Raw genomic sequence first — 71,548 nt, 5'->3', positions numbered from 1 at the left:
TAAAAATTATTTTCCAAACTTTTAATCCCCGCCCCCTTCCCAACCAATGGAAGCTTTAATGCAGTGTTTTCTCTGAGTAGGAGTCAATTATCACCATTGGGTGAGGGAACCACCTGATATCCTGAGTCAAACCTAAAGGCACTACTATATGATAGCTGTGTTTCACCTCCAAAAATGCTCAACTAGAAAAGAACAATAATTTAAATTGTTGTAACATCTGACAGCACATTAAACCTAATCTCATACTCCAGTACTATTTTACCAATACTCACATGATGTTTTGATGATACAGCACAATCCTATGCAAGGTTACTCAGAAGAAGATCCCTATGTATTCATTAGGGCTTACAATCAAGTAAGACCACACCGAATTGAAGCCTTAGGGCACATGTGTCAAATTCATTGTCTGGCCCGCAGGCCTGGAGCCGGGGGAGGGGCGGTGTTGGACCTGGGGAAGGGGGGGGGGGAAGGCTGCAGCCAAGGGGGCCTCTTGTACCCACCAAAACCAACAGCAGGAGCCTGAAGCTTGCAGCCTGCAGTAAGGGAAGAAGGAGGAGGCAAGCAGGCTTCCCCTCTCAGGGCTGCTCTGGCTCCATTTTGGGCCCGGCTGCCCCTCCCCCGGGTCCCAGCTGCTGCCCTTTGGGCCTTCTCTGGCAGCAAACCTGCTCTGGGGACTGCAGAGAGAATCACAGGGGACACTCAGTGTATTTATTAGAGGGGTTCCTTGGCATTCGAAGAGCAGCTCCAACTAAGCCTCTGGGGCTGCAACTTGAGCATCAACTGCCTCCAGTTTCCCTTTCGTTCTGCAGCTTTTAACCCCGCATTTGCAAAAGGCCAGCCAGCTGAGAGATTCCCTCCCAGGGAACCCTATTTGCATGCAAACTTTGCAATCCTTTGTAAGTAATGCTCACCCCTCCCCAAAGTTGCAGACTCAAAAGGAGAAGGAAAATAATCTCCTATCCTTGCAAGAGAGCTGACCCATTGCAAACACACGCCCCTAGCCCTGTAATCCATGCAAAAAAGTGGGCCATGAATTACAGAATTCCAAGCCAAAAGAAGGGCAAGCCCTCCTCTTTCACTCCACCCAAACTTGCACACTCCCCGCCTCCAAGTCCCCGTGGCATCTCCTTGCGGGCAGAAGTTGGTGTGTGTTTTTTTGCCTGGTGCTTTGCATGAGTTTTTTGCAAGAGCCGCCCCATCTCTGGGTCATGCTTTGGGTAAGGCGGCGGAGTGGAAGGGGCGGATGGGAGGTCCAGATTCAGCTTTGCGCCAGGGGAGTCCTGCCCTGACTTCTATGCATACCTGCAGGGTAGGCTGCCATGTGGGATGAACAGAAGCTGCTGCTCTCCGTAGGGCAGAGGGGGTTTGCATGCCTAGTGCTGCCAGGCTGCTGCTGCCATCCCCTCTCTGCCCAACGGAGCAGGCGGCTGCCTTCTCCATGGGGCAGAGAGGGTTTGCATGGCCGTTGTTCCCGGCTCGCATAGCGTAAGAGCAGCAGGCAGGCAGGCAGGCAGGCAAGTCCCTTCTCTGCCCAATGGAGCAGGAAGCTGCCTTCTCCATGGGGAAGAGAGGGTTTGAAAGGTCGGTATTGCCGGCTCATGCGGCACAAAAGCAGTGGCGGCAGGCACGCTGCTGCTGCTGTCCCGTCTCTGCCCAATGGAGCAGGCGGCTCAGCTGCCTTCTCCATGGGGCAGAGAGAATTTGCATGCCCGGTGTTCCCGGCTCACGCGGCGCAATAGCAGCAGCAGGCAGGCAAGTCCCCTCTCTGCCCAATGGAGCAGGAAGCTGCCTTTTCCATGGGGCAGAGAGCGTTTGCAAGTATGGTGTCACCAGCTTGTGCGACGCAAGAGCAGCAGCACCAGGCAGGCCGCCGCCGCCATCCCCTCTGCCCAACAGAGCAGGCAGCTGCCTTCTCCATGGGGCAGAGGGGGTTTGCATGCGCTGCTGTCCCCTCTGCCCAACAGAGCCTTCTCCATGGACAGAGGGGGTTTGCATGCCTGGCAATAAATGGTTATCCTGTTGGGGGGGGGGGGGCAACCTAAAGTGTACTTTGAATTTTGGCCCTCTGTGCAATTGAATTTTACACTCCTGCCTTAGGGTATGACTTTGCCCAAGTTAAGCATATCTATGTCTCACTTTTGTGAAAAGATTACTAATCATGTGCTGAAATTTTCGCTGAAATTGCTAGGATCTACAGATTAGGTCCAGATCATGCTCTTGAAGTCTTTGTAATGCATTTCTGATCATTTTCTGTTACACAGTAAAGAATTGAAGCTTTAGGTGGAAGAAAAGAAAAGTCATGTGTGCAATGAATTGATTCTGTTCTATGTGTTTATTACTCATGTATTTGGATGCATACAGTTCTTTTCAGTTTTTGCTTCAGTTCTGTTTTTAGAGTTCTGGATGGTTATACAACCCTAAGCTTTTCCACCAAATGTCCAATCCTGTTGTTTGTCTCGAGTTTGTGTAATCCACCTTGAGTCCAAGTGGGAATGATGGACTACACATTACTTATATACATTTAAAAATAAATAGGCCATAACGTGGTGGAAAATAGTGTATCAAGGAATGTGGAATAATTAGTAGATTAATATTCATAGCATATAAATAAGCAATGCTAACTGTGTACCGTTGATGCAGAGGTACCACTTTTCAAATGGCGATAATAATTCTGTCGCATAATTCTTTGACATTCGTGACTAGAAAACTTTTTTGGATGCATTTGGATGCATATCCGATAGACCATTCTCAGAAATAACTTTTGGACAAAAAAGTTTTCTAGTCACGAATGTCAAAGAATTATGCGACAAAACGCATCCATTGCACGCCAGAAACTTGAAAGGGTTTTCCATGTTAATTTCAGAGAGCTCAAAATACGGTATGTGATGGCGCGGAGTTTTCCCGCTTAGAAGAAATCCAGTGGAAATGACGGACTGCAGGAGCTCGGAGAATGCACAGGCATCCCGACCCCGGTGGGTCTGGGTGGCCCTGCCCCCATCCCGGGACCCTCCCTGGGGTTAGAAAGACTAAGCGCGCCACGCAGGTCTAGTATCAGGATTCTGCCTAAGGAGAGAAAAGGCAGCCGGAGTGGGCAGCTCTCCAGCAGGCGCTCCGGGCGAACACTGCAAAGCTCAAGCGGCTGCAACAGGTGCGGCGGCAAAAGGAAAGGATTCCCCCAGCAGAAGCATACAGCCCGCCCCGCCCCCTAAAAAAGCACATAATCTCCCACGAGGGACCTACCTAGACCCGGGGATGTGGACATCCGCGTCCCGTGGACTCGCTAGCCAGCCAGCCCGTAGCCCGCTTGTTCCCCGTCACTCACTCTTGTATTATGCGCGCCCCCGGGCCAGCCCTCCTCTGACGCCAGGCTGCGCTGCGTCCTGAACTCTCCTCCTCCTAATTCTCGTTGCCGCCTCCTGGCTGGCTGGGTGGGGACCAGTGGACCACCAAGCCCAGGAAGGGGCTCAAAGGAACTGCTGGAAGGGGCTGGCTTTCCAAGGAGTGAAATACAGGTGCAGGGGTTGAGGGCTCCCTCCTCCAACTGTATATTTTTTCTTCTCTGTGTGGGCCAAGCTTGGTCTAAGTCAAGATTCCAGCAATTTCCTTCCTTCCTTCCCTCCTTCCTTCCTTCCAGCACCATCTAATGAATGAAGGATGCACAGGTCATAGGATATTGCACTGTTATAATACTTCAGCTGCCGGTTGATGGGGAAACGAGCCATCCACTGAATCAAAAGATATGGACTTGAGTGCACAAAAGATTATGCTGGAATAAAATTGCATTAGCCATTAAGACATTGCTTTACTTCTGATTGCAAAAAAACACCCAGCACTTTTTTGCCACCGAATCAAAGCTGACATATGGTGACATTCAGTTTGTTTGTTTTCAAGTCTTGCCTTTTTCCTTTTGTTGGCAAGGAATGAATGAAAACATAAGACAAGGAAGACTTGAAAGAGTTATGTGGGTGGAGGAAAAGAGGCTATAGTAGGAAAGAGTGACTAACAGCTTGATCCCAACAGGTTCTGTTCTAGCAAAAGAGAGTAAAGGGTTGTGTGTGGCAACTGCTGTCCTAGTATAACTTTGCAAACCACATTGTTCTATGTGAGAGTCTGTGCGAAATCCAGAAGGATAGAGATGTCATTGCACTATAAGGAAGTCCAAGAGCAAATCAGTATCAACACAGAGCTATAAGCCACTGGTTGATGTAATGAGTGAGAACGACTGAGACTCTGTACAGGCAGGGTCATGCCCTCCTCCTCATGACACATAGGTCACTTTCACAAGTGCCAAACAATGCACTTTCAATCTGCTGTCAATTCACTTTGCAGCTGGATTTTACTGCATGAAATAGCAAAACATACTTGCAGACAATTCTTAAAGTGCATTGACGGTGCATTATTCCACATAGGTGAAAGCACCAATACGCCAATAGAAGCAAGTGAAAAAGAGTATCAGAAATTCACGCACAATCCAGTTAAGATGTGGTCACTCACAATGTGTGCTGTGGCTACTGTTGGCCCCCCAAAGGACTGGTGGGGTACAAAGATATCATGGTGGTAAAATGTGAATGGTGGTTTTTAAAAGGGAAAGGGTGGTTTTTAAAAGGGAAAGTCATTATGTAGAAATTCCACTGATCGATCGATCGATCGATCGATCGATCGATCGATCGATCGATCGATCGATCTATCTATCTATCTATCTATCTATCTATCTATCTATCTATCTATCTATCTATCTATCTATCTATCTATCTATCTATCTGTTGGGTTTATATACTGCCCTCCCCCGGAGGGCTCAGGGCGGTGAACAAAGTATAAAATAGAGCACATACATCAGATTAAAATTCAGTAAATATCAGTTAATAGGCTCTAATAAAATAAACCCCACCCCATTAAAATGCAGCATTATTAAGATCAACATAAAAGATGGCAACTACTAACCATTCCCTTAAAAACCGGAAGGAAGGGGCAGCAGGCTCCGCCTATAAAAGACCACCCTATAAAAGACCAACTGTTGGATGACTCTATATTATATACTAGAACAGTGGTTCTCAAACTTTTAAAACTTACTATAATTTTTAGCAACCACTTGAAAACGAAGTCCATACTGCTTTCCCTCCTCCCCAACATAAAATGTAGGAATCTCATGTTAGTTTACAATGAAGAAATTTATAATTTATTGTTTAAGTTTAGTGTTTATAAATACATATTACTGAGGTACAAACTGTATTTTATGCCTGTTTTGCACATCATGTAGAGGCAAATTCAACTTTGCCATCAAATCTAGAACCTTCTATCTTAGTTCATCTATTTTTCCTCCTAATTTCTGCAAGAAAGACACAATCCATCATTGGGTCCCATGTCTGACCCAGTTTCAGAACCAATATATTAGACCAACACTATTATTAGAAATGGCTGAGGTAATTTTGCCTTGATGAAGAATTTTACTAAATTTCAAAGCAATTTTGCAAGGCAGACAAACAATTTTTTTCACTTGGAGTTCTCATTTGGTATTTTTTTCAAATTCCCATGAAGGAGAGAACAGCTCAGACAATCAACCATTGGGAGTTATATGGATTCAAGAGAAAATTTAAAAAACATATATGGTGGCATAAAATTTTGTGTAAAATGATGTGTTGACTCTGCATTCATGTTGACAGTGTCACGCGAGTAAAATTGATCTTATGCACATTTTAAAAAATTGTCCACAGATTCAAATGTTCTTGGTCAGAAGAACAAAGTCAGAAACAAAGTAATGATATTGTCAGGGGCCAGAAGACATCTCAATCGGAAGTCACTGCCCACACTACAGGTGATCAGCAGCCTCTCCTGATGGGGTTTGGAGGTGCAGGACTCAGAGACACCAACATATAGCACACCTCCCTGCCTCTTGCAAGGCCTCACAAGAAATGGAGATATCGCAAGATGCATGTGCAAGTTGTAGTGTCAGCAGAAGGGATGTAAAAAAGTAATCTACCAGCCCCACTAGGCTCTGCAGGAGGGTAACTGGAGGGCAGTCAGTGAAAGGAAGAGAAATCAGGTGAGCAAGAGAACCTTCCTTCCCCTCTTCCTCTAAGGAACATGGTGTGCAGACCCAAAGCAACAGGAATGGTGGGACTGGGACTCCTTCCCCCACAGAAGGAACTGAAGGAATTACAGATGCTCCCCTTGTCCAACATTTTACACAACAGACTTATACATATAAAGACATGCACTTCTGTGTACTATATAAGTTTCAAAAAAGACATTACGGATAGACGTAAGAAAATATTACAAGAGGGATTAAAGTGTATATATAGATTAAAGTCATTCTGAAAGGGGTTTGAACTCAGATATAGATTTTTTCTGGTTCTTGTAGTGTGCTACAAATCAGGATCGAAGGTTAACACCTGTAAAAATAAGAAATAAGAATATTAGATTTACATAGACATAATTGTCATTTCATTTACTCATTGGGCAGTACCACAATGAACTACACCTGTATTCAGTTACCATTCTGAGTTAAATATCAGGCCACGCACATATGTAGATCTCACAGGAAGCTATCAGTAATATCAGCTGTCAGGGGATCATGAAGGTTAAGACCTATTTTGATGTAAGCAATGTTGTTTTTAATGCTTATGTAAAAATTAAAGTATTTAACTTATATTAATGAGCTGTATTTATACTATATATAAGGAATTTTATATCCATGTCAGATTTATGTGATTAATTAATCCATATATTACTGAGATGTATTTTTGCTAAAAAAATCTCTACCTTCCTGTTTTTATTATTTGTTCCTATATTATTAGACTCCATTTAAGTGATTTTGGCAGATGTGATATAGTACTGAGGAAGAATGACCAAAAACACTTGAATACCTCGGAAGGCATTCTATTGGAAAGTTTTACATGAGAGTGGTCAAGGGAGCCAATTGAAAAAGAATTTTCCAGTTTCAATAATTGGTTTTGAGAAATCCCTTGAAATTTTTTCTGAATAGGATTACATATTCTAGCTGTATATTTTTGCATGAAGACTTCAGCACAATAATTTCCACAACTAGAACTCCTTCTAAACATTGGAACGGGAGATTTGAATGGTTGCCAACTCAACAGAAGTTCTGTGGGACCTTCATAGGCACTGGTTCTCCTGCATTAATGTACTTATATAGGAATGGACTAAAGACTTAATATTTAGCAGTCATCAGATAGGTGCATGTTCCTTGTTTGTCTTGGGTATTCTCATGAGTTATATTGTATTTTCCATGCTTGTGTTGATAATGTTGTGTATCTTAAGTGCACTCTTCACTTCAGCATTTTTTAAAAACAGCACTTTGGACATTACTGTAAGTAGTTCATGAATTAGTGCCATTCAGGTTATAACTATTATTTTTCGTAGTTGTGGCTACACTCTACCCTACCTGTTGGATTTCTAGACAAGCAATTGAGGGCAGTCACTGGCCACTGGCTACTTTCCCAGATCATTTCTTCCTCAATGAAAAAAAACATACTTAGCTTTCTTCCATTTCATTGGAGTAAGACTAGCTTAAGAGGCATCATCTATGTGCTGTAATGAACACACATTTGGAAACAGCTGCTTTCATTATGAGAAACTGCTTGGCTTTGGATCTCCTTCTACAGAACTTTCCAACTTTTATTATTATAATAAATGCCCATGGCAGCCACCTTGTTGTGGCATTTATTACCTGTACTCAAAATTCCATGGCTAGGGAACCTTGGGTTAGAGCGTTAGACACTGACTTTGGGTTCAGGTATCATTCAGGCTTATGAAACTTACAAAATCAACTTGGGATGTCATTCTTTCTCAGTCCAAGCTACTTCACAGTATGCCTGTGAGGATAATAACAAATTCACTCCATCCATACATGTGATCCTGAATTCCATGGATGAAAAGTGAGATATAAGCGAGATGAATGAAAATAGATTTTTACGCCTTGTCATACATGGCATGGTAACTGCTTTGAAGCCAAGACTCAGAAATGAGTTTCAAAATAGTCCTAGGTCAACAACTAGAAGACAATAGTCTTAGTGGCCTCAACTATCTTGACATGTTGGTGAGGAGCAGTAAATCTCCCATCTCACTCAGTGTTCCAGTTGTGGCTATGTTAAATTGAGACTTGAACTCAAATCTCTGAGCAGATCATATGGGGGCCTACTAGCTTACTACTAAAACATGGAAGGAGGGAACAATGGCTGCAGCTCTCAGCTCAAAGTATGGATAAGGGGCATCTATTCTTCCTTGCAGCAAGACTATTTTTAATTTATCAGTTCTTTTTTTTTAATCACAGAACAAGAGTCATTTGTTTTAAAATCTCGAGCTCTCTGTGGGATGACTTGGTTTTTCTAAAATGTTCCATATCACCACACATGTTAGCTAACATTGTGCTGTATTCCCTTTGCAAATCTCCTGCTTCAGCAACCTTATGCATGTACCGGGTCTTCCTATATGTTTCCTTCTCATGGCTCTCAACAAATGAGAATGCCTTGTACTACACAATCAATACACAGTACACCAACCAGCATAACAGCATTTCATAGATTCTGTTACTGAGATCAAAGTATATTATGAAAGCATGGATTGAATTCCAACCCAATCAAGATTTTTGACATTATCTAATCATTCCAAATTAACACTGCAAACTAATCAGCATCACTGCATAGAAATGCAAAATAGAGATGCAAAATCATTAATCAGGGATAAATGTTTCAATAACCAAAAGTCTTGGTATAGAAAAAAATTAATGCTTGAAGTGACTATCAGTAAAACTTCTTAGACAAAATAGTACTGATCAGTTTATCTTCAAAAGACAGATGAAACGGATGATTTAAAACTTCAGTTTGGACAACAGCAGCATAGGTCTCAGCACTCTTTCTTTGCATGTGCTTAGCAAAATCAGGAGAAACTGCACTCCCTGAAATATGTGTAAGACTGTCTTGATCTTGATCTTTTAAGTTGTTCCCTCTATGTGCACCATGTGTGGCGCTTCCCTGTGGTTTGTTATTTTTCTTCAATAGCAGAGGGAGGAAACTAACAATGCTTGGCAACCATGCTGCATAGCACAGGGTGACCATGGAAGCATTTGTCCGCTTGTTAGGGCCCCTCCAAAACGATCCAGCCATTCATTTCATTGAATCAATATTGAAGCTTTGAGACAAAACTAATGAAACAAATTCCTTGTTTCTTCCAGTTAAATCAATTTCTCATGTTAAGCATATCAGCCCTTGTAAACACTTTAGTGTGTGGAGATGAGCTACAATCGTACAATAGTGGCTTTAGCATGCCAGTAAAAGAAAATCTAAAGATTTCTGAAGCATTCTGCCTGTCTTGTAGAAAGGATAGATCCAATTCAAAGACAAAGGCTGCAAAAGAACGGGGGAGGAGCAAATATCTTTTAAATGCATGGCGAAAGCACTTTAAAATGGTGCACTTATACTGGAAGCCTTCTGTACACACAGTTCAGTACAGCTCTTATAAACTTTAAAATTAAAAATGTAAGAAAGTAATTGATTTCTATGGATACAGGTATCTCTCAAAGTCATCAGCTAAAGTTGAATTGATGTATAACAATTTAGAGCATTACTTGAATGTAAATTTAAAATAAACTTGTGCTGTATAAAAAGTGCAAACATGCTAAACAATTTTATTCTTTTATTAAAATTCTGTGTTTATAAACTTCTGAAAAATACAAAGAAAAATATATGGATATTTTGATAAAATAACTAGCTATTATAATTGGGTACTTCCCATTCAGTGTCAAAGTCTTAATGGACAAAATACACTGGTAAAGCCAGTACTCAAATGATTAATGTTACGAATCCATCATGAAGCCAGCCTTGTGGGGTGGGGTATGGGTGGATATAGCTGCAGTGGTCACTCACCACACCACTAGAGTTGCTTATGAATGAAGCCTATGAACAGTGAAAGGAAAATATTATGCTGTCTTCTGGGGAAATTTGTACCTTTAAATTCCAGGAGGCCAATATTTAACTACTAGAATACACCAACAATAAATAATACAGAGTAATACAGTTTATAGAGAACACATTTCATATAAATATTCGTTTTCACATCTGTTTGAAAATGGCCAAGACAGAAAACAACGCGACATTTAATTCTCAATACTTTAGCTGATGACTACACATTTAATTCCAGAGCTTACCCAATCATCTATTTCAGTACCTATTAATACAGTGTTATCATTCATAAATGAAAACTATAACAGAGTCACATTACCTTACCCCAAGGTTTTGTAGTGGCTTTTAATCATAACAACAACAAATCTGCACAGATATGAGTAAAAACGCCCACTGATTTCACTGAGGTCTAACTAGCAATAACCATGCATTGGATTGTAGCCACTCAGTTTAAAATCATTTCAGTATAATTCACTTCCAAGTAACTCAAAATCACATATTAGGTAGCATTATAAAACCAACTCCTTGAATTTATCTTTCGCTTTTTTCCCTAATCCATTTGAGTCTAGATGGCTAAGTAGAAAATCCTAAGAATCCCTTACTAGGAGTCAACTTTACTGAACAGACTTCACCAGGATTCTGAGTAGATCACCTTACACATGTTCTCCAACACTATCTGAACAGATTTATACTCTTCCTAATCCTGTTGACTTCACTTAATTTCAGGCTTCTTAAAGATTGCACTGTTAATCCATCCAACCAGTTTAAACATTTTGATTTTTACTTTGAATGCAAAACTGTTTCCCATACAACTATTTTATCCCACACTTATGCATGCTGGAAGTTTACATGTGATTGTGATACGTCCACCCTAAAACAGCTCTTCAATTTGCTTTTGTTACTATTGATATAAACCTTTTCTTCGAATATAGTACTAGCATTGTCTAATGTGTTTTTCATTTGTAACTTCTGCTTTCTAGCCTAGGGAGACAGATAACTTAGGGCAAGTGAGCTGAGTTCCTACAGTTGCACATACAGATGTCATGCAGTGATTAATACTGACCCTGTTAACTCTCTTAATATGCACTATTAGGATAAGTGAAGTAATTTACATGGGGAAAGAGAAAAGCTGTATTCCTATTAGTATTCATGAGTTGTGCAGCTACTGTCCTGTTCATCAAGTTGGAAATATACCCTTTTGTATGCTGATGGGAAAATGTCACTAGGTACAAATGGAGTTAGCAGGGTCACAGGAAAAACCCCTTTCTTTGTTTCTTCTAAGGAAGTGTGCTGCTCTAGCAGTGCTTGTTTGACCCACTACTGTGTAGCAACTGTCTAGCAAGAAGAATCAATGAAATCCCAATATTCCCTCTTGTCACACACTATCTAAAAAATGTGTTCTAGAAATTCATCTATCATTATCCAACTTTGTCACAGGAATTACTAAAGACAGACTACAAACTTCTGTGAGTTTGTCAGCTTTGACCAACATAATAAAAGTCTTACCAGAAGGATGATTGAGGGCAGTCATCAGTTTCCTAGCTACTAACAATTTAACATTCTTTACCATTGTGGCTGAAAGCCTCTTTAAAATGTGCCAAGACCTTCACTGATACTCCCAGATAAAATTTCCTTTCAGTTATTCAGTGTCTCTGCCATCTGTAACCATAAGAAAAATAAGATGGCCATTTAAAGGTACAGTTTCACACACCCCTCATTTGCATGTCAGCCTCTTCTTTTCCTCCATACGTTTTTCATGCTGAAGGATATTACTACTACATTATTAATCATTGCACAAACATATATTAACCAACCAAATTCAACCAACCAGTATTACTGCCTTATTATTATAATCTTAATGTGATACTGTCAACTTAGTAAAGCCTTACAGAGGTGGATAGGCAAGAGGACAGATCTCTGCCTAGACTAGAGGAACTTACAGTATAAATCTCACAGTAAGGAGATGATAGGAATAAAAATGAGGGAAAAAAGAAAAGAGAAGCCCAACTAAAAAAAGCAAAAAAGCTGACAAATGCTGTTGAAACTATTTTGGTTTTGTTTCAGTTAGGCCCCTTCCGCACATGCAAAATAATGCATTTTCAAACCACTTTCACAACTGTTCGCAAGTGGATTTTGCTATCCCGCACAGCTTCCAAACCAGCACAGGCTCATGACAGCTCCATAAACCCATTCCCATGCCCACAGGCGTAGCTACCATGGGGACATCCGGGGACAAGTGCCCCAGGCGCCACCTTGTGGTGGGCACAAAAATTGCAGGTTCGTTTGTGGCTTTCTGTATTTTTTTTACTGTTTTCCCAATTTAGGCTTGCAGGGGGTGCAGATTTTAGGCTAGCGGCACCAAAATTTCAGGGTATCGTCAGGTGACTCTCCTGATGATACAATCCAAGTTTGGTGAAGTTTGGTTCAGGGGGTCCAAAGTTATGGACCCCCAAAGGGGGTGACCCCATCCTCCATTATTTCCAATGGGAGCTAATGGTAGATGGGTCCTTTTGAGGGTCCATAACTTTGGACCCCCTGAACCAAACTTCACTAAACTCCTGAAGATAGCCTAAAATTTTGGTACTGTTAGCTTAAACATTGCTCTCCTGACAGGCACCCTCAAATTTTCCCCAGGTTCTCTCTTTAAATCCACCCCCTTTGGAGTGGATTTAAAGGGAGAATCTGAGCTCCCTAGATTTAAAAAAACATTGAAAGTATAGTTGAAAGCTTTCACAACCAGATTCAACTGGTTGTTGTGGGTTTTACAGGCTACCAGGTCATCTCAAAGTCACCATCACATTATAGAACATGCCCCAACACACAAATCTGAAAACACCCAGGGCTCCCTAGTTTAAACAACATTGAAAGTGATGCTATTTTTTGAAGGGGGGAATCCACCCTGAAACAGCATCACTTTTAATGATGTTTAAACTAGAGAGCCCAGATTCTCCTTTTAAATCCACCTTAAAGAGAGACTCTGGGCTCTCTAGTTTAAACAACATTGAAAGTGATGCTGTTTCAGAATAGACAATATACTACACTAAACCTTCCCTTCTCACTTAGACACAGTGTGTAACAGACTTCTCTCTGTGATACACCTCTGAAGATACCAGCCACAGATGCAGGTGAAACATTAGAAATAAGATCTACCAGACCACAGCCACGTAGCCCAGAAAACCCACAACAACCAACATTGACAATGATGCTGTTGGGGGGTGGGTGGGAAATCTATTCTGAAACAGCATCACTTTCAATGTTGTTTAAACTAGAGAGCCCAGATTTAAAAGGAGAATCTGGGCTCTCTAGTTTAAACATCATTAAAAGTGATGCTGTTTCAGGGTGGATTCCCCCCTTCAAAAAATAGCATCACTTTCAATGTTGTTTAAACTAGGGAGCCATGGGTGTTTTCAGATTTGAGTGTTGGGGCATGTTCTATAATGTGATGGTGACTTTTGAGGGGTGATACCTGGATTGCAAAAAAAATGTTGTTTGGTCGTGGTGGGGGAGGGATGCTGCCCATATGCGGGTGGGGGGGAGGCGCAAAACTCAGATTTTGTCCCGGGCTCCATTTCCCCTAGCTACGCCACTGCCCATGCCCCTTTGGATTGGGCTACTTAAGTGCAATCCTGAGCAGAAAGATGGTTTTAGGATTCTCCTGACAGTGGTTGGTTCTGAGTCATTCAATGAGCATTCACAGCTGAATGGGAATTTGAACACAGATCGCTCTGTCCTACTCCAATATTCTCAGCACTATATAAGAGTGATTCTTCTTTATTCATAATGCAAAATATATAAGGGAATGCTGCCGTTACTCAACAGCAAAGTTATGTACTATTAAAATGTATCTCCAACCAAATCTACTACTATAACTTGAAACAGCCAAGTGATAGGTCTACAGAATTAATTTTATTTATACCCTGGCTTTTCTTGGCAGAACCAGGCTCAGAGTAGCTTACATCAACAGCTACAACAATAAATAGACATACAATTATAGGATTCAAACATATAATTAAAGCCATAGCTCCTAATCTAGTATCGTACAAGATGACACCCTAAATTATGCACCCACATATAGGTGGAGAACCAAAAGCCAGAAGAACACCAGTATTAGTGCCACTACCTGTCCTCACACAATATTCTTCAAAAGTTCTTCCATATTATTTTCATTGATCAGATTCATATTTTCATCCTAAACTTTATGCATCATATTAACTACAATTAAACTTTGGTAAATAGAAAACACAGTGAGCAAGTGTCTAAGCTTCCTTTGCATCTCCTTCTAGTCCCAAATAACTTGAACGATCCTAAGAATGCTTTTCAGAGAATAAGCCCCATTGAATAGGATTCTGACTAGACCTGCTTAGAATTGCTCTCATGGGAGCCCGTTTGCATGGCCACTTCCCCATGCTTGTGCACCTGATACAGATGGTCAAGCAACCCCTAAATAGACAGTTGTGGAGGAACAGGTTCTTACACTTTTCTCTGAAACTCTGTGATCTTGGAAAAGCAACATTCCTAGCTAGTTGGAGCTGGTGAAGTAAGCACATGGGTAGAGGTATAATCAAACAAAAGTCAACGTCTTGTAAAGGACTAGCAAAATTCAATTCAACATATGGTTGCCAGTGCCACCCTCCAGGTGGGGCCTGGTGATCTGGAATTATAACTGCTCTCCAGATGACAGAGATCAGTCCCCCAGGAGAAAATAATTTTGAAAGGTAGATTCTGGCGCATTTTTCCCTGCTGAGAGCTCTCCCTAAACCCTACCCTCCATCACCAAAATCTCCAGTGAATTCTCACCCCAGTGTGGGCAATCCTAATTCAGAATACCCTTTCTTGGATCACAGCTGGGTTTATCAGATGCAGCAGTGATTCACAAAAGTTTATGTAAAATAAAGTCTGTTAGTCTTCAAAGTGCTTCTGTTGAATTACTTTGGTGTAGCAGAATTAAAACGGATTGCTACTCTTTGGCTGGGATCCGTGTCCAAATTCAGTCTCTTTCACTACAGTTGTAATATAACTCAATCTGATGCAGATTCCACATGGACCAAAAAGAGTGGTGTGAAAATGGTGTGAAAACAGTTTAAAGGGGTTTAAAATGTAAACCCTTTTACACCATTTTCATACCATTTTCACACTACTGTTTTGGGCCCATGTGGAATCAGCCTGAGCTTGGGGTAGGCACCATCTACAGTGAAGCTGCACCACTCAAACCATGAGGGCGCTTTCACACATGCTGAATAATGCAGTTTCAATTCACTTTCAATGCATGTTGCAGATGGATTTTACTGTGGGCAGTTTTGCACATGCAGAATAATGCACTTTCAATTCACTTTCACAATTGTTTGCAAGTGGATTTTGCTATTTCACACAGTAAAATCCAGCTTCAAACTGGACTGAAACTGCATTATTCAGCATGTGTGAAAGGACAAGAGAGCATACATCCCAGATTTCCTGATAATAACCCTATCATGCAGTATAAATTCTCCTTCAGAAACAATTCCCACAGAATGAGGTTTACTCTCAGGTTCCCACAAAATGAGGCTTACTCCCAGGTTGCAACCGATGCTCCCTCACAGCAGCTTATGGGAGTCTGCATGTGTATCTGAGCTTCCCCTTAAAGAATGATCCATTTTTAGATCTTTCGTTCAAGAGAAGGAAACTTTTTTTCTGTCCAGCGTCGTAAAAGCAGAAGATTAGCGGTGGATTTTTAAAAATGCAATTAAAAAATACCCCGAAGCCTGCTAAATTTTCTGCAAATGGCCAGCAAAGCCCACGCGAAAGTCCCTCCAATCTCCGGGCCTGCGCAAAGCGCTCGTTGGCCCTTGATGGAAAGGGGTGGACCTAATTTGCAGACGTGGCGCCGTCAGCTCTAGGCCTGGCCTGTCACCGAGAAGCCCGGGGAAGAGGTTGCATGGAGGCACGCAGCGTCATGGCGCTTCCCAGGAGAAGGCCCGGTACCGGCACCGGTAAGGCAGCCTGACCGCTCGGAGTCGGGTCCGGAGGCTGGGAAGCCGCAGCGGCTCCATCGCAACGCAACGGAAGATCGCCCCTCCGCTGCGCCTGGCGAAGGCAGTGCAAAGTCTGGAGCCCCATGGGAGCGCCGGTGGCTGCCCGAGTGAAGGGAGGGCTTTGTTTTGTTTTTTTGGTAGACGGCTTTCCCTGGGGCCCGTTCTTTGCTCCAAGCTCTTTATTGTGTTTGTCATCACAACTACCTATAGGGCTGGCTGGCTGGCGTGCTTTCTGTCAGACTTGTGTTCCTGTTGGCATTTGACAAATAGTCCGAAAACTGACGACACACTGGCTCTTCCCTTCATAGGGAGTGACAGTGACATTATGCCTGTGGTGGAAGAAGGACTTGAACCCAGATCCAAATTGTAGCCTCTAAATCAGTGGACCGTGTTGGGTTAAGAATATGAACCTGAGGTGTTTATAAGCATCGGTTATGCCTACTGGGGATTATTAATGGTGATGAATTGTAATAAAGGCTTTTGTAGAGTAAGGAATAGCTGAGGGAATCCCAGCTCATGTTGTTAAGGGTGGTTGAGAGCTGCCTGAAACAATGGAGTGGTGGTGGCTTGATCAGACATCTGTTGGTTTTCAGATTTCCCAACTCTGAAAGTTTGTTTCTTTACCGAATCTCCCAGTCAGATTAAGTTTCAAGCCGTATGCTGTTGATAGCATGCAAACCTAGAAAAAATTTTTTTGCTTTCTTTTCTAAATATGATTTCTAGATGGTTCTTTCATTTTAATTCAAAACATGATTGTTTACAGTGGCTGTCTGGTTTTGTAAGTGTGTACAGGTACTGTGGCATGAATCTGAGGAAGAGAGCTTTGACTCTCGAAAGCTTATACCCCATAAATCTTGTTGGGTCTCTAAGGTGCTGCTCGATTTAAATATAGCTGTGTCTTGAATGTGAATATTAAAAAATGAAGTATTTAAACTTTTCAAATCATTAAGGAAATGTGAATGGGGAGGAGCAGAGCACTGAAAGGGTGCCTCCAATTCTGTTTGTATTTGTTACAGGCATTGTATGTAAATTAGCTGCGATGATGTGCTTGTCACTAATTGGCCTATGTTTTCTTTTCCTTATATTGTTAGAATTCTCATGACAAAATGACAGGGAAAAACCAGAATTTCCAACTTCCAGCGGTAATGCAGCCTACAGTGGATAGCCATGGACATCCATTTGGGAATGGTATCAGTTCTGACAGTGATGTTTTGGAAGATGAAACAGAGGTGTATGAACTACGGCCCAGAGGAAGGGAGAAAGTTCGTCAAAGTTCAACAAGAGAGAGAACTGATGATGTGATATTTATAACCAAGGATATTCAGGAAGGAGACACCTTAAATGCAATAGCTCTTCAGTATTGTTGTTCAGTAAGTTTATTTGCAACTATACACAGTAAATGTATTTTGGAGGGAAATATAAATCTGGAAAGCTTTAAAAATTTTATTTGTAATGACTTGCGCCTTAGAAGCCATTTAGAAGGTTTTTTTACACAACCTGGGACTTGTTGCCATTATGGGTCAGCTGTGACTTCACGGCCCATACACGCATAAATACATAAGCCAAAATGTGAGAATACCTTGAAATCACCCTCACCCACCCCGTCCAAATGCATAACAGTATTTTATGGTGCTTTCACAAGAGATTCCAAAACTTACCTGGTGTTAACAAAGATAAATAATCACAGTATTTATATGCAATTAAGTGATTGCTTGACACAAATATGCCATATGTAGGTCTGAATTCTACCTGTGATGAGCTCTAGGAACTTCAAGACAACCAGATTGTTGCAGGCCTCAATAAACACAGTAATTCTGTCAAAAAGACTAGTAGTTAATTTCTGTTCTCAAGAAATTTCCTGTTGGGCACAAAAGATATGCCATATGCAAATACTTATAATAGTAAATCAGTGGAGCCTTTTAAATATGAAAAAAGCTTTCCACGTGAGAATTACAGATGGATAAACAGCGTCTGTGTATGTATGTGGGGTATTTTAACTGTTTTTTCTTAGGTTATATTAAACCTAACCCCCTTCCTGGCAGCTTTTTCATTCCTGCTTCCATATTCAGGAGAGTCTCTGGGAGGCAACAAGGAGCATTGAAAGGATTGAACATCCCATCTGTATCACAGCAGAAAGAGACCTTTCCATATTTATAGGGCCCCAGAGGCTATATTTTTAACCTTTCTGTGTAGTATAGTTAAGCCTTTTTTATTGACAGAGAAGTGCCACTGACAACCTAATTACATGTGAATGAGAGACTGTATGTAATTGCATCAAAATGTGTGTGCGGAATGCTTTTGATATATGAATGCTGTATATTTTCTAGTATTTTCAAATCTTCCCTAATCCTCTGTTCCTGTCCCCAGTGAACACTGGAAAATAACAAGTCCTTCCTGAAGCTTTCCTGTTCCTTTGATGTATAGGCCCTTTCTCCTTCCTGTGAGGACAAGAAAGGGTGTGTGTGTGTGTGTGTGTACTAGTCTGGGTGAAGTAGATTGGCGCTAGAAACCACTCTAGCTTTGTAGGCGGGAAATTGCTGGGAGTCTGCACAGCTGCCTCCCACATGAACTTATAGTGTATAATCTTCTCCACCATGAATTTTATATCACTGGGAATACTGTAGTTGATTAAAAACATCAAACTGTTTTAATTAATGATAATGACTTCAGACTTTATATTGTCAAAGATTTTCACTGGCAAAATCAACTGGCTGTTATGGGTTTTCTAGGCTGGGTGGCTGAGTGGTTGTTATTGTGCCTAACGTTTCTCCCTCATCCGTGGCTGGCATTTTCAGAGACGTGTCACAGGAAGATGTGCTTTTCTCCATGGTATAGAAACAGATCTCACTGTGACATGCCTCTGAAAACGCAAGCCACAGATCCGGGAGAAACGTTAGGAGCAACAACAGCCACACTACAGCCCAAAAAACCTGCAACAGCCATGTCAAACGTTATTCACAACATAATTATAAGATAGAATGAATACTAGTCACTCGAAAAAATAACTTTTAAAAAGCGGCAATTCATTTCATTAACCATGTCTTAAACAATTGTATTTCAGGTAGCAGATATCAAAAGGCTGAATAATCTTATCACAGATCAGGACTTCTTTGCACTGAGATCTATTAAAATTCCAGTGAAGAAGTTCAGCGTATTGACTGAGACGCACTGCTTTACAAAAAGCAGGCAAGTTTCAAGATCTGCCTCTACTTCACACTCTGCAGATTTCCCAGATGCAACCCACACTCTTGAGAACACTACTGAGACGGTTGGCAACTTCTTGAAAGTAGTGGATCGTGATATAGAACAAATAGTGAAGTGTAATGCTACGAAGAGAGAGAATCTTAATGAAGTTGTTTCTGCCTTATCAACCCAACAGCCAAGCTTTGAAGCAGAAGGTAAACCTATCAAACGGAAAGATCCTTACTATGGAGCAGACTGGGGTATAGGATGGTGGACAGCTGTAGTGATAATGGTAGTGGTGGGCATAGTAACACCTGTTTTTTATCTTTTGTACTATGAAATTTTAGCTAAGGCTGATGTCAGTCACCATTCCACAGTAGAATATTCCCAAGTGATGGCACCACCTTAGTCAGAACCACTACAAAATGAAATAAATCATCAAGCCTCATGAAGACTGAAGAGTTTTTTTCTTTTTGCTTTATCTTCTAAATTCTTGGGCATCTATTGAGCATGTTCAATTTAAAAAGAGAGAAATGAAAAACATGCCCTGTGGAGTTTGAAAATAGCTTTATTTGTATTGGTATTTAATAAAAAGGTAATTTGTTACCTTGTTTAATATATAATGGAAGTTGCCTTTTCCAGTGCCAGTGTGGCATAGCAGTTAAGCATAAAACTAGGAGGGGGAGATCCGGGTCAAATTCATATTCCATGAAACTTGCCAGGTAACCTTGGGCCAGTCACTCTCTCAGCCTCACCTACCTCACAGGGATGTTGTGTGGAAAAATGGAGGGGGAAGGAGGAGCGAGAACTGTATACTGCTTTGTGTTCCTTGGAGGCAAGATGGAATGGAACTTCACTATGTGAGATTGTTGATGAAAACGCAACTGCCTGAACAGAAATGCTTGGTCAAGCCAAAATAGTTGGATATAAGCTGAGGCATTCGTACTGAAATTAAAGGGATTGGGTCTATTTTTAATTAAAGTACTTGAGTTACAGATACCATAATCTTTGGAGAGCTTGTCATCATATATGCTGAAAAACAGTTCTGCTTTGGAAGTTTTAGCAGTATGTTTTGGGTTTTTTTGCTGTCAAGTCACATCTGATTTATGGCAACCTCTGGTGGGATTTTCAAGGCAAGAGACATTCGGAGGTGGTTTGTCTCTGTGACATGATTCTGCCTCTGTGACATGATTCTGCTATTCCTTGGAGGTCTCCCATCCAAATAATTGCTAGGGTTAACCCTGCTTTGCTTCTGCGATCTGGTGAGATCACACAATCCAGGACAGGGCAGCAGAATGAAAACTTCCTAATTTTAAAAAAGATATAATTATGACTACAATACAAGTAATAAATGCTGGGATTATAATATTTCAGTGTCAGCCTTTCCAAGAAATTCTGTTCTGCTTCACTTGGCACTAAGCTTCCTAGAAGAGGCTCCAGGCCTTCCGGGCTTTTCAGTTAGTCTGCAAACTAAGGCCCCTTCCGCACATGCAGAATAATGTACTTTCAATCTACTTTCAATCTACTTTCAGTGCACTTTGAAGTCGGATTTTACTGTGTGGAATAGCAAAATCCACCTTCAAACAATTGTGAAAGTGGATTGAAAGTGCACTATTCTGCATGTGCGGAACGGGCCTACAGAGCTTTTGGGGCAGAAGGGGAATACCTATTGGTGGCAGAGAATAAGATCTTTTTAGACTGGTTTTAAAGTTTTACATCTATTTTTAATGTTTGCTTTCTAAAATTGTTTTTACACTATTTGCAGTGACATATTCCAGCAAATTTTGTGCTAGCTGCATCTGTTTTCATTTCTAATGGACATATTGCTGTTTTCCAGAATATTCCACTGTAAACTAGGGCCCCTTCCGCACACGCAAAATAATGTGTTTTCAAACCACTTTCACAACTGTTTGCAAGTGGATTTTGCCATTCCGCACAGCTTCAAAGAGCATTGAAAGCAGTTTGAAAGTGCATTATTCTGCATGTGTGGAATGAGCCTAGGAGACAATCACTGTGTCTGATAAATCAGTAATTTGGCAAGGATACAGAGATATCCTTGTTACCTGTCTCCTCAATGGTCTGATTTGACTAGGAGTGGTGTTGAAGTAAAACTTGGAATTGTTAAACCTCTTAAACACATATTTCAGTAAGAAGCTCATGAAGTTCCATTGAAATAAGTGGAAAAGTATTTAGGATATGATTACTAGTACAACACATGGTCAATCCGGAAATCAGCTATTCATCTAAGTACATTGTTCAATGGAAATGGATGTAAAATAAGTAAATATTTTATTTAAGTTGACCACTGCTACAAGTGATATATATCTTTTAAAATTTTCAAAATTTGTACAATGCTTATGGCAAGAATCTTTTAAAGTTATAACTTTCAAAGCAGTATAAATTGTAATAAAGTATTTTTTCAAATATTCAGTGCTTGGAGTGATTTAACTGAAGCTTGTATGCCTTGCATTTATTTTATATTTTTACCAAACACAGATTCAAACTCAAAGAACTACTTCAAGAGCATAAAGCTTGCACACACCCAGTTGGATAAGTCTACAGTTTTTGTTTTCCCTCTTAAATGGCAAAGCTACCATCAAAGTTCACAAACTGCTTTTGGGCACCTCACTTTTGAAAGTCAGGAGCTTCAAGTACCATGAAGAACTGAAGCTACCTGAAAAATACCATGTACTGAAAGAGATCATTGGATTGAGTGTATGGTTCTTAGTGTTTCAAAAACCACCCAATTATTTGGACACCTGTTTTACATTCTGGCATCAACTCTGGCTAAAGGACTTCATAAGGCAGTTTGCTGATTTAAATAAAACCACTACTGTCACATTAATATTTGATCCAGAAACAGACTCTAGGAAGAAACCTAGAGTCAGCAGTTGGGGGACACTGTTCAGCAGTTGGGGGACACTGAGCCAAAAAGACAAATTTGGGGGACACTGAGCCAAAAAGACAAAATTGAAGAACTCATACTTAGCACTGGTTTAGAGCAGTGTTTCCCAACATTTTTGACATCACGGTACCCTTGACCTCACTCTTCATATCTCACGGTACCCTTGCCATCCCTCCCATCTTCCCCTACCAGTGCCCCTGCCTGCCACCCTCACCCCCACCACCTTCCCCTCCCACTACCCCTGCTTGCCACCCCACCCCCACCCCCTTCTCCCAGAGTGAAGGCAGGTACTGCCCCCTGGGCCAGCTCCATGTCCTTGCTGGCACTAGCAGAAGACACTACAAACGTGGGGGGGAGGCTGGTAGCATTGCCGCGGTACCCCTGGGACATGCTCACGGCACCCCAGGGTGCCACGGAGCCCTGGTTGGGAATCACTGGTTTAGAGAATGCTAAAATAGCAAAGATACCCATGGCTACAGAGTTTACAAAAGAAGGTAAACACTCTGATGTTCCATTTGAGAAACCAGAGTTATATCAGTCAGTCATTGGTAGCCTAGCACATATAGCCAATTGGACTAGGATATAATGTATGCCGTCAGCTATTTAAGCAGACTAGTGACTAATCCCACACAATGTGCCTGGCAAGGTGTTAAACAGGTTAAACGTTACTTTAAAGGAACGCAACAATATTGTTTGGTGATTGCTCCAGATCAAAACAATATGTTAACAGCTGCAGCAGAAGCTCGTTTGCAGATGACTCCGACAGAAAGTACTGTACGGGATATCTTATAAAATATGCTAATGTTCTCATTGTGTGGAGATCTAGAAAACAAACAGACCTTTCAACGTCAGAAGCAGAATACTGCGCTTTATCTGAAATGTGTACTGAACTACAGTGGGTAGAGCAACTGCTCAATGACCTACAGGTGACATGTGTAGAACCAATAATAATATAAGATGATTCACAAACCTGCCTTAGCTTAGCAGAAACAGAAAGCATGAAAACAAGGACCAAATATATTGGTGCTAGGTACCAAAATGTAAAACAAATGGTGTAAAACAAAACAATCACTCTAACATTTATAGAAAGCAAAAACAATCAAGCTGAATTGTTTACCAAAGCAATACCAGAGCTAAAGTTTGAGTGAATGTTACCAAAGTTAGGTATTACACTTGTGAACAAATAAATTTTTTCTTCATAATGTCTACTATCCTAGAATATGAGAAGGGGTGTCATGAGTTAGATCATATCCTATCCAACAGCATCATGAGTCAGCAAAAAAGGAGTGAACTGACAGCTGGAAAACAGCAGTCAGACTGGCTCAAACCAGATGCAAGTGACTTTGCAATGATTGGTGCAACTATGTATATAAGCAACTACACTGCACTGTACCTGTGTTCCTTTTGGAAACAAGTGCCTGGTGAGCACTTTGTTGGACTGTTTCAAAACTCTGTATATATTAACGTGTACATAGAGCAACTCTGTGGTAAAAGCCTTCTTTGGAAAGAACCTACTGTGTGGAGTATTCTTTCTTCTTCCTGCAGGTGGGAGACTGCCCAGTTCCTATGAACATTTTCCCTTGCCCACTGTGACTATACTTCGTGCCTCTGACTGCAGTCTGTCACACCTGCTCCCCATCTTGAATCTGTTGTTAATGATTTTCATTGGATTATCACAATTTGTGGTATTATGGGAAAAGAAAAAATGTTTCTATCCATTTCTTCCACTCGATGCATTATTTTATAGATCTATATTACATCGCCTCTGAATCAACATTTTCCAAAATAAAAAGCCCATGACAAGTGTTCCAATCCTGTGATAAATTTTGTCTTGCTGAAACTTTGTCAGGTTTCAATGCCCTTTCTGAGATTCAGCAATTAAAACTGTACACAGTATTCAAAATGAGGTCAAACAAGGGCTTGTACAGGACACTATTACACTGGCAGTTTTATTCTCAGTCCTCCTAATGATCCATAGCACAGAACTTGCCTTTTATTTTGTAATCACCAAAGGTACTCTGAGTTGACATTTCCAGTCAGCTAGCTATGGCCATCCTTTTTTTTTCTTGGTTTGAAATTAAGATTATTATTTTTTTGCTTCAGTGGCATCATTTTGCACTTTATATTGATTTTCATCTGCCATTTTAGGGAAGGAGCTCTGCTTCAGTAGTAGAGTATCTGCTTGGCATGCAGAAGGTCCCTGGATGAATCCCTGGCATCACCAGTTAAAATTATCTGGCAGTAGGTGATGCCAAAGACCTCTACTTAAGATCTATAAGAGCCACTGCCAGTTGGAGCAGACAATACCGACCTTTATGGATCAGTAATCTAGTTCAGTACAAGGCAGCTTTATGTGTTCATTTCATTGCCTATATTTCTAGTCTAGAGAAATCCTGTTGGAACATTTCCACGCAATTCCCCGTTTTTCAACAATCCTGAATCATTACTTCACTACCTTATCAGTCATTTACTGTCATTTAGTTAAGTAAAACTGATCCAAAATATTTATAGATCCCACTAAGCTTTTTCTCGAAATAAAAAGATGGTGCACTAAAGCAAAGATGTTAGTGATAAGGCGACTGCATTTTTGGTGTACATTTATTAAAATATTTAGTTCCTATCTTTCATTAATATGTATCCAAGGTGGCTTACAAAATGATATAAGATTAATAATAAAATGACAAGAAAGATATAATAATGTAAAAATTTCAAACACATTAACAAGCAGCTATTAAAAATAAAACTTTTTAACAAAAAAACCATTAGCAGCAAATTTTAATAATCCATATATATCATAAAAACCTAAAATAATCTCATTAAACTCTAATTCGTTAAAATACTCAGTTGTTAAAAACTGTCAGGATTAAGATGCATGTCAGATGCCTCACATCCATGCCAACTAGATTAAACTACCTAGAGAACAACCAGTTTAATTTACTCCTTACAGTGCAATCCTGAACTAAACTACAACCTTGTAAGCCCATTAACTTCCATGGATTCAGAAGGGCCTAAATCTTAATTCAGAGGTGTCAAACATGTGGCCCAGGGGCTGGATCCAGTTTATCAAGCCTTTGAGCCAGTGGAGGCATCATTGCTCCTGCTGGGCTCCCTAGGTCTCACCGGGAGCAGGGACTGTCTCAAAACAACTTCATTTCTCTGGAGTACTTCCCAGTGATGAGATGCAGTGTTTTCTGGAAGCACTTTTAAGACTTGTGTGCTTGGGTTGCTTTTACTGGCCAGGATTGAATCAGATCAGACGATTTGTGGTTCAGTGTCCAGGAAACATTTAGAAACTATTCTATTTGATTTACTGGACTATGTTTCAAGTAGTGATGGTCCCAAGCCTTGTTTAAGATTTTTTAAATACAAACAAACTCAACAGGAATTGAATCCAAATATATTTTCCTTCTGAATGGAAATAAAATCCTAAGGAATGTGGCAGATCATCTGGCTTCCCATCATCCCAGTAGATCACCTGTCTTCCCAGTAATTACCTGTCTTTGGACTGCAGCTCTTACTGTCCCCACTTTCCCGGTGGCTGGAAGTTTCAGCACACTGGAGAGTTAAGGCATTTTTTTCAGCCTTTACTTTATTTAGCATAAAGAGAAGCAAAGGGACACACCCCACAAGGCAACTAATTCTACTGTCTCAACACTGGATTGCCTAAGACAGGGGTAGGGAACCTGCGGCTCTCCAGATGTTCAGGAACTACAATTCCCATCAGCCCCTGTCAGCATGGCCAATTGGCCATGCTGACTTAAACGACTGATGAATATTCTAACTAAATCCTGAGCCAAGATGATTCACCTTCAGCCAACAGTTGCTTACCTCTGTGTGTATTAAGAGTTTTTCACAGAAGAGACACAGGCCTCTTAATATTTCAGAGCTATTTTGTTCCATTGTTTAAATTTCCCTCCCCTTACCTATATCTGCTAATTGTGAAAAGCAAGGATTTGGCAAATTGGGCTCTAGTGCATAGAGATTCATGCCAAAAAATACCCTTGGAGGTGCTAAAAGGCTCTCTTGTGACCAGCCCACCTATGGAAATTGTACCTGCCTCGCAGTCTTCACAGTAGCCAGATAGCCCTTCACCCTGCAGGTGAACTGTCAACGCAGGAAACATCCACTGCCATGACAAACACTTTTCCATGCCCCCCCCCCCCAAAAAAAAAACCCCAGACTCATTTTCTACGTAAACCCATCATAAAGAAGTATTTGGACTTTTCCCGCCAGGAAGGAGCCGCAAAGCAGCTTACAAACTCCTTTCCCTTCCTGTCCCCACAACAGACACCTTATGCGGTAGGCGGGGCTGAGAGAGTGCAGAGCTAAAATCACCCAGCAAGCATCATGTGAGGGAGCAGCAAACCCAGTCCACCAGATAAGAGTCCGCTGCTCATGTGGAGAAATGAGGAATCAAATCCGGCTCTCCAGATTAGAGTCCACCACCGCCCTCCACCATTAGCCCTAAGAGATGCCACTCTGCCCGCCCAGTAGTACTTTGCGAAGAATCTCCTGGAGCCACAGCTCTTCCCCCCCGGGCGAGCACCTTTCCCCGACCTAACCCCTCTCCAGTTCCTTTGCTGAAGCCCAGCCTCCACGTGCAGCTGCGCTCCACGAAAGGCCATCACGCTCGCCGACCCGCCCACAGCCGCCTTCCCTATGACGCGTTACCGCAGTGGGCAGGAATGGGGCGGAGATGTCTCGCTAGGTTGGCTCAGACATGGCCAGATTGTGCCCCCGCCTCCTTCGACTCCTCCTAGTCGCGACTCTCGCCTGGGCTCGTTTGAATAAACGGACGCGCTTTCTGCGCACAGCAACACTGTCGCCATTCCTCGCGCCCGATCGTCCCTAATAGGAGGCGAGACTTCAGAGTAGCCAGATAGCCCTCCACCCCACAGGCGAAGTGTCCACGCGTGGCTCGAGTTCGTGGCCGGGTGGCGATGTCGGCGCTGGAGTGGTTTGCCCACAAGTCCCTGGGTGACGGCATCTACTGGATCCAGGAGCGCTTTTACGAGTCGGGCAACCGGGCCAACATTTGGCTGGTGCGCGGGTCGCAGCAGGACGTGGTGATCGACACCGGGCTGGGACTGCGCAGCCTCCCCGACTATCTTCATTTGGCTGGGCTTTTGGGTCCCGAGGCGGGCGGCGACGAGGGGCGCGAGGAAGAGAAGGAGCCTCCGGGGCGGCGGAGGCCGTTGCTGGCTGTGGCTACCCATGTGCACTTCGACCACTCGGGCGGGCTACATCAGTTCGAGGAGGTGGCCGTGCATAGCGCCGAGGCCCCGGCCCTGCGCCGCGGGGACAACTACGAGACGGTCACTTGGCTGTCGGACAACGAAGTGGTGCGACAGCCCAGTCCCGGGTGGAGCGCGCGGCAGTTCAGAGTGCGGCCCGTGCAGCCGACGCACATCCTACAAGAGGGTAAGAGCACCAAGGCGGGTTCCCTTCCCTGTTTCTATCGTGTGTGAATTGGTAGTAAAAAGAGCCCCTGCCCGTGCGCAGTGGTTTTTCACTGACGGTGCGATCTTGCGTACGGTTACTCTCGGCTACTCTAAAGTCAGTCACCACTGGGTTCAGAGTGGAGTAACTCTGCACACAGTTGCATTGTAAAGAGCTCGTCTGTCATACATCTAGCCTACGAGGACTCAAACTTGTAAGGCAAAAGATGTAACTTGCACTGGGCCTTGAACACCTGCAGCCTGTTTTGTTGAACGAGTTCCTATTTCTCGATAGCTCCGGTTTGTGCTACGCAAAGTGGCTTGTTGAGAGGCCCTAAGAAATGCTACCTGGGGAGTATTTAGATGACTTTTAATATGCTATTACTGTTCAACTAAGTGCAGAAGTTGAGTATGGTCTTACAAATGTTAGTACGGTTCATTAATAATGGCGTTAGTGTCACCGTTATGTATAAATGTTACCATTCTTATTGCTTTTTATTATAATATGATTGATGTATGTGTGTATGGGGCCCTCTGGGGCATTGGGCTCTAAGACTGTAAATTTACAGCTGAGTGTGTGTGGGATAAGGGTGTGTTTCTTGTAGTGAATGTGTGGAGAGATGGGAGGGGAGAGATTTTGAAAGTGTTAGAAAAGAGAATGAAAAGAGATGGGCTAATTGTGGATTGGAAGAAGATGTGAAAGTGAATGTCTTTTCTCATAGGCCTTTGAGATGCTTCAGGCAATGTGTAAATGTGACAGTGGGAAGGTTATACATTGAGGTTTGAAGAGAAGGGCATGGTTAGTGTGGGTTTTTTTAACATGATCCCTACATACACTCCTAGCAAAACAAAATGGTAGTAGTTTTTCTGGTAGGTTCTTGGTGTCTAGGAAATTATAGTTATAGATCCTATGTGTGCATTTTTATTCAAGGAGGAAAAAATATTTTACTATCCCATTCTGTTGTATGTGTTTGTATGCACATTGCCATGTATAAGTAAAATAGAATAATTTCCTGTAGGACTTGCTTTAGGAATTCCTTTTGAGTATATTCATATAGAAGGAGCTTGAGGGTGTGGTATCTCGCAAATTCCACGTATGCTGCATCTTCAGAGAATATGAATTCTGTCTCTTAAAGTGCAGGCTGTCAGAAAATGAACCATGTCTGTGAATGAGAGATTATGGGTGGGGACATCTCTGGATGTTTCTATAGAATGGCTTGGAGGAGATGGGATCTTAGAGTGGTCGGTGTGTGTACACTTAATGTATGCATAGATAGCTTTGTGTATAATTGTATTTCTGCAAGGCACCTCCGTTACTAGGAAGAACACAAATAGTAAAATCATCATCCCCCAAACCTCTCGGAAATTAATTGGTTTAAAAAGGTTGTGTTGCAATGAAACATACAAAATAAATCTTCAGCAGTAAAGAAATGCACCCAATATTTATTTGCAATAACCATCATACACATGGAGGATTTGTACGTATGTTGCTGCTTGCATGAGAACAAGAACCATAGTCTTTAGCTAAAAGGTATATTTGTTCTCAGCTGGTGTCTAGCAGTTCATTCATTAGCTCTAACAGTGCCAGTCTGAGCAGTTACACCCTTTTAAGGCCATTGAAGTTACTGAAGGCTGTAACTGTGTTTGGGATAGTATTCTTGTTTTCCTTTTGATCATTTTGAAAATTCATAGTAACTTCTAATTTGTCTAATAGAGATGGAAAGCCTTAATGATGCGGGTAACTTCAGATATCCTGTCAATCTGACCTTTTCTACCAGTAATTCCCTCTCCTCTACCTAATAAACCAATTATCTTAGACCTACCTGGCTTGAAATGTGATTCTAGCCCTGTATTTGTGAATCAAATGGAAAAGAATGTGTATTCAGTTGGTTTTTCTGGGGGAGATGAAAGCAACGTTCAGGATTGGAGACCAAAAAAGGATTCTGGAGTCAGAGGCATTGGCAAGGGGAGGCATTGCAGATGCCTGGAGGTGTGTCCCCCACCCCGGAGGCAGCCAGGTCAAAGCGCCTCACCACACCCCCACAGGGGCGTGCGCCCGGTGCATCTCTCCCCTGCTGTCCCCTTGGAGCTACGCCTCTGTCTGCAGGTGAAGTGAAACAGAGCTTATTTTGGCTGACTGGTATCCTGCCCTCCTGAATGAGGAGACTTTTGTGGGTTTGGTTTCGAGGTGCTCATTCCACAGTAAGCTATATTCCCATCACTTTCTTCCTCCACATTTACATTTTATTATTTTTATTGTGGTTTGTGTATGTGTGTACTTGAATTTGGAAAGGTTTTGTATATAACTGCAGGATATAATAACCCTAACCCTTGCTGCCCCTTCCCCTTTATTTTAATTAATAATGTGCTGATAAGAGTATTAACATATCTGTTGTAAGCTACATAACTGACTTTTTTGGTAGCTTACTGTAAAGTTCAAAGATTACACCAATTCAGGTTCCATGCTCTGGTGTTTAGCAAGGGACTAGAAACCATATTTTAGTACCACTTTATTAAGTTTGTTAGCGTCTGTTAATTGAACTTTAAATGCAAACTGGCCCGTGTTAGGGGAGGTCATTTGTTATTAATTTTACATTTTATATTCAGCGTCCTGAAAACAGTGACTAGAAGAAACCAATAGTGTTCTTTTCTGATCTGGCCAGCTGAAATTGTATGCACATGTGTTGTTCTGCCTGAAGTATTCCCAGCAGTAGGAAGCCTGGCAGGAAAGGCATCAGTTGCCATTTTCTTACAGGAAGAACTCAGCGAAGATCCAACAAGAACATTTGGTTGCAATTTCAGAAGGAGATACAACATCATAATCTCATATTCTCATGTTTCCAGGTGGATACCATGATTTCTGCTTAATGTAATGGTCTGGAAAATCTACTGTGCCATTTAGGTCTCTTGAAAGCATGTATGATAAGAGATGCAGAGTATTAATGTTTTAACTAAATTAATAGTTTCATTTTGCTTTTTTTCCTGAGCACACTAGTTTGTTTATTCGAGACTCAATCTGCAGTCCTAAGCAATTTTTGAAGACTCCATTCTCTTTAAGGAAGCTAGCTTCTGAGTTTAATGTTCGTGCTTGGAATCAAACAGCAAGCCAGTGCAATGTGATTTACTTTTACTTGCAGCTAGGAGTTCATCTAAGGGTCTAATTAGATGAGCCATGAAATCTTTGTGATGAGGCCACAGTTCAATAGGTGTCAAACTCGTGGCCCTCCAGATGTTATGGACTACAGTTCCCATCATCCCCATGCAAGCATGATGCTGGCAGGGGATGATGGGAACTGTAGTCCATAACATCTGGAGGGCCGTGAGTTTGACACCTGTGGAAGTAGAGCATCTGCTTAGCATGCAGAAAGGGCCAGGTTCAATCTCTGGAATCTCCAGTTAAAGGAAACAGGTGGTAGATGAAGTGAAAGATCCTAGAGAGGTGTTTCCAGTCTGAGTAGACAGTGTATAAATTGGGCTGGGAGAAGACTTGATTCTGAAACTGTTGAGAAATTGGCATGTTAAACCTTAAGCACATTTATACTACCACATCATAAAATACTTGTCCTCAAGTGTATGGATTGCTGTTGATCACAGTAGCTTGTAGTACAGGAAGCCAGCAGAATTGAGGGAGCTAAAATTTTTGCTGTTCTTAAATAGTAAAATACATGATTGAAGGATTTAAAATGAGTCTCATAATTTAGTATAAGTTTCAAAGAATACAGTTCAGCTCTCTGTTAGGCTGCCCCCTGAGAGAGGCTGTGGTTTTGCAGATTTGAAAAAAGAGATGTCATCTGAAGTAGCTGCTATAAATGATCTGAAATTATGATTAAGCATCCTATAGTGGTTAGGTGATTGGAGTTCATGGTAAGTTTAAACATTTTACAAAAATTAGTATTTAGTTTCTAGGAGATGACAGATTTCCTGGCAGCAATTGATTTCCCTACATTTGTAAAATTAAACCAATTTGAAGTCTAATTGGATTTGTGAGAAATGGTACTTGATCCTGTTTTATGCTCTTTATCCTTTAATTTTCTGCCATTCATCCAATATCATTTATTTCTGATACTGTAAAAGAGAAGCATGGTGTGTGTGTGTGTGTGTGTATTTTGCATAGCTAGTAACGCTGACCTCATTTTATATGTACAATAACAGTTTTTGAGCTTTTATTAAAATCTGGCATCTCTCATAGGAAGGGGATAAATTTCTAACAGTACAAAATGTGGTGTGAATATAGGTTTAGTTCATCAGGTGCCACTGGGGAATGTTGGGAAGCAGATTTAGGTATTCCAGTTGTAAAATCAGAATGGGAATCTTGATTTTTTATGGACCATGTAATTGTTAAACTAAACGCATCAAGATGTAAAATCCTTTCATGGTGGCATCTAATCCACAGCAACCTTCTCCTCAGTTTTTAAGATTCGGCCAAGCAATGGACTCACTCAGTTCTCAGTAGGAAAGTCTGGGACAGGGGTAGGGAACCTGCGGCTCTCCAGATGTTCAGGAACTACAATTCCCATCAGCCCCTACCAATTGGCCATGCTGACAGAGGCTGATGGGAATTGTAGTCCCTGAACATCTGGAGAGCCGCAGGTTCCCTACCCCTGGTCTGGGATATACTATATTCTGTTTCACATTAAGATGTTAGTTTGGTCAATTACTAGTTCGTTAGTTGAGGTGCAGTGGTTAGAATATAGTCCTGAATGAATACTTGAATTATCATTAATTTTTTGCACTGTCTTTGTCAAAACCGTTATTTTGGCTTTTATTGAACATGGCATTTTGATACCAGAGCATTTATTCCACAATGTATTTTTGCTTTCAAAAGGATGGGGGGAGCAGGGCTAGGTAGACACTAGAACCCAGGTGCTGCAACAAAGAAGATCTGACATAATTTGTTCTGTGGTGGAGGAATGTACAATCTACTAACATCAGAGTACAGTGAGGGGCAAACTCACATGGAAGTTCAAACCAACCAAGGACTAGGGGATGTTAAAACCAACAGTGTCTTTGCAACCTGATGCTAATTCCTAATGTCTTAGGTCAGTCTTCATCCACCCAGGTACCATACCATTACTGGTTGTGTTGACATACTGTGTGTGTTAAGTGCCATCAAGTCACTTTCAACTTATGGTGAGCATATGAATTAACAACCTCTAAAACATTCTGGTGTTACCTTGCTCAGATCTTGCAAACCGAGGACTGTGGCTTCCTTGAAAGAAGCAATCAATCTCTTGTTGGGTCCTCCTCTTTTCCTGCTGCCCTCAACTTTTCCTAGATTATTGTATTTTCTAGTTAGTCTTGTCTTTTCATAATATCACCAAAGTATGATAGCCTCAAGCTACTGTGATCAACAGCAATCCATACATTTGGTTCTTTCTACAGAGAAGTCAGACGTGATATATTCTAAAACCTGCTTATTTGACTCTTTAGTGGTCCATGGAGTCTGTAAAAACTTTCCCCAGCATCACATTTGAATTATGTCAACTGTCTTCTTGTCAGCTTTCTTCATTGTCCAGCTTTCACAAATATAAATGGTGGAAGGGGAATGCTATAGCATGAATTATTTTGATGTTAGTTGCCAGCGAAACATTCTTAAACGTCCAAATCTTTTCTAACTTCTTTATGGCTGCCCTTCCCAGTCTCAGTCTCCTTCTGATTTCTTTGTTTTCAGTTTCCCTTTTAGTTTATGATTCAGCAAAATATAGAAAATGTCTAACCATTTGTTTCTTCACTGTCAATCTGTGGTGGATTAAAATTGTGTAATTAAATTTGTGTAATTGCTCAGTAGTCATTACTTTTGCCTTCTTGAGCTTCAGCTGTAATCCTGCTTTGGCATTTTCAGCTGTAACTTTCAGCACTAGTTTAAAGTAGCTTTGAAAGGGGCTTGGACAGATTTATGGAGGAGAAGTCGATTTATGGCTACCAATCTTGATCTGAGATTGCAAATGCCTTAGCAGATGAGGTGCTTGGGAGCAGCAGCAGCAGCAGCAGAAGGCCATTGCTTTCACATCCTGCATGTGAGCTCCCAAAGGCATCTGGTGAGCTCTGCGAGTAGCAGAATACTGGACTAGATGGACTCTGCTCTGATCCAACAGGCTTGTTCTTATGTTCTTAAGTCTTCACTATTTTCTGCTAGTAATGTGGTATCATTTGCACATCTCAAATTGTTAGTGTTCCTTCCACTAAGTTTCACTCCACCTTCATCTGAATCTAATCCAGTTTTTCTTATGATACGTTCTGCATATAGATTGAAGAGATCGGGAGATAAAATACATCCTTGTCTGATACCTTTGCCATTGAGAAACCATTCTGTTTCTCTGTATACTGTCCTAACACTGGTCTCTTGTCCAGAGTACATGCTGTGCATCAAAACAATAGATGTTGTGGCACACCCATTTATTTTAAAACCAGCAACAGCTTTGTATAAACTATAAAATGCAACCTGATTTTCTTCTGAAATTCTCTTGTATGCTCCAATAACCAATGTAAATTTGCAGTATGATCTCTAGCGCCTCTCTGAATCCAGTCTGAATGCCTGGCATTTATCATTCCATGTATGGTAATCTTTGTTGTAAGATTTTGAGTATCAATTTACACACATGAGAATTTAACGTGGCAGTCCAATAGTTGTAATCTTTGATGTCTCTTTTTTAAAAATTGGAATGTAGATTGGCCGTTTCCAGTCCATGGGCTATTATTTTGTTTTCTATGTGTGTTGGCATTATCTTGTTAAGATTTTCATGGATTCACTTTCTGTGGCTTGAAAGAGCTCTATTGGTATCTACTCCTAGTGATTTTTCTTGCATAGAGTGCAGCTTTCACATTACTTTATAACACTGCGTGTTTTCTTCAAAATGTTCTTCATTGAAGGAATCTGTCATTCTTTTATCTTTGTTGTATCGTTGTTCAATGGATTCTTCCCAACTTTCCTTTATTTTGGCCTGTTCAGTTAATGTATTTCCAGACTATCTTTCAGCATGCCTAACCATTCTTTCAGTTTCTTTTTGATTTCTTGGATCTTGTGGAACAGATCTCTTGTTCTTGTCCTCTTCTCTTCTGTTTTTTTTAATACACTGGTAACTGTTCTTTATGTCTTCATGCTGGTTGCCAGAACATAGCATTTAGACTGTTGAGTCTATTTCTGGCACCTTTTACCTTTGCTTCTCCTCTGTTTTTAGCAATTTTAGGAGTTTCATCAGTAATCCATGAAGACATTTCACTTCTTTTGGCTACAAGAATTGTCTTTGCACTTTGGCTACAAGAATTGTCTTTGCACTTTGCACTTCCTTGATAATATTCTTGCTTTTCACCTATATTTCTTTCATTAACCATTAAAAATTAAGTAATTCAAATCTGTTCTTTACATGGTCTTTAGGGGTGTCATTTCAATTGTGGCACTATGAATGTTTTGATATTTTCATCAGCTTTATTCTGATATTAACAATTCATGGTTGGTACCCCAATCAGCTTCTGATCTTGTTTTCTCAGAGAGCATAGAGCTTTTCCATCTTCTGCATCCATTTATGCAGTCCGTTTAGTTTCAGTATTGGCTGTCTGGTGATGTTCATGTATACAGTTGTCTAATTACCTGAAATGTGTTTGCAATGAACAACTTGTTGTCTTCACAGAATTCTATGAGTTGCCCTCCTTTTACATTTTGTGCTCCTAGCCCAAATTTCCTGACAATACTTGATTATACTTGATTTCCCACATTTGTGTTCCAGTCATCTACAATTATCAGCACATCTTGTTTAGGTGTATGATCAATTTCTTCCTGGACACTTGCATAAAAACTCTCAATTTCTTCCTCTTTAGCATCTGTAATTGGGGGCATATACTGGAATGATGGTTATGCTGATTAGGTTTCCATGAAGTCTGATTGACATTATTCAATGTCCTCCTGAGTGCTTATGCTACATCTCAACTCTCTTTTAGAGCCACCCTGTTTCTTCTGTGTTTGTAATTTCCCAAGTAAAACACTCTGTAACTTTCTGACTGAAATGGTTCTCCAGTCCACTTTAGTTCAGTCACTCCCAGATTATAAGGTTCGAACGTTCCATTTTTCATTTCACAATTTTAACCTTACCTTGCTTCATATTTCTCACATTTCATGTTCCTATTATATTGCCACCTGAGGACGGGACCAATACTTCTCAGAGTCTCTAGACCCCAATAACCTCCAGGCAGGTTGGAGGAAAGGTTCACTGGGGATCAATGTTCAGATCAGATCCCATGCTGTGCCTCATGCTTCTTTCATCTCTGTCAATAAACGGTTCGGCTATGGGCAAAATGTTATCCCTGACAGTCAGAAAGTTCTTCCTAAACATTAGGAAGAACTTTCTGGCTGTCAGGGCTGTTCGACAGTGGAATTCACGGCCTTGGAGAGTGGTTGAGTCTCCATCTTTGGAGGTTTTTAACAGAGGCTGGACGACAATATGTCAGGAGTGCTTTGACGGTGTGTTTCTGCATAGCAGGGGGTTGGACTTGATGGCCCTTGTGGTCTCTTCCAACTCTATGATTCTAAGGTAAGTGTCTGATGCATAATGGACTATTGGTTAATTTAAGCAGTTGACAGATAGCTGATGAGAATTGCTGCCCAGATCATGCCAAGGATTCCCTTAGCTGACCATTATGTTTTCAGCAGTGCCTGTGGAAAGCTTGCATGTGTCAGATGATGGACAGAGTCTTTTTCTCGTGTTTGTCCTCTGCATCTGGAAACGGGATGCCTGTGAAGATGGACCTCATTCTTGGCAATGATAGCTAAAAGCCATAGATAGACCAGTCCCAGTGGTACTCTCTTCACATATTGCAGAGAGCCATTTTATCAAGTACCTTAAACCAAAAGAGCCATATTGATTTCTATTCTTGGCATGAGGCCTGCACTCCACAAACAATTTTAGCCCCTCTGATAGTAGCTGTTTCAAGGTGAGATGGCAACTGCAAGGGTTGTTGGGAACCACAAATGGCAACCACAAGGGCCTGGCCCATTTTCCTGAAACATGGGACAGGTGCCACATTGGGGAACATTGTTCTGAAGAGCAACATGTGGCTCCAGAACCACTGAGTATCACTGACCTCTTCTGTCTGAATAATCCATTTTAAAGCCAATGATGCTAGTAGCCATCACAAATAACAGTAATGAGTTCTATTGAATCAACTACCAGTTCATTTTACTGAATGATTCCCAGTTCTAGTGACTTGAGAATGAAGATTCTTCCTCTGTTCTTTTCACATTTATAATCTTACAAATCTCTTCCTTATCCCTTCTTTGTATCATCTCTTTACTAAACGGGCATCCCAGTCTGGGGGTGAAGTGGTTCCTGGAACTGGTTCCTGAGGCCACACTGTTACGTTTGCCCACCCTGCCAGCATGAATGGTATCTATGACAGCAGAGCAGGCAAACACAGCAACCCAGAAGAGCCTGCCACCTGTAGAGCTGCACCAGTCTAAAGGTGGATGCCAGTGCGGCTGGGAGTGGGCTAGGGATTTTTCCTGCAGCAGAGCCAACCTTAGTCAGACTCCACCAAGCTTTCAGCCAGGGAACGCCATCTGCATGGACCTCCAATTTATGCCACCCAAAAGGGTGACATAAGTCCTTTTGGATCAGTGGGGAACTTTCAGGCAGCCAGGTATTTTCTGGATTTCATTGCCTCCCCACACCACCTGGAAGATATCTGCATGTGGCCTGGTAGCAGCGCTGTCCCTGGCCACCACGGCCTCTGGATTGGGCTGTAAAAAGGCTTGCTTTGTAAGGGGAAAAAAAACCCCACTTCAATATTTTTCCAAGATGGAGGCAGCCAGAATGAATGCAATATTTCAAGTGTGAGCAAACTATGGATCTTATATAAAAAGTACAGTACTTGATGTTTGCTTTTGTTTTTTAATTCATGACTATTCCTAGTAGTATTGGGCATTTCTATAGCACACTGAGCTGATATTTTCAGTAAAATTTCTGTCATGACCCAAAAATCTTTTTTGTGCATACTAAAAGCCAGTTCAGACCCATCAGTTTACAGCTGAAGGTTAATTACTCTTCTCATTAATTAATTAATTAATTAATTATATTTGTGAACCGCCTCACCCCCGAAGGGCTCGAGGCAGTTTAGTGCTGTATCTTTAGTGCTTTAGTGCTTTATCTTTAGTGCTTTATCTTTAGATTTTATTATCCTTAGTAATTTTGTGATGTCTACAATTTTGGCTTCATTGTTGTTCACCTCTCCATGTCATTTCTATATGTAGTTGAGCAGCATGTTTCCAAACCAGAAAAAGTGAAGGACTTTGGGCAATGTTGTCCAGAGGACCCCCTTTCCTGAGCAAAGAGTGGACAAATGCACTACAACTCTCACAATCTTTCTCTTTACCGAGTCCTCACATTCCAGAAGACTGTGGGCAAAGATCTGAAGAGCAACCGGCAGCCAGGGAGGGGGCAGAAAGAGAAAGGAAACTAGGGTCTGGTGGCAGAAAGATAGATAAGAGAGTGTTGGGATAGGGAAAGAGAAAGAAAGCTAAAATGTGGACCAAAAGAGAGATCTGGGGTTGGGAGGCAGAAAAAGTCATAAAGAGAAAGCTGGGGTAGCAGGACAGAAGGAAAGATTAAGATAAGGGGTGGCAGCAGTGGCATTGCCAGAGGGACATGGACCCTGGGTTCCACCCATTAGATCATATGGGGGGCACCCAGTAGGCCACAGCAGGGTGGCAAGATGGAGAGCGAGAGGCAGAGAAAACTATGGAAAACTCTCCTCATCTTTACAGACACCCTGTTGACTCCCCCACTTTGCAAAGCATTGATCCAGCTTTATAAATAGGGGGGGTGCTCATGGAGATGGAGAGAACTCCCCCCTTTTTCACAGACACTCTGTTGCTGCCCCCCCCCCCCGCCCGTAAAGCCAGGATGCTGGCTTTGTGAATAGAGGGTGCCTATGGAGATGGAGGGAACCCTGCTCTCTCTCCCCCCCCTTTGCTAAGCTGGAATCTAATTTTGCAAACAACAGTTCTGTACAGTTCATTGTATTTTCTCATACAATGGGTTTTATTACTAGTTGATGAATAAGACATTGAGTACAGGTACGTTGATGATTACAATGGGTTGTACACAAATGTTCCAATTTGCTAACATGAAACTTTATCTGCATTAAGGAGCCCTTATCTGATGGAAGAGATGTGTTTTGCCTGCAGATGGCTCTTTACCCTAGAGTAGGGGGTACCCCATTAGAAGAACGGAACCTTTGAATCCCACCCATAATCTTAAATGTGAGAACTGCTTCCTGTCTTCTGTTCAGTTGCTAGCCAATAAACAATGACTGCTAGGCTTCTTTAGTAGCATGGGTAAGACATTGTTAGAAGTTTTTTGAAAGACCAGATGAGTCTGAAGCCTTGCAGAAAACAATTTCTTCCTTGACAAAGGTTATTCTTATGTACGTGTATTAATATGGTTAACCGTTTCAGCTATCATAAAAGTTCTTTGCCACTTTACATAGCACATAATTCAGTTTGAACACTGGGACTATGGAGAACCAATATAAGGAGGGATGTGCATGCACCGAATTCTTTTCTAATTGAGGTTTGTAGCAGGATTTTTACCTGCAACTGTGATGTATTCTTTTGGCATTTCTGGAGATCAGGCATAAAAATTCAATTTTCTGTGTATTTTGTTTTCTTCTCTTAGGAGACGTGATCAACCTTGGTGACAGACAGCTTACTGTCATGCATATGCCTGGCCATTCAAGAGGAAGCATTTGTTTGCATGACAGGGAACGGAAAATACTGTTCAGTGGGGATGTTGTTTATGACGGTTCAATGATTGACTGGCTTCCCTACAGCAGGATAAATGACTACGTTGGAACCTGCCAGCGATTGATAGAATTAGTGAATAGAGGTCTTGTGGAAAAAGTCCTTCCGGGGCATTTCAACACTTTTGGAGCTGAGCGGCTTTATCGTTTGGCTTCCAACTACATTTCTAATGCTGGGGTTTGTCACAAAGTTTCGACATGTGCTATGAGATCTCTTGCAAGTCTAGCACTTCGTGCAACAAATTCTAGAACCACTTCATAATATAGCATATGCCATGCTATAACATTATTGTAAAAACCCTGTGGCTTATGTAGGTTTTATTTTGCCAATGCAAAGATAACCTGTTAAAGGAAAAGCAGGCTGATTAGCCATTGAAGATACTTATTTTTACCTACTTCCTTTCTATTTAAAAAAAAACCAGTATAAGCTAGCACCTGTGCCAGAGCTACTGATTTTTCCTTCTATTTTTCCAAGGCCGGTTTGCACATAAGTTGAATGCTATTTGACAGATGTTTTACATGTTTTGTATTTTACAACATTTTGAATCATATGTGCTAAAAGGAAAAGTTTTACATTGATGTCCAACTTCGTAATCTCTTAAATTCGGAATTTATGTTTAAAGTATATTTATAATATAAAACTTCTTATAAGCAGTATGTTGGGGTGGGGGAAGTTGTAACATTCCACTGTCTCATTGAATGCACACAGTTAAATATCCAAGACGTAAATTTTTATTGTAAGAAGTGAATGTAACACAAAGTGATTACCAAATGTTATAAAGCACTAATACATGTTGTTGCGCTTATTTGGGGCAAAGAGTATATTGCATCTGATTATTGTTTCTAAAACAAATGATGTGTCTGTGGATATCTGGAACATATTGCTTGCTTTTTAAATGTGACTTTTAAAAAAGCAGAATATATGAGTGCATAACTGTTAAAAGTTCATTCTAACAGTTTTATATATGATATAAAAACCCATGATTGAAAGTCCTTTTGTAATTGTGGTATAACACCTTTGTACTTCAGGAATATAAATTGTTTTCTAGACCACTGTGGTACTATAGTGGGTTTTGGGAGACAGAGAGAGCACACTTTGCGGAAAAGGCTGCAGCTGTGTCTGGTTGTAGTCAGTTTTACGCCACATGACTTGGGATTTCAGATAAACGGTTTTGAACCCTCATCTTTCCCGCTAAGAGATGCTGTTTTTCTTCTGCTTGTTCCTTCTACCTTCTTCAATTTTGCATGTATTTTTGCTTTTAAGCAACTTAACAAAAAACATATTTGTGTGTGCGCTTTTTTCCCAGTGGAAAATTTTGTGTAATCTGTTTGGAGCTTTACCAGTTTCTTATGTGGAAATATGATTTGTGTCTTGAAGCTGAATCTTAAATTATTGGTTTGGAAATAGATGCCATGTTCTCAATCCATATTCTTTCTTTTGCGAGAATAGTGAATGGCTTCAGGATTGTGGCCACTGCCAAAACTTACTGTTCTTCCTTTAATCACTTGATTATATAATCTCTGTACATCAAAGAGCTCTGCACATACAGATTTTGACTCCTGTCTATTCAGCACTTTAGCCCTGAGGAGTCTCAAGGGTGGATGGATGAATGGATGTATTCGGTTCTTTGAATGTTATCTGTGCCTAGTTCCTGTTTTAAACTGGAGTAAGACAGTATAAGCAGGAGGATAAATCTTGTGAGTGAACAGCCATGAGTGAATAGAGAGGACGTGAGCAATTTTATTTAGCTCTAATTTTTCATGAAGTGGATGCCAAACTAATGGGGAAATTCTTAACACTGATGGTTCTTTTAGCTTGCTAAGAACTATTGTAATGAGAAACTCCAATACAGGACCCATTAACTCTTGGGAAAAAATTACTTGCTGCCATCAGCTTGAAAAGGGATTGTTACTTACAAAGTGGAAATATGAAAGTAGAAAGTTCAGCTAATTCTGAGGGCCAGAGCAAGTAGGAATGGGCTGTGGTATTACATGCTCCTTTCTCCCTCTCTCCTGGAGTGAATTACTGCTTCCTTTCTTAGGTATTAAAAGCAATGTTAAGCATTGCTGAAGCTGTCTTTCGTTTCTGCTTCATGAATATTTATAACCAACTTGGAAGTGGTTCCTTGTGAAATGTAAGTGCCTTGTTTCTCTTCTTAGATGGAATCATTAGAGTGACTACTTTCTGGCACACTGATGAGGGACTAATAATGATTTTGCCCCTGAGCAAGTTGTGTATTCTGAGCTCACCTGGCCAATGTTCTGAAAATCCTTTCCTTGAACACCTTTCCTAAGTAACTCTACGTAGATCGCTCATTGTGAGAAAAAGCTAAAGACTGGTATGACTGCCAAAGATAATTTTAGATTGTAAAAACTGAGTGGAGTTGCTGCTATTGGGACAGTTCTGTTGACTTCTAGTGTCAGCATCTGCCAACAAAAGATGCAAACTCTATAGCTTACATCCTGTGGATCCCCCCCCCCCCCCACATGGACAGAAGTATTTTTCTCTCTGAGTACAACATTCTCTCCTCTTAGGGCAATCTGAAATCTCCCCCCACCCCCAAAAATATTCTTCCTGTGGATTCCATGTTAAGAAAGCTGTGCTCCATTAATAGAAATACTTCAGCATATAGAAAACCAGGGGAATCTAAGCCTGTGATTTTAAACTGAGGGCTTGTACTACTCTGTTTTGCAAAGCTGGATTATCTACTGAAATAAATTTTATTTTATACGTGAGTTATGTTTCATTTTTGGATTACTGTTGGTTAATAAAGTACAATCTTAGAGTTCCAGGAGAATATAATTTTGTCTGACTTATTTTTATATTAAAGCAAGTATTTACTTTCTAAAGGATTACCGGTATTAGAAATTTAGAAAATAATTTATTGTGTTTGGGTTTTAAAGCACATATGTTCACTTGAAATATTTTAGAGTATGAGACCTTTACTATTATTTTATTTATAAAGTCTAAAAAGCCTCCTACGTATTCAGTGTTTGGATTGTTTTTAATAGCTGAAAATTAAGTGCATAACCCAGATAAAACAAAGTTATTGAACCTAAATTAATCCTGCCATGCAGTCAAAGTTTCGTTTTTGTCTAATTGGGTTATTTATTGTATTAAATGAGGTTTCAAGACCTTTTTAAAACTTGTAAAGCATTATCCTGTCCACATTTTACTAATGGTGTACACCACTGTTTCATGGATAACTGTATTATTTTATCATTGATAATAAAATGATTTATAATAGAAAATGGATGTACAGTGATAGTTTCTATGGTATATTTGACCCAACTCAATGTTCACACAATGTTTACACATTTCCATTATCATGACTATAATAGCAGATTTTGTGCATTTCAAAAGCGGGAATATTTTTGATGGAATGGTGGAATTTATTGAGTTTATCTTGGAATACATCCCCATGTAACTTCCTTTGCTCTGAAAGCCCAGAGGATGTGTACTTGATTACTTTTTATGCCTGGGTAGATCAGCTCATTATTACAAAGTCTGCAAGACATTAAAGCATTTCCCATTATTCTTTTCCCCTTTACTCCGTCACTTCACATTATCCCTGAAGGGCCTGTCTTTTGGCCAGTAAGAGCCCCATCAGGGTGGGGGAGATCCATCCATGGGAGTACCGTGCAACACTTACCGTGGCAGAGTGGCAGCCGCTGTGGCCCTCGCCAGTGCTGGCATAGGAGGGAGGGGCTGGGGGAGGGGCCGAAGTTGAGTGTAAGTCTATGAAGTGCCATGGAGTCTTCTTGGCAATGCTTTACCAGGGAAGTCTTTTTTTGCAGGGGCAGGTTGGCATGGCCACAGCTGGACTCACAACCCCTTGGATGGAGCTGCCCATCAGTCAATGTCAGATTGAGAGGATAATGGCTTGCCTAAATGCTCTCTTGTCCCATGAAGCCATGACTGAACTGAGTTGGGGCTTATCTAAGCTCATGCTCTTAGTCCCTAAAATGTAAACATCTTGCCAGAGGTTCTCTGGATGAGTTCCAGTTTTCTTCAGTTGGCTTTTGGTGTCTATGCATTTTTGTTTTATTGAAGCAGAAAAGTATGTGCCTAGGACAAAATGCAGCAGATTTTCAGAAGCCATGATAATTATAGTACAGAAAAAGACAGAAGATCAGACTTCTGACTTTAGCTCCATTGATTGGTGGAGCCCTTTCCTTGTATCCTTTTTTACCTTTATTGATTAAATGGGTCAAATGCCCAAGGATTGGGGTACAACCATTGTTGTCCCTTTCTACAAAAAGGGTGATAAATCTGACCCAGCCTATAAGTTTGCTTAGCGTCTTAAGCAAGCTCTATTCAAAGCATCTTTTAGAAAAACTAGCCCTCTGGCTAGGCAATGAAGAGATACTGGCCCCAGAAGAGGTGGGTTTTAGGGCAAACAGAACTACAATGGACCATTGCCTCATTGTACAGCACCTCATTGAAAAATACAATTCAAGGAAAGATACCTCTTTACATGCCGCCTTCATTGATTTGAAAGTGGCCTTTGATTCAGTGTCCATAAAGATACTATGGGCAAAACTGCAAAATACCTCAATTGACAAGAGACTTAGAGCCCTGATACAAATCCTCCACTCCGATACCACTCTAAAAGTGAGATACCACCAAAACGGTTTGTTGTTCAATGCTATAAAAACCTACAAAGGAGTTAGACAAGACTACTTTGTAGCAACTATGCTTTCCATTTTCTACTTGAATAACTTGGTAGAAAATTTAACCAATCCAAAATTTCATCCTCCAAAAATTGCCAACAGACATATTTTGGTGCTACTATATGCAGATGATGTGGTGATTCAAAAACGCAAATAGGGCTAAGAAGAGCCCTGGTCAAATTAGCCTCTTACTGCAATCAAGAAGACCTGTTATCAATTTTCAAAAAACTAAAATTCTGGTTGCTGGGAAACATCCCAGGTGTAGGGCATGGTCACTTTTGGGAAATGAGATAGAACAAGTTTGCAGTTTTAAATACTTGGGAGTAGTCCTACAGGCCTCAGGGGTAAAGTCTCACCACCATAATACAATGGCACATGCTGGCGAAAGGTCCGCAAATAGTATTTTTAAATTCTGTAGAACTCGGGTGGATCCTACGTACAAGCAGCTCTCAAATTATTTAAAGCTAAAACAATCTTGCTGCCGGTTGTGTGGATCCTATTTAGGCTCCTCCTCCTCCTTTGAAGTCCTAGAGAAATTTCAGGCTAAATTTCTAAGGTTCCTCCTACAACTATCTACATGTGTGTCAAACACATGGATCAGACTAGAAGTAGGGATGCTCAAGGTTGAAGCCATAATTAAAATTACCCCAATAAACAAGTGGTTTACAGGCCTCCTAAATCCGCAAGGGCTATTCCCCTTAATCCTCAGGGACGAGTTCCAATCAAAGTGGCAAAGGGCTGTGCATGATGCTCTGCAGCAACTGTGCATGATGCTCTGCAGCAACTGCAGCCCTCTGGCCCTCCTAGACCTGGGTCTGGAAAAGGCCCATGCACTAGTAAAACAAAGAATCCACGATATAGAGAGACAATCTGATCTAAGACTCGCACCAATCTATCTGTCACCAGACAACCTAAAATATAGGGTGACTTCTGCTCCCTTTAGAAAATAAAAACCAAAGGAGGATGCTAACATTAGCTAGAAGTAACACCCTGTCCTCAGTGGTAGTGGAAGGCAAATATGAGAAAATTTCTTTCAACCAGAGGTTGTATGCCTGCTCTTTAAAACAAGTGGATACTTTAGAACATAAATTCTTAAAATGTCCTATATACAACAAAATGTCCTATATACAACAAATTCAGAAACAAAATATTAGGATCTATACTGGCCAGCTGGGCGGGGAAAGATAAATGGAAAATGCAACATTTACTTTTGGGAAAGGACCAATGGGTCTCTAGATCCGTAGCACAATTCTGCCTTTTGACCAACAGAAAATCAGGAGGGTAGAAGGATAGAGGACCTTCTGTGCTATTTATTTGAGTGTTTTAAAAGTGGATGGAATATCCTTCTCTTAAATTCTTCTATTGAGGTTTTATGTTGATTGTCTACTATAATTTTTTAATCTATTTATGCTTAAAGGTTGCTAAAATGCAGTTAATAATATGACTTTGTATAAACAATTTTAATTATTTTTTAAATTATATATATATATATATATATATATATATATATATATATATATATATATATATATATATATATATATATATATATATATATATAAAGCTAACAGTGTATTTGTTACTGATGCTCTAACGCCAAAATGTCTGGACCGCTTGCTTTGAAATTTTCACACAACGTCGCATTTGTGTGCGGCCAGGTTTTCATACTGTTTCCACACCTCCTGTTGTGTACATGTCACAACTGTGCCAGTTATTGTGTACATGCCACACCTGTGACAGTTGGAACCACAGTTCTGTTCTGCAACTGTGCCATTTGCTGGCCGTCAAAGCAGCACCCTCTGATAAAAGGGAAACAACCATGCTGCCTTTGAAAACCTTTGCCATCTGGAGTGAAAGGGATGGGTTCCACCATCTGGACATGGCTCACCCACTCTAGCGGAGGAAGGGGAAGGTGAGGGAGGGCCCGGGGATTTGCTGGACCAAACGCTCTGAAATTTGAACACAACATAGCTCATGCCTCCCAGCATGTTTTAAGCTACTTACCTATCTCATGTACCACACCTGTCCCAGGTAAACCATGATAACAAGCTATGTTCCGCCCAGTTCTCTCCTCCCACATAGGAACCAAAAGTCAAGTAGAAACGGATACTCTTTCATGCACACATCTCTTAGAGGTGCGTTCCAGCCTAACTTTCTTTAAGGCCTTGCGCGGCCTGGGACCTCCGTACCTGCGGGACCGTCTTACCCCATATGTCCCGAATCGGTCTCTGCGTTCGGCAGAGGCCAATTTACTGGTGATCCCTGGCCCCTCCATGATACGGCTAGCCTCCACCCGGGCCAGAGCCTTTACAGCTCTGGCCCCTCGCCTGGTGGAACGCCTCTTCCACCAGCTGTCCGGGCCCTGCGGGACCTCGCTGATTTCCGCGAGGGCCTGCAAGACCGTACTGTTCCACCGGGCCTTTGGGGAGACTAGCTGTTGATAGGGGGCCCCTTCCTTCCTTCCTTCTTTTCTCTTCTGCTTGCCGCTGTAATATCATGTGGCCCCTACCGCCCTTCTTTTCTGGTGTATGTTTTAGAGGGAATAGATAGTAGGCGCCATCTTAAGCTAATATTAATATTAATTTATCAGCTGCATTTTAATGGGGTAGGGTTTATTTTTACTAGAGCCATCTTAACTTATATTTATTGTATTTTAAATTGATTGTGCTCTACTTGTATTGTACACCACCCTGAGCCCTCCGGGGGAGGGCGGTTTATAAACCCAATAAATAAATAAATAAATAAATAACTGAGAGGTATTGTGTACATGCCACACCTGTGACAGTTGGAACCATGGTTTTGTTCCACAACAGCGCCATCTGGTGGACGTCAACAGCAACACACTTCACCTGCAAGGGAAGGGAGTGAAAGGGACGGTGGCTGCCATCTGGACATGGGCCACCCACCCTAGCAGAGGAAGGGGAACATGAGGGAGGGAGGGGGCGGGTGCCATGCAAGGGAATGGGAGGAAGGGAGGGGAGTGAGAGGCCCTTTGCCCTTCCCTTGCAATCATTGTGCAATGACACGTTAGAACTGTTCGCTTTCTCTTCTTTCTTTTCCACTTCACCAGATTTTTAGTATCAAATAGAAGAGACATTTTAAATAATTAATTTTCCTGTACTATTTTAGCGTATATCAAATAAGATTTTAAAATGTTCACATAACTTAAAATGCAACTTTATAGCCCACCATATTATGTTGCATTGCTGATATGCAGTTTGGTTTTATTGTTATAACTTTTACTGGTCTTTGACCGTAATAAAGTCTGACTGACTGACTTTAGCTCCCACAAACATTCAAAATAGATAATGGGGAAAAAGAGGTAATTTTTCTAAGCTCAGTAAGTTAACACTTACCTGATCTACTTTGAATTTTGCAGTGATTAACAGTTGGCTTCTCAAATGAAAATAGTCATTTTCCCCTTCATTTCAGAAGGTTTTGGTATAAAATTGCCAACTCTGAATTGGGAAATTCCTGGAGATTTGGAGGTGGAGCCTCTTCAAGATATAATCATGCCAGTGTTTATCCTCCAAAGCACCTATCTTCTTTAGGGGAGCAGATCTTTGTAGTCATGCTTGAAATCAGTTCTAATTCTAGGAGATCTTCAGGTCTCACTTGAAGGTTGGTAAACCTTCCTTTGATGCCGTTTGAAATCTCAGTATCTCTTATCTAGTTATCTCTACAGCACATTCTGAACAGGCCTTTTCTTTCTCCTGTTCCCTGCACACACGTTCTGTGACTGATCCTAATGATAAGTATTTGTGTTCAGATTTTTCTGTGCATCAATCTGATAACCTGCAACATAACCTGCAACATGTGTCTGGTGGCATATATCACAGTGGCATATATCACAGTGAACTTTTGTGTAAAAAAAAATAGGTTCTGTGACGAAATTAAGTTCACAGAGAATATATTTCACCCAAAGATATAGCAAAGACTAATGGTAACTTTAGCAGGAACTACTGGAAATGTCAATACATGGATGCATCCTTCTATCATATGTTGGGGTCATGCAAGGAAGTATTTGATAGAGATTCATAATGACATGCAATAGATTCTAAAAATTAAGTTTATGTTAATGTTTATGTTATTAAATATATTACCAAGTATTATGCCAAAAATATATAATGAACTATATAAATATATTGTGATGGTGGCAAGAATAACATTTGCAGCAAAATGGAAAGCAGATTTTCTCATCTAATTGAATGAAAGAATATATTAAAATTGCCTTCTTATAGACATAACAGCAATATTAGAATTTCAGGAAACATGGAATGCATTTTATACATATACGGTTGGAAGTTTAGATAGGAATTAAAGCAAAAACAGTAAGATTTATGAGATAAATGTTTTATATCAAACTTTTCTGTAAAAAAAAAAAGTAGAAGAAAAGATTAAGATGTAATATGAAGTTAATGCAATGCAATTTGCAGCCCAGTCCAGAGGCTGCAGCAGCCAGAGGTGACTACACTGCTGCGCAACCTCCAGAATGCTTTCAGACAGTGCACTAACAGGGAAAAAAATCCAGCTGCCTGGAAAGCCCTCTGTCGGGCTGAATGGAGTTACACCACCCCAAAGGGCCCTGGCTGGTGCGTTTCCAGTTTGGAAGCTAAGTGGAAGTCAACTACAGTCGACTCCAACCCTGGGAAAGGTCCCTCCCCGTCCAGGTAAAATTCTTTTCTACTTCCTTACCAAAAGTACAACTTTACAAAAAAACATTTCGGTATACCATGGCCGTATCTGCACGGCCCGTTTACGACGGCCTGGGGGCGCCAAAAAAGGCGCCCCCAGGCCGCCGTTCGCACAGGCGCCGCTGCTGCAACGCAGCAGCGGCGACCTGACGCCTCTTCCCTCCCCCCTTTAAAGGGTTGTTGTTGGGGAGGGATCGTCTTCCCTGCGGCGCGGTGCGAACCGCGCCGCCGGGAAGACGCTTTCTCCCTCCCCCGCCCCACTTACTGTGTCTTCCTCGTCGCCTGCGGGGCGTCGCAGCCCCGCCCACACTGTCCTCCGACCTCCAGGGGTCGGAGGGCAGCGTGGGCGGGGCTGCGACGCCCCGCAGGCGACGAGGAAGACACAGTAAGTGGGGCGGGGGAGGGCGCAGAGGCGGCTCCGTGCGGAGCCGCCCTGCCTTCTGCCGGCCTCCCCGTTGCGTGCGAGCAGGCTCCCGCCCCCACGCCGACGGAACTCCTGCCGGCGTGGGGGCGCGAGGGGGCCGTGCAGAAACGGCCTATGTTTCTGTATTAAAGTTTTTTGTCTCTTCTATATGTCTTGGCAACGTTGATGCCACCTACTGGTTTACTTTTGTATATACCTTTTTGAGGCTGCTGTCTTGTTTCATTTAATTTTCAAGTGTTAATGCTGATAAAACTCAATACCCATTTATATAGTTAGACAACAAGCAAATATGTAGAAATTACAAATTCTTTCCTAGTGCTATCTGAGGGCTCTTTCTAGTAGGCAGCCTAACAACAGGGAGAGCAAAAATTCTACCATTGCCAGATGACTGATTGGTCCTAATAAAATGTTAGCCCTCCCACCAGTCTTAATAACTACTAACTGAATTGTTCTGAGGATAATGGGGATGGGCATGGCCTTCTGAGCTCCTGGAAGAAAGACCTCTGAAGTATCTCACTCTGAAAGCAGACAAAGTACCCCAGAAAAAGAATCCCTAGTAAAACATGGTAGCAACACATTTCCAGTTCCCATGTGTTAGATCCCTGACCATCATTGTCAGCAATTGAATAATGTGGGGAAATGGTCATTAATTTATTAGAAGTTCTTTGGTGAAAGGTGGGCATAATCTATTTCAGGGGTGTCAAATTCAATTGCACAGGGGCATGCTGGCAGCACGGGGCATGCAACCCCCCTCTGCCCCATGGAGAAGGCAGCCGCCTGCTCTGTTGGGCAGAGGGGATGGCGGCGGCAGCCTGCCTGGTGCTGCCGCTCTCGTGCCGCGCAAGCTGGCAACACCATGCTTGCAAACCCTCTCTGCCCCATGAAAAAGGCAGCTTCCTGCTCCATTGGGCAGAGAGGGGACTTGCCTGCCTGCCTGCCGCTGCTCTTATGCCGTGCAAGCCGGGAACACCGGCCATGCAAACCCTCTCTGCCCCATGGAGAAGGCAGCTGAGCCACCTGCTCCATTGGGGAGAGAGGGGACAGCAGCAGTGGCGTGCCTGCTGCTGCTGTTTTTGCGCTGCATGAGCCGGCAATACCGGGCTTGCAAACCCTCTCTTCCTCATGGAGAAGGCAGCTGCTTGCTTCATTGGGCAGAGAGGGGGCGGCAGCAGCAGCCTTCAGTGCTGCCGGCTCTTGTGCTGCGTGAGCCAGTTGCACTGGGCATTCAAACCCTCTCTGCCCCACAGAGAAGGCAGCCGCCTGCTCCGTTGGGCGGAGAGGGGACGGCAGCATCAGCCTGACTAGTGATGCCAGCAGCACTAGGCATGCAAACCCCCTCTTCCTTACGGAGAGCGCAGCCTACCCTGAAGGTATGCATAGAAGTCAGGGCAGGACTCCCCTGGCGCAAAGCTGAATCTGGACCTCCCATCTGCCCCTTCCACTCCACCGTCTTACCCAAAGCATGACCCAGAGATGGGGCGGCTCTTGCAAAAAAACTCATGCAAAGCACCAGGCAAAAACCAACTTCTGCCCGCAAGGAGATGCCACGGGAGTGAATTTGACACAGGTGATCTATTTGGTCTGAAAATGGTAAATGGAGTAATGAAGGGGACTCTTTTCCTCTAACCCCAGTTTTAAATACATGGTCTTCTCTCAACCCTTCTAAGACGAAAGCTGGACGTTTATTCCACACACACTTTTGTGAGAACTTCTAGAACCAACCTAGAATTGCTAACTCCAGGTTGGAAAATAACTAGAAAGTTGGGGGGTGGAGGGGGAATCTTAGCTAGATATTATACCACAGAGTCCATCCTCCAAAGCAGCCATTTCCTCCAAAGGAACATCGCTGTACTCTGGAATTGTAATTCTGGGAGATCTCCAGGCTGCAGCTGGGGATTGGCAACCCCAGGTCTCCAGCCCATTGTAGGGAGAGCCGTGCCCGTTGGTGACAATGCCCCTTAACTAGCTTCCTATTTTTATGAGGGAGCACCAGTGAGCGAATTATTTTAACGTATCGTAATAGGACTGTACATTCTGGCGGTTCAACCAAATAGAGTTTGAGATGATTGGGTGGGCCCTCCGAATGTCATCAACCAGCGCAACATCGTCTCCCTCAACCATTCTCGCTCCCTCCCCCATCCCGCTTCACTGTGACATGTAAAACGCATTGCCTTCTGGGTAGCGTTCGCTTGTAGCCAACCGGTTTTTTGATGGCTTAACGGCGAAAAACGTCATCAATTTGACTGATAGGTCGTTCAGCCTGTAACAGGAGCGTTCAACATAGGGAGGTGGGAGGAATCTTGGTAGTATCCAATGGGAGCTGAAGTCTGGGGGATAAGGAATGGGGTTGCCGGACGGAATAGGTGACGACTGTTTCGTGAGGTGGTTGGGCTCTAATTCCGGGTCCCGGGGGTCACAATAGTAGAGGCCCGCTGCTACTCAGCCTGGAGTCGGCCTGAGCGGTTCGGCCAGGACAATGAGTTTGGTCTCGAGGTTGGTACAAACGGGGGTAGGGAAAGGAGCCGTGAAAGGCGCTTGGTTCTTGTTGCTATGGTAACTCAACGTTTAGTCCTCCCGAGTCGCTTGCTGGTTTGCTGCTCGGCGAAGCTGCGCTCTGTCGCAAAAGTTACTGAGGTGGGGGGCTTCTTCCTCTCAGTACTATTTTTGCGATCCCCAATAACTTGACAGTGTCATGCTCTCATAAAGAATTAAAGGCATGTCTTATTCTATTTAAGTCAGCAGGAAAGGACTGAATTTTTGAATAGGCAAGCTTTAAGCATTTATTCGGACCAAATTGGGCTCCTCGTAGTTTAGAAAGCAATCATAAACAAGTTTGTCGAGAATCCTACTCGGAAACAAGTTTATTGAGATTCCTACTTGTTCTTGTTTTGTGAAATATACTGCTGGAAAGATGTTTAGATTGTGCTGTTGTTTACTTAGGCCAGGGGTGTCAAATTCAATTGCACAGGGGGCCAAAACTCAAAGCACACTTTAGGTTGGAGGCCGAACAGGATAACCATTTATTGCCAGGCATGCAAACCCCCTCTGCCCATGGAGAAGGCAGCTGCTTGCTCTGTTGGGCAGAGGGGACAGCAGCGGTGGCCTACCTGGTGCTGCCTGCCGGTAGCATGGGGCATGCAACCCTCTTCTGCCCCATGGAGAAGGCAGCCGCCTGCTCTGTTGGGCAGAGGGGATGGCGGCGGCGGCCTGCCTGGTGCTGCCGCTCTTGTGCCGCGCAAGCTGGCGACACCATGCTTGCAAACCCTCTCTGCCCCATGGAAAAGGCAGCTTCCTGCTCCATTGGGCAGAGAGGGGAGTTGCCTGCCTGCTGCCGCTGCTCTTACATCGTGTGAGCCGGGAACACTGGCCATGCAAACCCCCTTTGTCCAACAGAGAAGGCAGCTGCCTGCTCCATTGGGCAGAGGGGGCAGCGGTGCCAGGCATGCAAACCTTCTGCCCCACAGAGAGGGCAGCTGTTCCACCTGCTCCGCTGGGCAGATGGGAGAGGGGACGGCAGCACCAGGTATGCAAACCCCTTCTGCCACATGGGGAAGGCAGCCGCCTGTTCTGTTGGGCAGAGGGGGCGGCGGCGGCGGCCTACCTGGTGCTGCCGCTCTCGTGCCGCGCAAGCTGGCGACACCATGCTTGCAAACCCTCTCTGCCCCACAAAAAAAGGCAGCTTCCTGCTCCATTGGGCAGAGAGGGGACTTGCCTGCCTGCCTGCCTGCTGCTGCTCTTACGCTGTGCGAGCCGGGAACAACGGCCATGCAAACCCTCTCTGCCCCATGGAGAAGGCAGCTGCTTGCTTCATTGGGCAGAGAGGGGGCGGCAGCGGCAGCCTTCAGTGCTGCCGGCTCTTGTGCTGGTGAGCTGCAACTGGGCATTCAAACCCTCTCTGCCCCACAGAGAAGGCAGCCGCCTGCTCCGTTGGGCAGAGAGGGGATGGCAGCAGCAGCCTGACTGGTGCTGCCAGCAGCACTAGGCATGCAAACCCCCTCTGCCCTACGGAGAGCAGCAGCTTCTGTTCATCCCACATGGCAGCCTACCCTGCAGGTATGCATAGAAGTCAGGGCAGGACTCCCCTGGCGCAAAGCTGAATCTGGACCTCCCATCTGCCCCTTCCACTCCGCCGCCTTACCCAAAGCATGACCCAGAGATGGGGCGGCTCTTGCAAAAAACTCATGCAAAGCACCAGGCAAAAAAACACACACCAACTTCTGCCCGCAAGGAGATGCCACGGGGACTTGGAGGCGGGGAGTGTGCAAGTTTGGGTGGAGTGAAAGAGGAGGGCTTGCCCTTCTTTTGGCTTGGAGTTCTGTAATTCATGGCCCCCTTTTTTGTATGGATTACAGGGCTGGGGGCGTGTGTTTGCAATGAGTCAGCTCTCTTGCAAGGAAAGGAGATTATTTTCCTTCTCCTTTTGGGTCTGCAACTTTGGGGAGGGGTGAGCATTACTTACAAAGGATTGCAAAGTTTGCATGCAAATAGGGTTCCCTGGGAGGGAATCTCTCAGCCGGCGGCTGGCCTTTTGCAAATGCGGGGTTAAAAACAAAAAGCTGCAGAATGAAAGGGAACTGATGCTCAAGTTGCAGCCCCAGAGGCTCAGTTGGAGCTGCTCTTCGAATGCCAAGGAACCCCTCTAATAAATACACTGAGTGTCCCGTGTGATACTCTCTGCAGTCCCCAGAGCAGGTTTGCCTCCTCCTTCATCCCTCACTGCAGGCTGCAAGCTTCAGGCTCCTGCTGTTGGTTTGGGTGGGTACAAGAGGCTCCCTTGGCTGCAGCCTCCCCCCCCCCTCTTCACCTTTCAGGTGGATTTTACTGTGCAAAATCGTAAAACCCACTTACAAACAATTGCGAAAGTGGATTGAAAGTGCATCATTCTTCATGTGCAGAAAGGGCCTTAAAGTACTTTGATTCCTCCCACCCCCACTCCTCAAGATCCGTAACAAAAATAAACAACAAGATAATGTAGTAGTAATTAAAACAACAGTAAAAACTGGTACAAGAATCAAACTTAATTGAAAGGAATTCTTATGGTCTTTTTTAAAAAAAACACTCATTCAAGGCTATCTGATGTTGCAGATATTTAATCCCTTGATTTGTTCAAAAGTTGCCCCTTTCAGATTTGCCACAGGGCTTACTGCAGTTGTGAGCTGAGAGGTGTGGAAGAACAAGTAAGGGATACATTTATTCACACTCTGCCTCTCACTTTTAGCCAATTAGCAATCCTGTTTGGGACTGTGTTACTAATTATCATTCTAAGAATCTTGGCAAGTTTAATGCCTAGGGTTGCCAACTCTAGGTTGGGAAATACCTTGAGATTTTGCAGGTGGAGCCTGGGGAGGGCAGGCTTTTGGGGAGGAAGGGACCTCAGTGGGGTCTAATGCTATTCTGTCCACCCTACTAAGCTGTTTCCCACGGAACTGATATCTGTAGCCTAGAGATCAGTCAGAATTCCAGGAGATCGCCAGTCTCCACCTGGAGGTTGACCACCCCATCAATGCCATTGATGTTTGGTCCCTATTCTTGCAATGACTAAACACGTTGGGGGAGGGGAAGCTCTTTCATGCATTTTTTTCCCATTTGTGATAGGCACAAACATGAGTGGCATACTGAGAGTTTGCAATAGCTTTTCAAAATGCTAGAGCCTCTTTAATGTAACCGCATGTATCTGTTTTCACCGAATGGTGAGATGGAAAGAATGTCATAATACATAAAAATAAATAAAACTGAAACACTTCTGATAACCTACCCCCATTATAAAGTAACAACGCACTTACCTAATATGTGTTCTAGAACTCATGAAAGTTTGTACTTCAAAGGGAAAAACCTGGTGCTTTCTGTTGCTCCATTTGTTTGTCTTTTTTGTGTTCTAGAGCGGAGCTTGCTGAAAAAACGAAGAGAAAGAAGAGAAGAGAATTAACAGAAGAACAGAAGCAAGAAATAAAAGATGCTTTTGAGCTGTTCGACACAGACAAAGATAAAGCTATAGATTATCATGAGCTAAAGGCAATATTTTCTCTTAGTCTGACATTACTTTTATAGTAGTTAGTTTCTCAATACTTTTATTCTTAGTAAGCCAGATGTTTAAATGTGCTTATATTTGAATAGTTATTCTGCTAGAAAAAAGGACTGCTGTACAAGAATGCAGGGAAGTGGATGCTTGTTAACTTCCACAAGTTGGCCAAGGAGCAGTGCTACTAAGGGCCAGGTTTCATGTGACGAAAATGTATACTGGTTAAAAACTTAATATGTACCCTACTTTGCAAGAGATGAGGCAGTTGCATATGGTGATGTGTGTTTCTGTGATCTACATACAATGAATAAAGGCAAGTTGCTGGCTTATGAGATAAAAACAAGTATGGTGTAATAGCATTTGTATGGGGCTTTGGTTTGGACTATTTTGCATAGATTATCTGTGGAATCCATACAACAACCCTGTTGGGCAGAGCAGTATTATTCCCATAATGCAATTGGGTAGAAGAGAAAATGCAGCTTTTATAGGACCATGTATATAACATAAAATTTAAACTGGGCCAGAGTTCGTAGTCTTAACTACAGTTGTGAAATGCTCTTGAATTTGAATTGTTAGTATTTGCCTCTTTTTGCTGTGATGTACAAAGCAGCCTAAAGGCAGAAATACTTAAAGCTAGTAGTGGAAGAGAGATTTAATGTGTGTATCTATGTAGAATGACATATATTCATGTGTGCCAGAGGGAGACTTCAAATGTGGAAGTAAAATGCTACTGCTTCAATTCAAACTTAAATCGTTGTACCCTTCAAAGTCCCCTGAAATCAGCAGGCTTAAAATGGTGTAACCTTGCTTAGATTGCATTGTGCATAACATCTCACTTTCTTGCTACTGTATCAGAAGTTTCTTTGTAAGATACTTGTTATTTTATGCATGGCATTGTTACTTGACCATTTAAACATCACATTCTTTTAGCATAATGCAGTGCAGCATTCTAATTCTCAGAATGTAGTCATGCTGTTTCTTCCTGTCGCTTGGATAAGCTAGGACCAAAAAGATAATTAAATAATGGTGGAACCTGGATGTTGACTACATTTTTTCCAACGTCTTTTTTTTTTTGCTATTTACCCAAAGTTCCCCAGCTTAAAAATGTTAAGACAGTTAAAAGTAGTTGCTGATGAACTATTTAGGATCATTAGTTGCAAAATTGGTGGGTTCAAAGAGCATTTTGAAATGGTTTGATTCCTGTTTTGAAATGTTTCCAGAACTCTGGAAAGCAGACTGTTCCTATAGTACCTCATTTTTGGCAGTGTCTAAATATGATATTGTAGATCTCCTTGTACTGTGATTTTTTTCCTCTATGTGTTGTTTCATGCATCCAACTTGTGTTGTAAAATTGGAAGAAAACAAGAGATTAAGATGATGTACATAGAACAGGGAGTGACCAACTGTTGGTCTGTTGGCACATTTTGATCCTCTGCCCACTCTTTTTGGCAGCTGTGGAGGATGAATTACATTATTTGGACTGGTCATCGATGTTTCTTTTATCAGTTTCTTGAGGAAAGTGCTTGCAGGGCCAATAGGAGCACTTGATCTCCCCTCCCTCTGTGGCCATTTTTACCAGGAAACGAGAAATACCCAGCAGTTCTCAAATTAATGGAGGACTCTGAGACACTGTGCCATTTCCTCTTTGGAGGGGTATCAGCTGAGAAGTGCTTTATGCATTGCATCTGGGCCAACCAGTCTGCTCACTGACATTACAGAAGTTGCAATAGTTGTTGCAAAAGCCACATATTCTCACTTGGCTAGTGGATGCTCCTGTGATTGGAGAGTGGTGATTAAATCACAGGCCTCTTCAGTGATTTGCAACAATGTTTAATTGTTCCAGATCTTGTCATTCCGAACATCTGACTTATATTTCCTTTACTATCATCTAGGAAGGTTGATGATGCCCACAATCTGTTATTGCCATACTAATAAAAAGGTCACCTGACCTAGCACAAATGGGTTTGTCATTGAAATATGACAGTTAATGTTATGTTGTCATAAGTTAAATGGCAGTTTCCAAAAGCAGCCAAACTTTTTTAAAAAGATGATTCTGTACTCAGTTTTTTTTGGGAGCCCCCAAATACACAAGCTCACAAGTTAAATGGCAGTTTCCAAAAGCAGCCAAACTTTTTTAAAAAGATGATTCTGTACTCAGTTTTTTTTGGGAGCCCCCAAATACACAAGCACATACACACATACTGCCCCTGTAGGTCTTTACTTCAACACTGTGTGAAAATAAGTATTTCCCTTTATGTATTAAAACTAAAGCGTTGTTGCATTTCTGTTTTTCCCCAAAAGGTGGCAATGAGAGCCTTAGGTTTTGATGTTAAAAAGGCAGATGTGTTGAAGATACTTAAAGACTATGATCGGGCAGGAACAGGGAAAATCACCTTTGAAGATTTTAATGAAGTTGGTAGGTATTGGATTTATATATTGGCATTAAAAAAACTGGCAGTATCCAGGCAACTAGAAGTTCAGCTCATCTGTTTCCTCATAGATGTACAAGTGTGCTGGAGATAACAGTGTGTAGTGCACTGCTTAAAATATTTTTTCTGCCTTTCAATTTCCTTACACTACTTATTTTCAGAAATTTTACTTTATATTCTGTGTTCAGGGTTTTTTTTAATATAACTGGAAACGGCAGTTATACCTCAGTTTTGCTCTGATGTTTATAGTTTTAACAGTGCATTGTTTTCTAGTGAATTTCTGTTGCTGTAGAATCAGTGAGAGAGTCCTGACCTGAACATTGCAATTTTAGTGTTTTTGTACAGAGTTTGGGGAATGCTTACCCACTCTCAATAAGGCTGTGATGAAAACATGTTAATCTCTTATGCAGAATGCCAAGGGAGTAGCTGTGTTAACAGCAAAAACCTGAATAAATAAGCTTATTCTGGAATAAAATTTTGTTGATGTTAAAGGTGCCGAGAGCTCCTGTTTATTTGTGTAAAATATATTATTGATGTACCTAAGTCTCCCCATCACCCTTCAGAGAGAAGAATCTCTTAAATGATTTTGGTTAGAGAGTTTAGGGCAATTACAGGGAACATAAAATCTGCCACAAAAAAGAAATGGAAGCCCTAATATCTTCTATTCCCATTTTAGTGACAGACTGGATACTTGACCGAGATCCACACGAAGAGATACTCAAAGCATTTAAATTGTTTGATGATGATGATTCAGGTAAAATCAGCTTGAGAAACTTGCGTCGAGTAGCTAGAGAGCTTGGAGAAAACATGACTGATGAAGAACTTCGGGCTATGATTGAAGAATTTGATAAAGATGGTGATGGAGAAAGTAAGTACTGAATGTAACATTTTTAATCCTCTTCTTGAATCTGAGAAGAACATTGAATTCCCTTGCTTTGAGATAATTTCATGGTGAGAACTGCTCAGACAATTGACTGATTTGCCGGGTAGCAACTTACCTGTTCTGGAAACTCCCCATTGATCTGTTAATAAAATTGTATTTCTTCCTATTCTAATGTGAAAATCTTTGGCAAATTATTAACAGCCCAATCCAGAGCTGTCGGGTTAGCAGGGCTGGGACTGCCCCGCTTCCTTCAAAGGGCTTTCCTGTGGTGCAGGAAGCCCAAAAAGAAAAGAAACACACACACAAATACAAATACACACACAGAGACCTTTAACTCCCCTATAGGGGAAAGCAGAGATATGCCACAGAATATGTAGCGTATCTCCAAGGCTGGGCCTGCCAGCGCAAGGGCATTAAACAGACAGTGGAAACCAACTAAGAATGGCTCAAACCTTTAAGAATTTGCCCCTATGCTGGAATAAGTGCCCTGAAGAGGGCAAATCTGCCAGCATAAGCTTGTGCCGCCTCTAGAGGGGGATTCGGCCTCCTCACTGGATTGGGCTGTCCATCATGTCTGATTATTGCAGTTGCTATTTCTCTTATTTTATAGTTAGTGGTGGTTTATTAAATGGAAATTAATTGTTACTTTGCTACAATGTTGTATCTAGAGGATACACACTGAAATATAAGTGTGAAATCCAGAAACTGTCATTTGTTATGAAAAAATAAATAGTACTGCAGAATCTGTAAATAATTTTAGAAGGCCTAAAGATGGACTGTGATAGCCCATTCTTGTAGCACTACATGACATGAAGTCACGATGACTCATGTTCACTTTAAAATGCTTATATCTTCAGTGCTGTCTTATAACTAAAAATACTTCATTACAAATTGAGCTTCATTTTCTGTAAGTTTTGTTTGGATTTATAATTGAGTACCGAGCTATTGCATTGAAAGGTTGCTTAGCAGACTTTCTAAGTTACCTTAATAATTTTTTTGAGGATTTCTCTGACACTGTTGAAAAGAAGCTAATTTGATTGAATATATGAACACTTGTGTAAAGTATACTATACATTTATTTTGTTGTGTTTTTCACAGTCAACCAGGAGGAGTTTATTGCTATCATGACTGGAGATATTTAACATTATAAGCAAAGAACTGAGCTTAGCACAAAAAGGAAGGATTTTCAGGTTTCAGCAATGAAGCTGCCACCTTTTTATTTTAGTTAATTTCTGTACCAGGAGCCATGCAGAAAATAACTTTCTTCAAAGGACCAAAAGAAACACAAAGTATATGTACTAAAGTTAATATTTTGTATCATTGAATTTTAGAATAAACAATGTTATGTTTGAGTAATCATTTGTATGATAGCTTTGTGTAAGAAATTTAAATCATAGTATAAAAACTTTGAAAGTTGACATTATTTTAGCATTAGCTGTGGCCTTAGTTTTTATATAAAAGTTTAATGGACATCCATTTTAATAAAGTCTTCTTTTTATATTCTATAAACTTTGTTGGAGTATTTTTTGTATTCTATAAACCTTGTTGGAGAATTCTCATGGGAAAACTGTTTAACAGCCAATTTTTGAAACATTTACATGATGTTTCTATTGTGTGCTTATAATAATCAGAGTTTACTTTCAGTGGAAAACAGATGTGTGATTAAGTTAATCAAGAGTGTACACATATTAATATTTCTAAATGTGTTCTGGGTGTTGGTTACACATTGTGCTGTACAAAACCATATAAAACTATGTACAGAATTTGTCTTTATGAAATATGATGCAGTCTGCATGTTCATTTTTTAGTTTCTGTATAAGGATGTGAATTTGGATACACCCATGCTGAAAATATACCTAAAAATGCCTTACTGGAGTTTTTGGAGTTTTCCAAATATATTCAGGATTTTTCAGGGAAATGGAAAAATATACCCCCCAAAATCTGGAAAAATCCAGAATTTACCAGAAAGTGTGGGGGCCAGCATTTGCTGGCTTCCAGGTACTTCCTCTCCCCACTTTCCCCCTTTCTTTCCTTTGCTATTGCTTCTTGGGGGAGTTTTATGGGCTTGCTAGGCTGCTTCTGTCATTTTCAGGTTTCTTTTGAGAGTTTTGTGAAGTTTTTTTCCTTGTAAGAGTTGCTTTGTATTTTTTCCAGGGTTTTTACAGTGTTGCTCACTACTTGAATTTGTTCTCAGGTTTGATAGAGTTTTCACTGCCACAGTTCTGCTGGACATTCTTTACACTGCCATTTGTTATGTTGGGCTTACAACCTCCTCCTTGAACTTTTTCAGCTGTGTGATTCTCTGGATGCACATTAGTTCTGTTGATCTTGCACTGCTACACTGGCTGGGCTTGTAACACCCCCTGCCCACATTCCTTGAATTTATTCTGCTATGATCCTCTGGCTTGACAGTCCTGTTGAGAATGCACTGGAAATTCTGTACATTGCTATTCATTTTACTGGTCTTGCAAGAATGCCCCCCCGCCTTTTAGTTTCCAATCCTGAGATTCTATGGTTTGACATTAGTCCTGTTGAGCTTGCACTGTTAGAGTGCCACTGGGTCCTCCTGGGCATTCTGTACTTTGCCATTTATTCTGTTGGGCTTGAACTGACCATTGGTTTTGCTGTGTATCAGTATATTGTCACTGGTTCTGTTGGGCATGCAAAATGCCCTGCTGCCTGGAGTTTCCACTGCAGAGATTCTCTGGATGGATTTTGGTTCTGTTTTGGCATGGCTCATTGACTTGTGGTTCTACTGGGATTAGTGGTTCAATGCAATGACTGTGCTAGGCTTGTTTGGTTGGTTCTTCCGTGAGAGGCAAGATTTGACCAGTGGTTACTACTTGCAGGCATGGCTTTTGCCGGGAGGTTTTTCCTTTTTTTCCCTCCATGGGAAATAATCCAGGACAGCTGGAGGCATTGTGTTCAAGGTCCCATAGAATTGGTACCCTCACTCCTATCTGCTTAACATTTGGGGGTGTAACAGGATCCTTAACCACTGTAAAGGATTTCCACTGCTTGGCACCACTGTAAAGGAATCCTTGTCCTGTTAAAGGATCCATGCCCTATATGCACTGCTGAGGGAGAACAGTAGCTCAGAGCAAAGCTCAGCAGCAGGGCAAACGCACCCCCCCCCCCCAGCTCTTTAAAGCTAATCCTGTCAGGCTATATCACGCTGCCACCTTTGAGGGAAATTTAGCACTGTGAGGAGATCTCACTTTTCCCTCCAAATCTGTTTACTCCTGACTGGCTGGTTTAGGTACCCTAAAAGAAACTCTGTGAGGCTTTTTAACATTAAAACAAAGTTAGAACATTTATTTACAGGATTTCTTTGGCCCTTTCCGCACGGACCATAAACGGCGGCTTGGGGACGGCAAAAACGCCGTCCTCAGGCCGCCGTTCGCACGGGGTGCAGCTGCGTCGCAGCCGCGCCGCCCTCACGCCGGCCGCCCGTCCTGACACCGGCATTTTCCCAGTGCACTTCGAAGCACACTTGTTGAGGAAACGCCTGCTGGAAGCCGCTGCCGTGCGAACGCTTCCCCCCTCCCTCCCTGTACTTACCTTGTCCCCGGGCCTCCGGCGCGTCGCCGAGGCCTGGGGACACGGCCCCCTGGGGACACGCCCCCCTGCCCTGCCCGCTGGAGCAGGCGCGCAGGGCCAGGGGGGTGTGTCCCCAGGCCTCGGCGACGTGCCGGAGGCCCGGGGACACGCCGGGTCGGCCAGGCGCCAGCACTCTGTGGCGCCGGCTGCCCGGCTGTTTCCAGGACCGTCCATGCGGACGGTCCTAAGCTGCTGCTTCGTCGGGGTACGCAAGGCCGAAGTACGCTGACTCGGCCAGCTTCCACTGCGATGCTTGAAAAGCTTGGCCTTTGATTAGTTGTTAGAGATAATTAAGCTTTACTTTTTCTTAGGCAGGAATGCTTGGATATAACAGACAGTTCTCAGTAATTTACTTTAGATGTTTCAGGTAGAATGATGATTCAGTTCAAATAGACCTTCCTTTGCTAAGTTACTTCCTTCAGGGTAAACCTTCCTACACAGACCTGAACACATATCTAAACCATCCACTCTTTCCACCAAAGAGTATTCACACTGGGCTAAACAGAGCAAGCAGTAGGGTTCCTCTGAACCCTCTTTTGATTCTGCCAGTTATAAAACACACACCATCAGAGATTCTAGGTGCTGTCTCTGCAGAAACTATAACCAAGCCCCTCATGTAGTTTAGTATTGTCCCCATGATTAGGTTTTCCTCTGGAGTTTAGACTCATGTATCATACAACCATCCCAGCCTTCTGATGCCTTTCTCCTTCACTTGGCCACCTAGCCCAGGTCAGGACCCCTTTGGGGGTCGAACGACCCCTTCACAGGGGTCACTTAAGACTCTCTGCATCAGTGTTCTCCATCTGTAAAATGGATAAATGTTAGGGTTGGGGGTCACCAAAACATGAGGAACTGTATTAAAGGGTCGCTGCATTAGGAAGGTTGAGAATCACTAACCTAGCCCCTGGTGAAATAATATTTTTTTTCTTTCAGCTCTGAGAATTCTATCTCTCTGGCACTCTGCCTTGCTCAATCTGTCTGGCTCTGACTGACTCATGAGCCCCCCCCCCCCCCCCCGGCCCTTATAGCTAACTGCAGTTCAGCCAGCCAATCTGATGGAGCTCTAGGGTTAACTCTTTATGTTTCTTCACTGTCAGAACTGCACCTTCAAATTAACTTTTTAAAGCAGTTCGTCACGGGGTTATTTAAATGATAGGCACCAGCAGCTTTGCTGCTGTTTTAATGCTTGTACCTTCAAAAACAACCTCCCACCAGCCACCTAGAAAGCTTCCCAATAGGAAATAATAGACACGGATTTCCCCTCCCAAGCTCCCCCCCTCAATTCCTAATACCATGTCAATATTGAAAGTTAGGAATATTGGAAATACTGATGTTTTGGGGATTTAATATACCCAAATATCAGGAATATCGATGTTTTAGGGGTCCCAAATACTCCCCAAATATTGATTTTTTGGCATACCTCTATTTCTATAGTACTTTTTTATTTTACCCTAGCTACATAAACCAGAACTGTCATATTTCATGTTTTTAGAGCAAAACTAATTTACCTTTATGGGACTTGCATTTGACTAACAATGCCTAAGAATAAAGCTGCTGGTGATGTTTTTGGATCACAGAAAAGACCTCTGAATTAAAAAATATATAACATAAACAAATAATAAAGGTAATGAAACTCTTGAATCTGACAAAGTGAAGCTTATACTTTAAAAAATATTTTGGTTGCTAAGATGCTACTGAACTATTGTATTTATATATTATGTTGATCCAAAAAGGCAAAGAAAAATAGGACTACATCAAGCAACCTACAAGCTTAGGGGCTATCCATGACAATGAAGTTGTCACCTGGTATCTTTTTTTTTGTTTTGGTATATTACATTAACAACATTGTAGAGGGATCATATTCAGTCCTGCTACCATCATCTCTAGAATTACAGAAACTGCTTAGTGGGGTCAAATCAAAGAAATGAGTGACTCTTACTTCCTCTTCCTCAGTTCCAGTTTTCATGCAAGAGGCAGTGGGGTGGGGGCAGTAAAGTGCATGTGCTCCTAATACGGGGATGGATGTGGCTATTTTCACATATACAATTGTGATAGAAAAGTCACTTGAGAAGGGCATTATCAGGAACAGAGCATTAGATTACTGATCAAAATAAACCATTATTGCTTTCATTAACTGTGTGGGATACTGCTGGATATTCTTAATGCTCCAATGAGGCAGAGACCAGTGTAGAAGGAACCAGAATTCATCTTGTACCACAATTAGCCAGTTCAGAAGCCAGCACTAGCTCTTTCTTCAGGTCAAGAGTTTCATCAAATAGTGGCTGTCTTTAGCAAAACTTTCCAGACATCATTTCTGTTACCTGTCTTGTTGGGAGATAATTGCCACTGAAGTAAGTCTGCGGGGACATTCAGAACGTTTTCATCACTGGTTAACAAAAGGAAAATGGCCTCTTGGAGAAAAAAGAGAGGTCACTGTTTCAAGATCTTCCTTCATCCCCACACTCTATCAAGGGGAAATCTGTACAAATCCAATAGGGTAGTTTCACTGCAATATCAAAAGATGAACAGAAGGTCAGGAGAAGCTTCAATAATCCATCTGGAGGATAGAATGACTTGCTGTTCAGTCCTTTGGTTAATCTAGTGAGCAAGTTCAGCTTCAAAACAGCTTACATATGTTATCTATTAGTTATAGCTTATTAAAAGGATATATCAAGTAGATGAGATAGACATATTTGGAATGCCATATGCAAGTAAAATTATATTTTTACAGGCATATCATGAGTGTAGATTATAACTAAATATTTGTGTATTGCATCATCCTGCAATAATATATTGTGCTATTTATAACAGAAAATCAAAGTTGGGAAAAGCATATTGTATGCTGGAGGCACTAACAATATATTATTAATCTTCTCAAATATATTTGTCTAGGATGCTACTTTTGCTTCTGTTTTTCATCAATGTACCCCACACCCATTGTAAGGAAAAATTATCTATTTAGGAAACATTGAAAAAAAAACACTTCTTTCTGCTAACATCTAGAAAACCTTAAGTTTTTTTCCCTAGGAGAAAATTGCAATCGTACATATTAATTACGTAAGAAGATCCCTGCTAGATGAGACCAGTGATCCATCTAGTACAGTGATGGCGAACCTTTTAGAGACCGAGTGCCAGGGGAAGAGCAAGGGGAAACTGCGTCTGGGGCACGCATGTGCCCTGTACCCCTGCCATGCCCGTGTCCGCCCTCGCCCTGACCTGGAACACCCTCAGAATGCTCTGATACACCCCCGCCATGCCCCCAGAATGCTCTTACCATGCCCCTGCAGGGGCGCGTGCCCAGTGCGTTGCACACCCTTCGTCCTCTTAGTTCTATGCCACTGCCGAGTGCCCAAACTGGGATGACGGCGCATGTGCCCACAAAGAGGGCTCTGAGTGCCACCTCTGGCACATGTGCCAAAGGTTCGCCATCACTGATCTAGTCCATCCTTTTTCATTGTCTAACCAGGTATGATGGAAAGCCAATAAAGAGGGCACTCCTAACTCTGATTTTTAGAGGTTTACTGCCCCTGAATGCAGATGTATCCTGTCTCAGAATGTGGTAGGATATCCAGTGTCAGAAGCTGCACATTTCCATTTTACATGTGAGTGTGATGGGTAGACCAGCCTTATTAGAAGAGGAGAAGGATAGGAAGGTAACCTCCAGCTTGATTATTTTATAACTCTATGGACCTCATCCCTAAAAACCAAACTTTCTCTTATTTAAATTGCACATGGAGGAATTCTTTATTTGGAACTCCAAACATGTCATTTGGCCTCCCAAGAGCAATGGAGGCATCTGTCCTCCTCTCCCCTCAAGGTTTAAAGCAGCCTGGGAGGAATTCTTTGACTGGACAACCAACATGAGGTCACTGAAGTACACAAATAGAGGTTTCAGTCATGGAACTGCAGCATGACATGAAGATTGGCCCAAAGGCTGAGGTGGTGTGACCTGAAAGCAGGATGTTTTGGTAGTCACTATCTTCTTGGAGGTCATCTCGAATTGGATTCATTTCTGGGGATGAGGAGAATGATTTTTTGTGGGTCTAATTTTGTTTTCTTTCACCCTGAAAGAAATACTCTCTTAAATTTTTCCACATGGGTTTGCACAAAAGGAAGTGTATAGTGGTAAAATTGCAACTGGCATTTTAGCAGAGGCTGAGCTGCTTTTCCCATGTGGGGGTGTTTTTTTCTGGGGCAAAGAGGGTGTTTGTAATATTGTTCTGGTACTGTTCTTGGATTTTCAAAATTTCAATTTAGTGGGGCTGTTGATAGTTCCTGAAAACAATATGTTTAGTTAGCTTGAAAGGGCATAACAAAAATTACCGAATTTAGGATGTGGAGGCTTTGTTTGGTAAGAAGTGGAGGGATTATTCTTCTTTGAGAAGAAATTATTGTTAAATCTAAAGGGAGATTTGCCACCACTTAAGACCAAAAACTTATTTAAAGAATAGTAATCTAAGAACATGGAAAGCCAAAATTTAACCATGTGCTTCCCACATTCCTCAAGGAGTTCTAGTTGCATAAATGCTTCTTTTTCTCTTCCATTTTATTCTTGAGAGCCAGCCTAGTGTAATGATTAAGAGCTACGGATTCTTATCTGGTGAATTGGATAAGGTCTAAATGAGCAAGTGGAGAGTTGAAGAAATTCCATAATGAATTCAGGGACTGTTTACTGCACCTTTCATCCCAGAGTATACCTTGTTTTCTCTGCAAAGTAGGTAGAATGATGGAATTTCCTGCAATGTAAGTTTGTCACTTAAAAACCAGAAGTAGTAAGCAAGGATTGTAATTTGAATAGTATGGAATTCCTTGTCTGGTTGGTCAGAAATTGCTAGTTTTGAGCAGAAGTTAAAATCTACACTACGCAACCTTTCAAACAATTTTAGATTCTTTGATATTATAAAGAAGTCATAAGAGATGTTCCACCTATTAGCAGTTGCTGAGTTTTGCAATCTACACCTAGGTTACTATTCCTGTCATACGCAAATAATTACTGTGTTCACATAAATTGATACGTTTTACTATTGTCCAATATTGAGGTTGGGGTTTAAAGAGCCAAAATTATCTTAGTGAGAGGCAAGGCTTTACAAGTCACTGGCCTGGATCTAGCAGTGTACAAGCAGGAACATAAACATACTTAGCACAGTTCTGCATGTGCAAGATCCTATGCAACACCAAGCACTTTCTTCTACATATACTACAGAGCTCAGAACTTTATTGCACAAGATCTTGTCCAGGTGGGAACACAAATGGGGGATATAATAAGTTTGATTGATGCAAGCATCTGCGTTGGTCTTCTTGCATTTCTGCTTGAACAAGAGTTATAGAGCAAGTGGAAATTTTGCATTGGATCCACTCCATTAATTATGAAGTGAAAGAAACTGACAGCTTTTTAGACACAATGCTCTCAATATTAAGAGCTAATTTTTAGCACAATATGTATATAGTAATTTCTATTATGCCCATAAAAGTATTTGCATAGTCATTGCATTTGAGAAATGTAACACAAACAATTCCAAAAGCCACTGTGATGAATGAATATTTTGTTGTTAATACAATTAAGTATTTAGTAGGTACATTTTCATTTATGTATTTCTGCCTGAGTTGGTGGGACTTCTGACATGATTGCTTAATGATCCAACACAGTATTGAAGAAACAGAACATCATGCATTACATTATCAAAGTGGCATGCATAGCTTAATTAAATCACTTCAAGTATTCATTTTTACAAGTGGGAGAGAACTTTGAATATAACAATCAAGGCTGCTATAGTGGATTGGCAAAGATAGATTCAGAATTAGAACAAGCGCCAGTTTTAATTTTTATCCACTAGGGGGACCTATTGCTATAATATAGTATCTGAAAAAGTCAATTCTATGTACAGATTGATGATTTCTAGCATGGCCTTTTACGTTGTCAGTTCATTGGCACCTTAAAAATGTGTAGGCTTTTTCCAACCAGAGTAACTTTAGTTTGATCTCCGATAGGGAAGAGAGAATAAGAGTTTTGGATTTATACCCCCCTTCTCTCCTGTAAGGAGACTCAAAGGGGCTTACAATCTCTTTTCCCTTGCCCCCTCACAACAAACACCCTGTGAGGTGGGTGGGGTGGATAGAGCTCCGAAGAACTGTGATGAGTCCAAGGTCACCCAGCTGGTGTGTGTTGGAGTGCACAGGCTAATCTAGTTCCCCAGATAAACTCCACAGCTCAAGTGGCAGAGTGGGGAATCAAACCTAATTCTCCAGATTAGAGTGCACCTGCTCTTAACCACTACGCCACTGCTGCTCCTACAGATACAGCAGATATCTGAAGGGAGCTTTTAAAACATCTATCTGATTTTTTCTTTTGCCTTTTGTAATATCATAAAGTAACTTCTTCAAAGGAAGGGAAACAGACAGATCAATTGTGTTCTGGTTATTTTAAATAAGAGCTTACATTTCTCCATCTCCTTCAACTGTGTATAAAATGATGGGGTGGTGGTGGAGGTGATAGTCATCCCCGCACTAGTGCGTCTGCTAATACATAAGGTTTATTTCTGACTGTTCATATTGTGAGTCTGCATGTGTGCGTGCCATGGCTGGTAGAAGAGGCAGATTCAGGGTCTATCCCTGTACCATCAACATCATAAATGATGATACTGGTCCCCTTCTTATCAAACAGTATGTCTAATTCTCAATGTGGTCAGATATATGGATACTTTAATCCAGAGACTAAAACCATGAGCATACAAAGCAGAACTTTGTACAAACCTGAAAAAAGGGTGGCAGAAAAATCTGGCATTTAAAAATAAAAAACAATAGTGGAATAAAACCCTCCCCAAAAAATAGAAGCACCATCTGCAGCTTTTAAAAAAGAGACCCCAGTGGTCATTGTGATGATTGCTAGGAAACTGCAACAATATAGCCAATCTTCAAGCCTTGGCTTCTATCAGTAAAAGGCAGAGGGAGAGGGTAGGGTGGAGCACTTTTCAGTTTTGGCTTCTGTGGGGGAACTCATCAGGACCAGGCCTGACAGCAGTCAATGGAACTTACTCTCACACACCTTTCATTACTCACTGAGGCCTGGCTGCTCCCTACTGTTCAATAGCAGCCACCATAAAAGCCAAATTGGTGAAGTGGTTAAGAGTTTCATACAAGTATTCCTATCCAAATAACTGTCCAGTCTCTGCTTTAAAACCTTCTGAGGGAGAACCAACATCTCTGGGCAATTAATTCCACCACAGAACTGCCCTGATTTTTAGAAAGTTTTTTCTTCGTTTCCCAATATCTCCCCACCTGTAATTTGAATCCATTATTACATGTTCTGTCCTTCACTACCAAGTGTAAGTGCACCCTACTCTTCCCTGAGATCTTTAAACACTTAAAAGGAATAATTATATCTTTCTCTCCATGGTAAACATTCTTTATTACCATAGCCTTTCTTCCTAAATGAGAGAAAGTTGAAGATGGAAGGGGGGCAGGTAAAGGTAGATTAACTGATAGGTGAGAAAGAGAGAAAAAAGCAGAAGGGGAAAGCTATGGGGGCTTTCAAGGAAGGGAAAGAGAAAATAGTAGGGGAAGTGAAATGAGATTCCTCTAAAGTCCTTTCAGGTCCTCTACTTGTATTTTACTATTTCAGAGTTCTGAAAAGATCTGGAAAGAGATATTAAGTTGTTGCCGGTAAACCAAGCAGGCTGCTATCATTTCTTTCTGGGCTAAAGTCCAAGTTGCACAGCAGTTGCAAAGAAAAAGCAAACGCATTGCTAAATTCAGCGAGAAATATTTTAACAGTATATAATCTCTGTCAAGATAAAATTGCTTTGTGATTTACATTACAATAAATCCTGACCTTGAAGTGCTGCAGACCAAGCTAAACGGTAGTGTACTTTATTGCAGCACTGAATTGGTTTGTGAAGTTGAAATGTGATGACTGTATTAAACCAACCATTGTGTTATTGGAGTGTTTTAAAGAGAGATTACAGGACCTGCATTATAATGCAAGTAACAGAAGTATATAAAATTGTTTTTCTATTGTAGGTTCATAAATAAGCAGAAGAGACAGACCTACCCCCATTAACAGAAAATAGGAATTAGTAATTAAATGCCCAGTCTGAATTTTAACATACATATGTGAAAAATTCCAGTTAAAATTAAAAACCACATAACATAACATAAACATCACATAACTATAATAGTCACATAACTATTTCTAACATGGAAGAGTCATAGGCAGAATGGTATTGGGAAAGTACCCCCATATGATAATCTCACACATAGCAATGCCCAGGGAAATGGTAGAAAGAACATGTCAGAACATGCTAATTTCATTACCAAATAAGGCTGGTTTCAGAATGTGACTGTGGATGAACTCCACCTTGTGGATGAACTCCACCTTGTGGTAATTCACCACAAAAAAGACTGCGCTCAGACTGAATTCTCAGCGCTGAACCTCTAATTTTGCATCTATTTCCTTCTTGCACCTAGGGCGGATTACATAGAGTGAGTTAATACAAGTGATAGGATGGGGTATTCAAGAAATAGTACAATAAAATTAGGGTTATAGAACCAATCAGAAATCTAAAAACAGGACTGAAGCAAAGCTTAAGTTTTAACATGGCACATTAAATGATAAAAAAATATTCATAGTAGGACCAGGAGAACCAGGTTTGATTCCCCACTCCTCCAGATGAGTGGTGGACCAGCTTAGCTGCAGCCATCAGCATAGCTGGGGGTAAGCTAGGGACATTCCTGGGGGTTCGGCCAACTTTAGTCAGCTTCCACTGGGTTTTCGGGCCAGGAACACTCCCAGCACAAGAATCAGATTTATACCATCCATAAATATGGCCCTAGGGATATGGAGTAACCCACGCCCCCGAGTGCACACCTTTTGGTCACGTGGGGGGCGCCAAACGGCCCCCACATGACCAAATGATTTGCGCCTTTGGCTGAAGGCGAGGAGCTGAGCCAGGCGTGTAGCCTGCAGCCGGCTCCCAGTCCCTAGGAGCTAACTGCAGACCATGGCGCACATGTCCCTGCTCAGCTTTTTTTTTTTTTGGTCAAAGTTAGATCTTGCCTTTTTTAAGTTAGTAATGCTATATTGGCATTTTGGCATGACTCTGGCATCTTTTGTCCTTGCAAGATAGAGTTCATTGTATTTTGCAAATGTAAAATTTCACCTTCAAAACATTTATAATACAAATACCCTCCACCACTTTTCTTACTGTTATGATATTATTCATAATATACCTCTCCTTTTCTGTAATCTTTTTACCAATGGAATTGTATATATGTTCATATAATAATGATATTTATTATCATATATTATCAACACATTGCCTGCTAAAATATTATCCCATTCTTATAATTTCAATACCATTTTCTTTTCTTTCTCTTTCAATTTGTATGCTTACCATTTACTTGGTTTATTTGCACATTCCAGGTTCTATATTTGTAGCTATGCAGGACATGCATATCAGAATCTTAGCCGCTTGGAGGGCTGTTTTACCACCCATTGAAAAGCATTTGGGTAGACCTGCCCTCCATGCGCCATTTTAATTTTTTCTTACTTCACAGAAAAACTAAGGGTTAGTTATTGCACAGAAAAA

General features: G+C 41.8%; 4 protein-coding genes across 6 annotated transcripts in view; 3 read left to right on the top strand and 1 right to left on the bottom strand.

The window, feature by feature from the left end:
- The window catches only part of ADGRV1 (adhesion G protein-coupled receptor V1), a 301,407-nt gene extending 298,075 nt beyond the window's left edge, over window positions 1-3,332 (bottom strand). Inside the window, exon 1 of the mRNA XM_048504356.1 lies at window positions 3,241-3,332. Within this exon, the coding sequence (XP_048360313.1) occupies window positions 3,241-3,262 (22 nt within the window). The 5' untranslated portion in view covers window positions 3,263-3,332. The remainder of the gene's footprint in view (window positions 1-3,240) is intronic.
- Window positions 3,333-15,764: 12,432 nt separating this feature from the next.
- On the top strand, window positions 15,765-22,194 carry LYSMD3 (LysM domain containing 3). Of its 3 annotated transcripts, none has more exons than XM_048504521.1 (4): window positions 15,765-15,883; window positions 17,017-17,295; window positions 18,987-19,323; window positions 21,605-22,194. In XM_048504521.1, the coding sequence occupies exons 2-4, from the start codon at window positions 17,032-17,034 to the stop codon at window positions 21,766-21,768; spliced, it is 765 nt and encodes a 254-aa protein (XP_048360478.1). In that variant the 5' UTR covers window positions 15,765-15,883; window positions 17,017-17,031; the 3' UTR covers window positions 21,769-22,194. The 3 variants fall into 3 exon arrangements, with proteins under 3 accessions (XP_048360478.1, XP_048360479.1, XP_048360477.1); XM_048504522.1 differs by lacking the exon at window positions 21,605-22,194 and adding an exon at window positions 19,456-21,534; XM_048504520.1 differs by lacking the exon at window positions 21,605-22,194 and having other exon boundaries at window positions 18,987-21,534.
- A 4,559-nt stretch (window positions 22,195-26,753) lies between these two features.
- MBLAC2 (metallo-beta-lactamase domain containing 2) lies at window positions 26,754-42,493 on the top strand. Its single transcript, XM_048504170.1, has 2 exons — window positions 26,754-27,434; window positions 39,118-42,493. Exons 1-2 carry the CDS (start codon window positions 26,954-26,956, stop codon window positions 39,501-39,503), a joined length of 867 nt encoding a protein of 288 aa, XP_048360127.1. The 5' UTR covers window positions 26,754-26,953; the 3' UTR covers window positions 39,504-42,493.
- An 8,868-nt stretch (window positions 42,494-51,361) lies between these two features.
- On the top strand, window positions 51,362-59,869 carry CETN3 (centrin 3). The gene is made up of 5 exons (XM_048504134.1): window positions 51,362-51,526; window positions 54,913-55,045; window positions 57,354-57,468; window positions 58,158-58,349; window positions 59,463-59,869. Exons 1-5 carry the CDS (start codon window positions 51,510-51,512, stop codon window positions 59,504-59,506), a joined length of 501 nt encoding a protein of 166 aa, XP_048360091.1. The 5' UTR covers window positions 51,362-51,509; the 3' UTR covers window positions 59,507-59,869.
- Window positions 59,870-71,548: the final 11,679 nt, after the last annotated feature.

Source organism: Sphaerodactylus townsendi, linkage group LG07, assembly GCF_021028975.2.
Source record: "Sphaerodactylus townsendi isolate TG3544 linkage group LG07, MPM_Stown_v2.3, whole genome shotgun sequence".
NCBI classification, from domain to species: domain Eukaryota; kingdom Metazoa; phylum Chordata; class Lepidosauria; order Squamata; family Sphaerodactylidae; genus Sphaerodactylus; species Sphaerodactylus townsendi.
Note: the sequence above shows the minus strand (reverse complement) of the source record. Positions and strands in the feature narration are given on the sequence as shown.

Coding starts and splice junctions, on each gene's coding strand:
- LYSMD3 (XM_048504520.1), top strand. CDS start 17,032: ATGACAGGGAAAAACCAGAATTTCCAACTTCCAGCGGTAATGCAGCCT. Junction 17,296..18,986: donor CTCTTCAGTATTGTTGTTCA/GTAAGTTTATTT, acceptor ATTGTATTTCAG/GTAGCAGATATCAAAAGGCT.
- MBLAC2 (XM_048504170.1), top strand. CDS start 26,954: ATGTCGGCGCTGGAGTGGTTTGCCCACAAGTCCCTGGGTGACGGCATC. Junction 27,435..39,117: donor GACGCACATCCTACAAGAGG/GTAAGAGCACCA, acceptor TTCTTCTCTTAG/GAGACGTGATCAACCTTGGT.
- CETN3 (XM_048504134.1), top strand. Junction 55,046..57,353: donor TAGATTATCATGAGCTAAAG/GCAATATTTTCT, acceptor TTTCCCCAAAAG/GTGGCAATGAGAGCCTTAGG. Junction 57,469..58,157: donor TGAAGATTTTAATGAAGTTG/GTAGGTATTGGA, acceptor TTCCCATTTTAG/TGACAGACTGGATACTTGAC.